General features: G+C 45.3%; 5 protein-coding genes and 1 long non-coding RNA gene across 9 annotated transcripts in view; 4 read left to right on the forward strand and 2 right to left on the reverse strand.

Moving 5' to 3' along the window:
• The window catches only part of KDM3B (lysine demethylase 3B), a 46766-nt gene extending 42144 nt beyond the window's left edge, over window positions 1-4622 (reverse strand). The window contains 1 exon segment of the mRNA XM_017822882.1: window positions 4452-4622. Coding sequence (XP_017678371.1) covers window positions 4452-4622 — 171 coding nt within the window.
• Window positions 4623-5118: 496 nt separating this feature from the next.
• LOC108501216 lies at window positions 5119-6737 on the forward strand. Its single transcript, XR_001876150.1, has 3 exons — window positions 5119-5667; window positions 6290-6368; window positions 6474-6737. It is a non-coding gene; the product is annotated as an uncharacterized LOC108501216 (long non-coding RNA).
• An 8-nt stretch (window positions 6738-6745) lies between these two features.
• Window positions 6746-17801, reverse strand: LOC108501212 (C-terminal-binding protein 2). Its single transcript, XM_017822879.1, has 9 exons — window positions 17694-17801; window positions 16914-17068; window positions 16678-16822; window positions 14054-14260; window positions 13235-13449; window positions 12322-12452; window positions 12023-12150; window positions 11355-11475; window positions 6746-10311 (listed from the first exon to the last, which is right to left on the reverse strand). The coding sequence occupies exons 1-9, from the start codon at window positions 17740-17742 to the stop codon at window positions 10140-10142; spliced, it is 1323 nt and encodes a 440-aa protein (XP_017678368.1). The 5' UTR covers window positions 17743-17801; the 3' UTR covers window positions 6746-10139.
• An 8193-nt stretch (window positions 17802-25994) lies between these two features.
• Window positions 25995-35036, forward strand: GFRA3 (GDNF family receptor alpha 3). The gene is made up of 8 exons (XM_017822880.1): window positions 25995-26094; window positions 29839-30114; window positions 30802-30894; window positions 31316-31661; window positions 31740-31849; window positions 32913-33047; window positions 34000-34130; window positions 34438-35036. Exons 1-8 carry the CDS (start codon window positions 26052-26054, stop codon window positions 34576-34578), a joined length of 1275 nt encoding a protein of 424 aa, XP_017678369.1. The 5' UTR covers window positions 25995-26051; the 3' UTR covers window positions 34579-35036.
• A 17663-nt stretch (window positions 35037-52699) lies between these two features.
• Window positions 52700-63292, forward strand: CDC23 (cell division cycle 23). Of its 2 annotated transcripts, XM_017822877.1 has the most exons (16): window positions 52700-52867; window positions 53360-53432; window positions 54573-54710; window positions 54967-55009; window positions 55369-55474; window positions 55560-55692; window positions 56802-56979; window positions 57069-57166; window positions 57373-57454; window positions 57995-58148; window positions 58280-58399; window positions 60035-60110; window positions 60384-60445; window positions 61324-61402; window positions 61500-61619; window positions 62466-63292. In XM_017822877.1, the coding sequence occupies exons 1-16, from the start codon at window positions 52734-52736 to the stop codon at window positions 62634-62636; spliced, it is 1767 nt and encodes a 588-aa protein (XP_017678366.1). In that variant the 5' UTR covers window positions 52700-52733; the 3' UTR covers window positions 62637-63292. The 2 variants fall into 2 exon arrangements, with proteins under 2 accessions (XP_017678366.1, XP_017678367.1); XM_017822878.1 differs by lacking the exon at window positions 53360-53432 and having other exon boundaries at window positions 52771-52867.
• A 1025-nt stretch (window positions 63293-64317) lies between these two features.
• The window catches only part of JAKMIP2 (janus kinase and microtubule interacting protein 2), a 45832-nt gene continuing 39909 nt past the window's right edge, over window positions 64318-70240 (forward strand). For 2 of the 3 annotated variants that reach the window (XM_017822874.1, XM_017822872.1), the window contains exon 1: window positions 64318-64427. The gene's annotated coding sequence lies outside the window, so the exon portion shown is untranslated. Of the gene's footprint in view, window positions 64428-68133; window positions 68434-70240 lie in introns of those variants that run through there. The other variant, XM_017822873.1, reaches the window with a different exon arrangement.

Here is a 70240-nt window from a genome sequence, read left to right on the forward strand (position 1 = left end):
TGACAAGCAAACTCAAATCTTAAAAACACCTTTCTCCCACCCTTCCAGCAGCACAGGGAGACGGGAATGGGGACTGAAGTCAGTTCATTGTTTCTGTCACTGCTTCCTCCTCGGGGAGAGGAGTCCTTCCCTTGCTCCAGTGTGGGCTGTCCCACAGGAGACATGTTCCACATGTGCTCCATGATCTTTTCCTACATGAGTCCTTCCCACGGGCTGCAGTTCTTCACAAACTGCTCCAGTGTGTCACACAGGGTCACAACTCCAGCCACTAAACCTGCTCCAATGTGGCCTCCTCTCTCCATGGATCCACAGGTCCTGCCAGGAGCCTGCTCCAGCACAGGGTCACCATGGGGTCACAGACTCTCATGGGCTTACTTTCTTTAAAGCTTCCATATTTCTCCACAAACTTCCCAAATATACTTACTTTGTGCAAGACAGATTTAAAATGTATTGAAACTGCTGCACACATGCAGATCAGTGTAGCACATGTTCAGTAGTGTGACATTCCCTAAAATATCAGAAACACTGTATAAAAGCCATGCAGGCACAGCTAGTGAAGTGGACACTTCCATAACTCCCGGGAATAAAGCAGTACAACTGAAACTCCTGCATGTGTACAGTGGAGGGGGGAAAAAGCAACAAGACAGGAATGTGGAGTCTCAGAGATTAAGAGAAACATGGAAGACAGCAGGGTGAGAAAGTATTCAGCAGACATGGAACTAGTGCTGCATAAGGACAACTCTGCAAGGGGTTTAGCCAAACATGTACCAGCTAATAAACCTCTTTCAACCACTGCCACACAAATTTTGTTAGTTACCTCTCCATTATCTGCATTTTGGAGGAACAGCCCTTCACCTCCCAGTCCTACTGCCAGCCTTGATAACACCAGTGCTGAGATCAGTCCCAGCAGTCCCTCCCACAGCCACCACCAGCCCTCCCTCACTCCATTCAGTGAGCACAACACAGGACACCTGAGATGGCACAGGACTGGGAAGGCTCTTTAGCTTGAGCCTGGACCCCACTCCTCATCTATACCTTGAAAACCACCTCAGATCTGCTAAGAGCCTTTGAGCACATTGCAAGTCACAGTGAGTTTCCTCTACTGCAATTACACTGCCAAAGAAGTCAAGACCTTTTCTTCTATAAATCACATAAACTTATACAAGCTACAAATGTAGAGGTATTCCATTCCATTCCCCCCATATCATCCCTGCTCCTTCCATTTCAGTAGCACAACAGTTAGAGAATATCTCATGATCCTATCAAGCCCTGAGAGAAGTCATCAGTGGAACTACAGAAGACATTCCTTACCACATGAATGCATATTTTTCAGTGTGGATGTCTATCTTGCACATGTGGGAAGACAGAAAGGTCTTCAGAAAAAAAAAAAAAACAAACCTGTGCCATAACAAGGATTCACAGTACTGAGTATTTAGGCCACCAATAAAGTACCCCAGAATAAGCAGAGAAAATGTACAGGCACTACTTTTGCAGTTCTCCTTCACAGAACTGTATTTTAATCACAAAGCAAGTAAAGATGTACTTGAAAAAACATTTGACATTCTGTTTGTTCTTAAAAATCTCTTTTACAACAAGAAGCATTAAATATATGCCTTCTGGTCTTACCAATACCCATCCAGCCCAGTGTTCTGCTTTCAACAGCAGCAATATGAGACATCACTTAGGGAGTGAGTCGAAGCCTACACCACTGCCTGGGGTCACTTCTCTTGTACTCTTTCAATACCCAAAGACATACAAGTGGAGGGAGAATGATCCAGGGACATGATCACCTCTGCAGAACAGAAGGAAATGAAGAGGACAGTGGCACAGAAAGCAATCTGAATGTCCCAGACTCACAACCCCAGCTTGCTGTGAACCACTTCCACAGAATCCCAGTCTGAAAACGCCTCTTTCCCTACAGTTTGAAAGCCTCTACAAGTACCCCATTCAGTCCCAGAAAGAACTGAAGCTCTTCAGCAGACACATGTGCACAACAGGCAAGAACCTCCACACACCTGCCCAACAGGCAGGACAGGCACATTTTTCCCATGTGCTTCCCTACTGCCAAGATGACTCTCAGGTAGCATTCAAAACCTGCTTAAGGGCACATAACCCTAAATCCAGTCTTGCAGGGTTCCAGTATCCCTCATCTACTACATGTAGCCTCCAGACAGGAAGATATTCTTTCTCAATGTGACCTAGTTAGAAAAACTAGTTGAAATATCCTGATATTTACAATTAAGTCAGGGTTGTGATACTGCAGAAATAAATTAAGCTTATTCCACAATCCAGATAATTTCTAAATACCAACTTTATTCAATTAAATCCCTTACGAATAAAACACTTTAGATTACATGTTTTTGTTAGACTGTAGAATCTACATATCATATATGAGGAAAAATACATTAGAATACATTCAATTATGTGCAGATTATTGTAAGAAATAGAAAAAAATTCAAGACATAAAGAAACCTTGGATAAAACATAAAAAAACCTTGGATAAGACAGTAAAAATCCTTGGATAAGACATAAAAACCCCTTGTTTACTCCTGAGTTTTCTGCCTTAGAAATGTGCAAATATTCAACTGCAGTTTTGTATTTCTAAAAGCCCTACATCAGATTACAGGTAACTGAAACCATCCTTTCAGGATACTATGAGAAAGCACAGACTTAAGTAAGCCAAAGAGTAGAAAAGATGTTTTTCCTAGCCTTTTTCACACCTAGTCCACATTATTACTTTTCCTTAAATGAATATTTCCTAAGCAGTGGTTGACTGCTTGGTGCCAACTCATCACTTCTGACAGAATTAGTTTAAAAAGGATTTTTTTTCTGATGGTACATCACTAGCATCGTCACAGCAGTGTTCATTACGCATGGAAGGGTCCCTGAAAACACTGAATGTTCCACATTACTCTAAATTCTGCCTCAAGTATTCTACACAGTTCACATTTTAGAGTTCTGGTACAGATTTCGAGACTATAGAGACAGCTGCACCACTGGAACTGTGCTAAGTGGGAGGTTATTGATGAAAGGAGCTGAGGAGAGAACTGCAGTGCTCAATGAAGGTAATGCATTCACACATCAAAAAAACCCTATTCTTCCCATGCTATCTGTCAAATAGAGAAGTTGATTTTTACTTTGTGAAGGCAGTCTAACAGGTGTCACATGGCTGGACACCAATGACTAACCAGGAAACAAGTGACCACCTTTTACTGAGCAGAGATTCTCAACAAAACCAAACCAATAAACAAAAAAACCTCCAAACAAAAAAAAGCAATACTTCACCACTCCTTCCACCAAAATAGTAATTAAGATCAGGCACATGGAAAATTCATTCCATCATACTCATATTTGCAGTGGATGACTCCATAATGCAAGAGCACTGATGACACACATGTCCAATGCAGTCTGCTACAAGACCAGCTCTCCAGCTGGGTCTTAGCCCCTATACATTTTCACAATTCAGACAGTCTCAAACACTTGTCACATTTTCAAAAACCCCTTTCTGCACAGGTTTTCCCTTCCTCCTCCTTAAACAGGTAGAGCAGAAACTGGAGCACACCACCACAGCTCCCAGCTGCAGACACAGGGTGCTGGGCCCCCTTTGCAAAGTCAAACCCAGCACTGCTTCCTGCTGACAGCCCTAGAGCAAGGCCAAACAAAGCAGCATCAAGACTGTAGGATGTCAAGGAAACTTCTCAAAGTTGGAAGTCTGTAAAGAAGCCCGAAGAACTTATCGTAACAACTAATTTCTGATTTTTAAAAAAGCCAATCATAAAGAGAACTAGAACTGGGCTCTTCACAAACACAGAACTTCGTTTTCCCTACCGGGGGTCATTGTACAGCCCTCTGAAGCACACCATCACTTACAGAACTCACACGGGCAACGGGAAACAGCACGTTTCAAGATACCAATACCTTTCAAAAGCTCTTTTTAGGGATCTCCACCCAAGCGTTTCACTGAGCCATACTAGAAATACACCAAAGAAATGCTAAAGAGTGTTTAAACACAGTATACAAAGCCCAAATTCCCACAGCCTGAGACAGAATTAAGCTGATGATCCTCAACCAAGATTATGCCCTCAGTGTATATTTTCATACACCGTTTAGGCTTATCAAGAATATTTAACATCTTCCCGGGGGGTAAAAAAAAACAAACCAAACCAAACCAAGCAAACCCAAACCCCAGCACTTGAGAGGTTACGCACAGCTCAGCATCCCTGTCCCGGACGCGTCTGTCTCACGCGTTAAGTTTCAGCCCCCGGCCCGGCGCTGCCGGACCCCTCGCACACCTGCCGGGCCGCTCTCGCCGCAGGCCGTGCCCGGCGCTGCCCGTCCCGGAGCGCGTCCGGCGCTGCACGGAGGGCTCGGGCCGCCGGCACCGCCCGCCCCCGGCCCGGCACTCGCGGGAGCCCCGACCCGCGCCCCCCCCCGCCCCGCCCGGGCCTCACCGCCAGGTCCTGCGGCACCGCTCCGCTCATGGCCCGCACGGTGCCGCTCCGCCAGGCCCGCGCGGGCAGCGCAGGCCCCGGCTCCGGCCCCGCCGCTTCGCCCTCGCCCGGCCCCGCCGCCAGCAGCAGCAGGAGCCGCTTCCCCACGGGGGAGGCCGCCGCGTCCGCCATCCCCGCCGGGCAGAGCCGCCGCCGCCCGAGCGCTCCGGCCGCCGCCGCCCGAGACACCGAGAGGCTCCTGCCCCGCGCTGGGCCCGAGCGCCGCCCGCCGCCGTCCCGGCGTGCACCGCGCCGGCCGCCCGGCCCCACAGCGCCCCGCGCGGGACGGGCGGGACCGGCGGCGTGAGGGGAGCGGGCGGGGGAACGGGACAGGGGCCGGGACAGGGACTGGAGGCGTGAGAGGAGCGGGCGGGGGAACGGGACAGGGGCCGGGACAGGGACCGGAGGCGTGAGAGGAGCGGGCGGGGGAACGGGACAGGGGCCAGGATAGGGACTGGCGGTGTGAGGGGAACGGGACAGGGACCGGAGGCGTCAGGGGAGCAGACGAGGGAACGGGAGAGGGGCCGGGACGGGGATCGGAGGCGTGAGGGAAACGGGCGGGGGAACGGGACAGGGACCGAGACACTGCCGGGCGGTGTGAAGGGAACGGGCGGGGGAACAGGATAGGGACCGGGCTGTGAGAGGAGAACTGGGGCAGAGAACAGGCACGGTGTGACGGGGGAACCGGGACGGGAACGGGGGCCAGGGCGGTGTGAGGAGAACCGGGACAGGGAACGAGGCGGTGTGAGGGGAACCGGGATAGGGAAACGGGATAGGGAAACAGGCTGGTGTGAGGCGATCCGGGACGGGTGAATGGGACAGGGAGACGGGATAGGGATCGGGGCGGTGTGAGGGGAACCGGGGCAGGAAACGGGTCGGTGTGAGGGGACTCCGCGACAGGGAAACGGGACGGAGAAGCGGAACGGTGTGAGGGACGGGACCGGGACGGGAACCGGGGCGGTGTGAGGGGCTGCTGGGAGGGGGAACCCGAGACAGCCGGTCATCGGGCAGGAGCCTTCCTGCGGCAGGGCCTCTCACGAACGCCAAGTTCAAAACCTGGAGTTATCGAAGAAACTAAGGAGCTTTAACCTAAATTTCGAGGTAAACCCAGAGAAGAACCAGTACCCGTGTCTGAGGCTGGATCCTACGGCTGGCATGAGGAACTGCACGGTGCTGGGTGCGTTGCTTTCCCGTGAGGCAGATTTTGGAAAGGCATGTGTTTAGGGAGTGATTAAGATACAAAATCTTAATGAATTCAGCTGTCACGAGGAACTGGTAAATTTGAACAGTTCTCATGCAGCACAGTACATTGCCCTAAACTTGCCCCTTTTCAACATGAACCACCACAAAATACTTCAGAATCCCACAGCTGGAAAAATGATGTGGTTTTACATCTGTTTCTGCTTGTGCAGAAATAGTACCATTGTGTGAAAGATTCCAAGTGGTCCTATATCCCCCTCCCATTCCACCAGCTCAGACTCACATTGCCATGATAAAGCAGGCCAGCATTTCCCATCTCCTGAGCACGGTGGTGGGTATTCCAAAGGCACACAACATCAGTTAGAACAACAGTGATAAAATCCACCAAACCAGGGGGTTCTTAACTGTCATTAATGATCAACCCAGGGAGCTGGGTTTTAATTCACAAAGCATGAATTAACTTCAACTTATGAAATACTTAACAAACTTTTCTATGCTAATTGCTAATTCTGTTGCACCAACTTCTATTACAGTTAGAAAACTTAAGTTTCATGGCTTAATTCTGTGTGTTAATTTCAAATACTATTTTACTGTAAAAGGGTGAAGACAGGTACTGCTGTTAAATTACACACTTCAATGGCTGCTAAACCAGTACAATTCCAACTCGTGAGAAGTCAGGTAAGTAACCATCAGGTGCCATCCAAAAGTGTCCCTTAAGCACTGAAGATGCCTGCTTCTCCAGTCTGTACCCTTCCCGGCCTTGACTGATGGTCAATGCTCCAGAATCCAACGCAAGTAATTTGCCAGAGTGGCTGATCCAGGGACCGGCTGTGTGGTTTCTCTTATTTGGGAAAAGCAGGACTGATGCAGACGCTCACCTGTACAGGTTCTCAACCCTCCCCTTCAATATCGTACCTAAGGCCACCCCTTCCATAGACAGCAGCCGTGTTCTTTGGAGAATTTTATTAAAATATATCCAAGAAGTAATCAAACATTTTCTTATGAGTCAGGAGAGAACTGAAGTGAGAAAAACATCTGTACAGAGGACAGTGCTGTAAGTTTTTCTTTACATGCTTTATTTCAATGTTTCACAGTTTAGTCATTGTCTACAAAAATATATTTCTGAAACTCTGAGTCCTCTATAAAAAAAGCTGGTCAGCAGCAGTGACCCTGACAAACAGAATGTACCTTGGGACAGTGTGAGCACCTCCTGTAAGCAGATTAGTGCAGCTAGGGCACTCCTGCCTCACCCTGGGAGACTTCTGTTCTTTGGGATTAAAGCTCTGCACTAGTTCTGAAGGAAGGCATTAAAAAAAAAAAAATCATTCCACTTCTGTATACTGCACTAAGCTTGGGAGGGGGAGCTGCAAGTCAGTGTATCACACAGCAGAAAGTGCTAACAAAGCACTTGGCACTCAGGGAAAGGAGAAGACCTCAGGGTGCTTTAGTACTGGTAAATTTTTCTTTGAGCTCTCCGTTCAGAACAGCCTTTGTCTGGTGATAATAGGTTCAGGCTGTCAGCAGAGGTACAAATGGCAAACAGGCAGAGTAATCCCATAAGCGCAAAGAGAGTCCTTTTTTTGAGGACAGGATAAGAGTTCTGTTCAGTTTTACATCAACATTTTCTGCTGTGGCTTTAATCAAGGGGAAAATTGCCTTCAAAACCAATCACAAGTTGTTGGACAGAACAGAGCCACTATCAGTGCTGTCAGCTTCAACTCCTTAGTACCCATAACTGGAAATATTCCTTATAACATCAATTATTTAATTCCTACGCTTACTAGTCACCAGTGTATCTAGCCACCACAAATAAGAACTGAGAAACTCAAGTGTCCCCCAAATGAGATCTTTCTACTCTGCCTCTGCTCAGTTATTTGACTGGTCTACAGAGATACCTGCAGTTAAGAAAAAAAAAAATAAATTGCCTCTTTTAAAAAAATAAATCTATCTTGCATTGTGCTCTAGAAAAGACAAGGTCAATGTACTCTGATCCTCAGAGCTCATCATTAGAAGCCCCTTACCACAAAATAAATCTCAGACCTGAACCCCTAAGCAGGGCAGGAATTTTCAGCAGCAAGTAAGAGTAGTTATTGACAGACTGCTTCCCTAATGTGGTAACAGACAGAAGATGAGCTCTCTGAAAACTTTTCCACAGCTGCCTGTCAGAAGAAGAGTTTTCTGAGCCAGCAGCTTGTGAAATCTAGATTTCCTTGAGATTAGAGAATTCAGGAAAGTGCTGCTGGTTATTTTAGGTACATCTGCAATCAATGGGCTTCTGAGCTCTAGGCTTTTGTTCAGAAAAAGTTCTCCTGTAACTTGTGCCTACCACCAGTCCCAGTCTGATCTGCTAAACCTGAGCAGCCAAGGAGGTATATGAATTTTAAGTAGAATCAGCATCATCCACGAAAACACAGAAGCCATGAACCTTCACTGAGACAAATACCTTATCAAAAAAAGACACTCAGCACTAGAAAACTAATATCATCTCACTAATGCTAAACAGTTAAAGTGTAAAATCTGTAAGAAAACACCTGAAGTTTACTTCTTGACTATTTTCCTTTCTTGAATTGCTGGAGGGAGTGAGGGGGGTGGAGGAGAAAGGAAAGAATCACTTCACTGTATTAGTAGTAAGCCAGTATATAGAAGGCAGTGTTGGAGAAAAATTTAAAACCAGGAAAAAAAAATCTGAAAACTTACTGATTCCGAAAGCTTTCCTCACCTTCCCAAACTCAACAGCCTAAACAGAATTTTCATCCTCATACTTCAAGTTGTTTTTCCAGTCTGTTCCCATCTGTTCAGCTTCCAGTCACAGACACACAACAGAGAGAAGAATCAAGGGAGGCTGAGAAACCCACACATAGGGTTTTGCCTCCCATATAGCACCTACTTTATAGATCAACATGAACAAATCAATCAGAAATTGTTACGTCTTGTGCACAGAAAGCCTGTAACTAAAGTGTAACAAGATGAAATTAAAAGAAGATTTGGAATTAAAGAAAAATTTTGTCCCGTGGAACCTCTTTTTCTGAAGATTCCACACCCCACAAAGAAGCAGTTCATATTCAGTCATTTGTGAACTGGAAAAGACTTGTCAGCAACAATCCTGCCTTGGCTTCAGGTGAAAAGCTGAGAGTGCTCATTCTCCTTTAGTATCACAAAGCTTATTTCCGTAAAACAAACCGCTGTCTGGCCATGCCCTACCCTGCCATAGAGATGCAGGATATCAGAGAATCATGGAATAGCTGAGTTGGAGGGCACCCATCAGAATCAGAGTCCAACTCCTGGCCGTGTGCAGGAGACCCCAAGAATCCCACCAAGTGCCTGACAGCGTTGGCCGAACGCTTCTTGAACTCAGACAGGCTTGGTGCTGCCACCACTTCCCTGGGGAGCCTTTTCCAGTGCTCAGTCACCCTCTGGGTGAAAAACCTTTTCCTGACTGTCAAAAGCCTTCTCCATCAGCACAGACAAGTGGGATGTCACCTCTAGCTGATGCAGTTATGCAAAAAGAAAAAAAAAAACCTGTAGCATAAAGTTTAGAATCCCAGCATGATGGATACCTTGTGGATAAACACTGCCACAGACTGTGAGGTACTTGTGTGTGAGGAACCAGCAACTGCAGCTGCACATTATTGCTACTTGCTGTCTCTCAGGGCAAGCTTTTCCCATTTCTGCATTCTCCTGCCTTCTCCAAGTTACACACTCCAGGGTGAACTATTCTGAAGCCTCACCAACACGGTGGCCACCAGAACACATTTGATGACATTTTAATCCCTTCCAAATTATTTACAAGGCTGGCTTTGAGACTGTTACTTTTAACTTCAGGCCTAGAACTGCATAGAGGAAATTCTGTATGGTCAAGAACTAGCAGTACTTGCACTACGTCTCTTCTCACAGGAAGCATTAATTAAAACAAGCAAAGTAACACACAGAGCTTAGCCTAGGCTGCATTCTATCAAGGGCATAATGAAGACAGTAGTCACAACTTCTCCAATTCACTAGTATTTTTTCTAATATTCCAATGGCTACACTTAAGAGAGGTTCAGCCAAATTAAGTTAAAGCTACAAGTCACAACTGAAAAGTGTGCACTGAAGTCTGGTGTCAGGAACACTGAGGACCATCCCTGATCAGGCGGCTTCGCTTCTATTTTCGAGTGCACAAGGACAGCTCCCTGTCACAGACAACTGAAGCAGATATATGGGAAAACTCATTCATTAAGCCAAGGGGAGGCAAGGTCACTGCTGCCATGCCCCAGAGAAGGAGAAAGATTCATTGAGAGATTATAACTAAAGGGTTACAAAAAGGCAAGAACTAAAGTTTGTCGGTAATGAAATGCATTCTCCTGTCCCATATGAACAGGAAACAGTCTCTGTAGGGTGTTAAAGAAGGTCCTAGGAGGAGATTACCTCCTACTTTTTTCTGCTGCCAAAGGAGAGGAGAGAAAGACGCTGCTATTGGTCAGCAGGAATCTCTCTGTCTGCATCCAGTTTGCTCGTCTCTCCTGGGGAAGGGGTACGTGGTGCAGAGTGAGAAACAGGAGGAATCCCATGAGCTACAATCCCTTCCACTACTGGTGGTTCTGGTAGCCCAGGGGTGGCTACTCCCACTACTCCTGGAGGAAACCTAAAACCAATAGAAACATAGAAGTTACAAGCTTGTCCAACAGTTATTCAAGGAGAAAGGAGCCGTGCCCTCAGACAACTGCTGAATACAAATCCCTCTTTCTAAAAAATTCTCTGAGATAGAACACAGGAAAAGTCTCCAGAGCTGAAGAGTAGCAGTGATATCCTAATGCCAAATGACACCTGTTCACAGAGATAGTCTCAGGTCACATACTAAGCATTTGGATAAAGGTACAAAGTTCATCTCCAGTGGAAAACAGCGTGAGGCACTGTATGAAGGCACCTGGAGGGTTGGGAATTCCCTCCCCATCAGCAGGAGGAATGTAAGCTGCAGTTATCCTTCACTGGGCTCCATGACAGAAAAAGTAAGGAGCTGAACTAAAAAAAACAGTTAGATGCAAGATGAAAAACAGGAGAGCAACACTCATGAATTGCTAATGAACTATTTTTCCATTACTTCCATTCTGCCTCCCTGTGCCGCCTTCATAAATATATCTGAACCTCTGTAGATCTCTCATAGAAGGGAAGGATATATTACCTACTTTGCAGATGGGAGAAAAACAGAAGGGAAGCAGCCTGCCCACAATCACTTGGCAGGTCTGTAACAGATAAACAAACTGAAATACACTATATTTAGACCACTGAACAAAATCCACTGGACAATATCTCAATAACAGTCCACATTTGGGCTACAGGCAAGAACTGTCCTTTGTTTATACAGCCCTAATGATATGCACAACTTCTAAATGTTAAGTTCCATGCCTTTCTGGGGGGCATCCAGCAGACTTTCTTATATTAAGATATCTCTTGGGCAGGTCTTGCAAGGATTTTCAAAAATTGACTAGTATGCAGCTGGACCTAAATATGACCAAGTACGTGTTAAATCCTAGTACAGGTTTAGAAGAGCTGCTGTTAAGAGCTCATATACAGAGTATGTAGGAACACAGACATACCTGCTTGCAGGTACAAGTACTTCTCAAACCCGCAGAGGGATGTTGGCCTACTTCAGCAGGAAGATATGCTTGGCCAACCTTCATATCTCACCTGTAAGCTGCAGCTCCGTTGAGTTCTGGGTGGACAGTTGCAGGATCAATACTGGACCACTGAGCTGCTAACAGCAAGTACTCCTTATTAACACAGTTCCTCAAAGCATCGGGTATGTGACCTGCAAGAGCACCAAGAATGACAAAAAAAAACCAGGACACAGGTAGGGGGGAGCTTGTTCCCTGCAGCATTTACAAAGGAGAGCAGAAAGGAAATGTGCAACATCTTTTTCATCTACCTCCACAGGATAACAGTGGGCAGGGGAGACTCTCCTCTGAGCACCTGGTCTCTGGAGAAGACAAGAAATTGATCCTTCCTTCCCACTTCTGTGATCTTGGGAAAATTATTGACCACAACCTGCAATTGCTAAGCCTCGCCCTTTCAAGAGACAACACGTACTACTTCAGGAAAAACAGTCTAACTGTCAAAGGAATTACTGCAAAGGATTTGGAAGATGTAGTTAAAAGGCTTCCCCAGGGATAGAAAGAGCCATTCCAGCATTAGGTACAAGATTCTCAGAAGGCAAAGATACAATTATGAACTTACACTCCAGTTCCAGAAACCAGTTACTGAGTCCAAGTTTTCAGAACAAGCAGCATAATCCTTGCAGGGAACTAAAAGAACACTAATTCAGCAGCAGCTGCAGAGCACACAATCTCCTTCATTACCTGTAATAGCTCTGCGGATCTCTTTAGCTGCGTCTTCTCTGGATTCAATGGAAGCCTGTTCACTGTACCAGGCAGTGTGAGGGGTGCAGATAACATTGGGTGCATCTTTTAAGGGCCCCTGAGCAAAACTGAGGGAGGAAACAAACAAAAAAAAAAAAGTATTTTCTCTCCAGAAGTGATAATCCCATCTGTCGTCTTGGGCATCACTGTAACCCAATAACAAAAAACCCCCAAAAGAATCATCCAGCTTAGGTGATGTGAATCACCAGACAGCAGCAGGCATGCAGGTACAGTGTTACCTGAAAGGCTCAGACTCATGCACATCCAATGCTGTTCCTCTGATTCTCCCCTCTTTCAAGGCTTGTGCTAAGGCTTTCTCATCTACCAGCCCTCCCCGGGCTGTGTTCACTAAGAAGCAGCCCTGACGCATCTGGAGGAAGAAAAATATTAAGTGCATTGAGAATGAGACTTTTCATGGAAGCTAAGTGAATCTTGGGAAGTCTACTGGAAATGAGCAGGAGTCTGCAGTGATTAGATGAGGCCTGCAGGAATTAGGAGTGCTCTCACTGCAAAGCTAACCACAGGGGAAATGCCTGCAAGCAATGCTTGAGAAATTTGCTTTAAAAATGAACAAACAAAACCACAAGACACCAAGGGCAAAAGTGGAACTCTCGAGTTCTGCACTCCATATTCATCCTACTACATTAAAAAAGAAAGAGGACATGAATCAATTATCCAGCTATACAAAACTGGACTACAACATCCAGATGTCTCTCATAAAAGCACTGGAAAGCATTCATATACTAGTGGAGTATAGCCCGAGACTGACTTTGCAGTGGGCTTGGGCAGAGAAGCTTTGGCAGAGTTGTGTAAAAAAAGGTACACAGTCCCAGCCACACCACTTCTGGCTCTAACCAGCACAGTAAATTACACATTTTAAAGACAATCTGAAATTACTGAATCACCCAAAATATTCTTTATAAATGATATTACTTGGCAAGAAGAGCCAATGCTGTTCTTCTCTTAACATGAAATTCTACACAGCACAAAGCACAGGCACCCGGATCCACACGCTCCCAGCCTCCCAAGGCAGCAGGAGGCACACAACAGAGGCAGCAGGATTCACACGCTCTCAGCCTCTGTGAAAGCAGCAGTTTCTGTTTGCATTCATTTCCACAGCGCTCTGTGGGGGAAATCAAGCTCCTGCTGCACCTGTTTAATAGTGAAGTCATTGATGAGGTGATGGTTATGTTCATTCAGGCTGCAGTGCAATGTGATGCAATCGCTGTGCATTAGTAGATCCTGCAGGGTTCCTACTCGTTGTAAACCCAAGGATCGCTCCACTCCATCCGGCAGATAGGGATCATAGAAAATCACGTTGAAGCCAAAGGACTTGGCTCGCAGAGCCACTGCCTGTCCAACTCGGCCTTCACAAAAGAAAACCCACAATCATCAAGGAAAGGTAAAACAAACTTTAAAGACAAGATACTGAGGTAGACTGGGAGCCTACGCTGGAGTTTACTGCCAGGGCCCAAGGTACTGCAGCCCTGGAAACCCCCAGGATTGCCATAGGGATCCGGAGGAGGCTATTCAGTGCTGATCCTATGTGACTAATTCTAGTCTTTCCCCATGCAATAGCCAGAGCTTAGTCTAGAAGGAGCTCTGTTTCCAAATCAAATCTGGACCCTGAGTCAGAGGTAGTAATAATCTGACTACAAGAACTTAAAGAAGGAATTGGTAGCTTTCAGGAGGCTTTGTACTGATACAAAGCCCAGCACACAGGGAAACAGTCACCAAGAAGAGCTGTATGAATGTTCCAATTCTAACCACTTGAAATCAAAAAAAGAATCCCCAATCCCATGCCATACACCCAACTCTTGAAGATATCCAGCATGACAGAAAAGGGCACTAGCATTCCTTAGGAGTCAGTGTGTTTCACAAAGAACAGCTGTAAAATTATCGCTTTTTTACTCTTAGGTTCCCAAAAATTTCCAGAGTTCTCTTTTCAGTGTAACAATGGCCATCACTTACCCAGTCCAATGATGCCCAAAGTCTCCCCACGGATACGCACAGCGCCTCCAGCCACCTCTCGAATCTGTTCGACACTCGAGGCTCGGTTCCCTTCCCGCAGAGCCTGGTGGAGCCAAGTGACTCGGCGATAGAGGTTCAAGATGTGGCAGAGGGTGGAGTCAGCAGTCTCCTCTACTGAGGAGGAAGGGATGTTGCAAACTGCAATGCCTACAAAGCCATAGAGGTCATATAAGATTTTTAGCATCACAATGCTGAACAAACATAAAGCTCTTTAGGCACAAATCCTGAAAGATAATTCAGTTCTCCGGAACTACTGCTGAGAAACATGAGATTCATTTCAGAAGCTCATTCTACAACAACACAGATGTGACCAACCAGCTTTTCAGTCCCCCAGGAAACACCACTCCTTCCTTTTAAATATCCACTAGATTGACACACTCACCAGAAAAGAAAGCCCAAACAGGTCAAAATGAGAAAACTGGGTCATACAAGTGATGCAAGAAACTGACTTTTAGGAGACCTGCATTCAAAAAGATACACTCTGTCCACAGATACCCCTGACAGATTAATTGGCAGACTGTAGAATTAAGACAGATGGCTGAGCTCCTTCATGCATCACAGTCCAGATGCTCACTGCAAGCATCAGCCTCCCCAGGAGCAACAATAAGTAACTAACTCATTAAATGCAGAGAGAAGCCACAGGAGCCTCTCTATTCATTTGCAGTTATGCTTAAAAATAACAATACAACACTACTCTAGAATAACATACAACCTCAAGGACCATAAAACCCATGGCTAAAAGTATCAGATAAATTAGTAATGCAAATGAGTTGAAGTCCTAGAAGCATAAATTAGTGTCAGAAAAGGGAAAGATGGAACACTGTATCAAATTCTGGTCATTCCTGAGCAGTCTATTTACTTTAAAAAAAAAAAGGAAGGAGGAGGGCTGGCAAAATAGCACTTCACTGCTGCTACCCTTCAACAAACCAGCCAAGAAATAAAAATAATGACCAGATGAGAAAATGGTCTCTTCCCAAACATTACCTCAGCCACTTGTCAAACGAAGGCAACTCTTCTGCCTCAAAAGACCACCACCCAGCTAAAAACTAGAAGTAAAATCTAGGCAGTGGTTGAAGGCATCACTGTTTTGTAAGCCTATTCAGAGGAGACATTTCACTTAACCCAGACCATGCTTTCCCATGAGAACTGCAAGAGCAATGGCCACAGACAATCCCAGATATTTGACTCCTCTCTATCAAATCATTTCCAATTGTGCCATAATGCCACACAGACAACCTGGAGGACGTGAGGAGAGGTGACAGGAAACCCCAACTTCTCTTAATCTCACTGGTTACCATCTCACTCAACTCTAAACAAGCCCTATGCATCCATCTGTCACACAGCTTAGACACAAATTTGTCTTAACCTGCAATATTATGCCTAATGTAAGAAAACGCAAACACACACAACAGCCCTTTGGTCTGAAGATTCAGAACACACAAGGAACAGTATCTCACCTCAGAATGAATTAAAGGGCCTGGCTAAGCATGAAAATAACCATTAATTGTCCATGGAAAGCACATCTGGCCATGCATAAGGGTCATCATACTATTGCTCCAAAGCAAAAGCGGCAAGCAACAGCCTGATGGCGAAAGAAGTTTGACTCATTTCACCTTGGGTTAATGAGTGCGAGAAAGCTCTGAATCTGAATGAATCCAAGATATGGATGGTGACTGCAAGTAGAGAAACCTGAGACTAGATCAGGTTCCAAACTCAGCCCAAATATGTAAAGGCTGGATGAAAGCCAGGGACCTTGCCAGGAACTCCTGAGACTATTCTCTTGAATCATCCAGATGAGAAGGCTCTTTAGACTCAGTTCAAGCACTAACCAAATACACACTCTTCATTTATTTGCAATTCATCTGTTCTTACAGATCTAAACACTGTAATGCCTATCTCAATTTTATATACAAATACCTATACTTGATTTAAGCTTAACCTGACCTGCATTACATTAAGGAAGGTTTCAAATCCCTGACATTGAAAAAACTTGAAAAAGAAGGGGTAGGGTAGTTCAGTGATCCATCTCATCCTGGAGACTACAAGGTCCAGAAGTCTCACTGCCATGTGTTTAAGATATAGCAGCTTTTTGTCACCTGGTCCAGAGGTTCTTCACATGCCTATGGCTCTAAAGGGATCACTAATAAAGTTTTGAATCAGAACCTACCTGCAGATACAAAATTAACAGGAAAACTCATCAAGCATTTACAGTGAGTTTATCCTGCATCAGCATCTACAGGCAGCTTTCAGACATCAGTTTGATGAACACTCACAAAAAACCCAAGGTTGCCTCACCAAAAATTACTTAGATCCCATATTCAGGTTCCTGAATCCCTCACAACGACAAAGACACCGACATCTATAGCAGAGCAATCTGAGAACTGAGAATCTTTCTTTCAAGTCCCAATATTGGTCAGCTTCCTCAAGATGCCTGATACTGAGCAACCCCAAGTCTTCACATAAAAGTTTTTAAATGCACTCAGCTATAAAGCACAAAAACACACGCAGTGTTCCACTCCACATTCAGTTGTGATTGCAACACACACCTACTGGTGCCATCATACCTAATTCTGCAGCAGATTTGATGTCAACATTGTCATAGCCACTGCCAATACGCACAATGACCCTGAGGGCTTTGAATTTCTCCAGATCCTGACGAGAAAGGGTAATGGTGTGATACATCAGAGCTCCTACTGCCTCATTCAGCACCTATAACAAAAACCAGTCCACATCAATATCTGGTTTGGTTACGTAGGAGGCAGAGCTGTTCTTCTGAATGCTTGCACGTTTTCTTGCCCACCTTTTCATGGATTTCCTGAGTTGACTGAGCGTCACAAAATGCCACTGTAGCTACATCCTTCAAGATGGGCATCTCCACAGTGCAATCTCGTCCATCCAGGAGTGCAACCAGTGGCCGTGCTGGCATTGGACCATTCACAATAGGAGGCCGTATGCCTATTAGGAAAGTCAGCAGGAGTGATTACATAAAAGACAGGAATTCAGGAACCCTCCTTTGCCAGTCCAGTAAGCCACTAATAATATTTAGAAACACATTAGGCAAAGCAAAAGACATAAATAGGAAACATCATGGCTAGGCTTCGCGAACCAAGATTTGGGGGAGGGCTCTACCCACGTTTGTTACAAGCGCACTGGTGGCTAAAAAGGCCAATACGAGATAGGCGTCCGGTTGCAAAAGGCACAGCAGAAAGACTCCTTAGGCAAACACAGGGAAAAAAGCTGGTAAAAAATACAACCACCACTAAATAAAGGAAAATAAAGTATGTTTTATCAATAATGAGATAATAGAGGTGCTCTACTCAGAAGCGCATTATCTTACTCCAGGCTCCTGAAACGAGTTACAAAGTCGCTTCAGGCCTCCCCATTACCGTGCCCACCCTTCCATCGCAGCCCAGATACTGTTTCCTCCTTGACGGAGCACAACTCGTACGTTCTCGGGCCCTCCGATGCTCACTGGCACCCACTCCTTTCTCGCAGGCCGCAGCAGCCCCCGCGGGCGGCGGGGCCCGGGCAGGGCCAGTGCCTCCCCCGCCGCTGCCCGGGGCCGCCCGCCCCGCCTCACCTTCGCAGATCCGGTCCAGCCGCTGCCGCTTCACTTTGTGCCGGTCCATGGGCCGGGCGGGACGCGCCGCCCTCGGCGCCGCACAGGGACCGGGACCCGTCACCGCCGCCCGCGCCGCGCCGGGGGGAAGCGGAAGGGCCGGGCCGGCCCCGCCGGCACCGGGGCAGCGCCGCTTCCGCTTCCGGACCGCGCGGCGGGGGGAGCGGCCGCTCCGTGCCCGGCACTCGCGGGTCACGGCCGGCTCCGGAGCTGCGCGGAGGGAGCGGGCCGGGGAGGATCCTGGGATGTAGCTTCAGGTCTTCCCGGGAAGCTCCCTACGGGGAGCTGTTCCAAGCAGCTCTGCCTGTGTGCGGCCCCTTGGCAGCCGTGTCTCGCACCCCTGTGCCGTGCTCCCGGGGCTGGGTCAGCGCCGCGATACTCGATCACCCCGAGAATCCACTGCACGGATCACCACAAGGACAGGGGGAGGGACATCACCAAGCAAGTGCTGAACAGTTTATTGAAAAACAAATTCAAGCTGTTTATTACACAAAATTTCCTGGTACCTGACTGATGTCCGTACAGTTGATCTACTCCTACGCAGCCCTTTTCTTCCATACCCCCCACATTCCATTCAGATATGCCATAGCATGTTTTAACAAACCTGTGTGCCTTCCTCCCGCTCTGCCCTGGGGTTTGGTGGGCAAAAGATAACACGGTGATAATGGGAACTGCCAGCTGGTGACCAGTTGTTGGGAGGAAGACTCTTGAGGAAGTTTATAAACCTGCAGCTGGGAATATCCCTTGATAACCCGTGTGAACAGCAGCCGGTGATTCCCCTGGCATGGACAAAGAGCATTTCAGTGTAATGTAGCAACTATTACTTGCTCCTGACAATTAAAAAAAAAAAAAGGCATGAAATGGGGGTGATGAGAGTAGGGCTTAAAAAGCAAATACTGCTTTTCTGTTCGAATTCTGCTAGGTGCCAGAGGAAAATGAATTGCACTCTACAGTTGTGTATGTTTTACCTTTCTCCCGCCCTACGGAGCAATTTCGAAGGCTGCGATTCTGGGAGGCGTCCGTAGTCATTTATCAGCTGGGAAAAGTGTCACCGTGTCTGCGCGTCCTTTGGGGATGGCAGAGCCCGACCCGCGTGTTTCCAACCCCGCGTGTGCGGGAACCGCGCCCGGGCTGCGGGATCGGCCCCGGCCGCACCGACAGGGGGCGCTCTGCGGCAACGCGGCCAGAGGGCGGCGGGACCTCCTGGGATAGGGGGGAGAGATCCCGGGATAGGGGGGAGAGATCCTTGGGATAGAGGGAGAGATCCCGTTATGGGGGGAGAGATTCCCGGGACGGGGAGGAGAGATCCTTGGGACAGGGGGAGAGATTCCGGGACAGGGATCAGAGACCCCCGGGACAGGGATCAGAGACCCCTGGGACAGGGATCAGAGACCCCTGGGACATGGGAGAGAGACGCCCAGGACAAGGGTCAGAGCCCTCTCCAGAGACGGCATAAACGGGAACTGCAGAGCCCCGGGGAATATCAAATATTCTTGAGCCTCCCCAGACCTGCACAGGGGTTTGTTCACCCCAGGGCAGTAGCTGGGCCACAGCAGCCCCTGCACGTGTTTGCTCCAGAACAGATGGTGCTGTACAGCTCTGTGTCACTCCCAGCTCTCCTGCATCTGCAGCCGTGCTACTCAGCAGGGCCCCGGGGGTCTGACTAGGACATCTTCCATTTTATTGCAAATTATCTAGATCACTGGGGTAAAAGAGGTGCATGAGCATAGCTGTGATGGTGCCTCAGCTATTGGCACAGCTTCCCTTCAGCATGAGTTAGTAAAAAATAAAACAGACCAAAACCACCACAACAGTGTCTATAAATAGCTACTAAAAAAATTGGGCAGCTTTACCCTTTTGGTTTGCACACAAAACCTCAGAGACAGGCCTTCTCACACATTAGCTAAACAGCCTTAGTGTTCTGGAGCACAATTGCCTACAGCCCACGGAGTCTCCCTTTACATTTGTTCTGGCTGACCTTTGCCAGTATAAAAACCTCAGTTAAAATCTCTCTGAGTGCAGCGAGGTATCCTCCTCGACTGTCAACACTCTTGCTGATAGCTCTTAAGGCAAGTACTTTATTGGCTGCTTAAAAAGAACAGAAGGGGTAGGAGGGAAGAAAGGATTTTTCTGAGAACAGACAAAGAAATTGGAAATCCTAGAAACCTTGTTGCTGAGGCAGAACTAGTAAAGAAAGCCTTGTCCATCTGGACAGAGCAGTTCTGTGCTGTGGTCCAAAGTCCTGCCATGTAACACAGAATCATAGAAGCAGAGAGTGGGCTGAGTTGGAAGAGACCCATCATCAGGATCATCGAGTCCAACTGCTGACCCACCTGCACAGGACACCCCAACAAGCCCACTCTGCACCTGAGAGTTGTCCAAAGGTTTCTTTAACTCAGGCAGGTTTGGTGCTGTGACCTGGGGATCCTGTTCCAGTGCTCAGCCACCCTTTGGGTGAAAATCCTTTTCCTGATATCCAACCTAAACCTTCCCTGACTCAGCCCCAGCCATTTCCTCGAGTCCTGTCACTGGTCACAAGAGTGAAGAGATCAGTACCTGCCCCTCTACTGCCCCTTGGGAGGGTGTTGAAGAGCCCAATGAGGTCTCCCCTCAGTCTCCTCCAGGCTGAACAAACCAAGTGTCCTCAGCTCCTCCTCATACAGCTTCCCCTCCAGACACTTCACCTTTCTCATGGTCCTTCTTTGGACACCCTCTAATACCTTAATGTCTTTTTTATATTGTGGTGCCCCAAACTGCCCCAGAACTTGAGCTGAGGCCACCCCAGTGCAGAGCAGAGGCGGACAACCCCTTCCCTTGCCCAGCTGGCGATGCTGTGCCTGATGCCCCCCAGGACAGGCCGGCCCTCCTGGCTGCCAGGGAACACTGTTGACTTAGTAGGAGCGGCTCAGTACCTGGGTCTTTCCTGGTAGCCTCTAAAGCACCTAATGCTGCTGATAAGATGTAAAGTAAACAGCCCCCGGGCTGCTGCCCTGCCATGTGCCCATCTCTTTTACAAGCAAAGAGGAGAAAATTGTCCTGCAAGTCAATTCAGCTTCACTTGAGACAAGGAGAGACAATGTGCATCATGGACATACCAGGATCAGAACAACGGGCTCACAGCACATCACTTAAGTGTCTTTGAATCAAAACATAGTGTAATGCATTATTAAAGCTACTTACTTTTTCCGTGTTCTCACCTCTGAAAAGGTTCAGACTTAAGGCAGTAGGGCACTGCTGTTCTAAGGTGCTCCTCCTTTCTTCTCTTGAAGAAATATTTTTGCCTTTCTTTTACAAATAATTTTTCTTCTGAGCTGCTCGTGCCTTGGATTGGTTCTGTCATCCAAGCATGTGCACACTAACCACTGCCTTAACTAGTTGGTGGGAAGGGACCTACAGAGTCTCTAATCCAACACATCTGTGCTAGGCAGTACTACCACCAACACAAGAGCAAGTCAGCTGTGGCTTTTTCTACAAGTTTGGATACAGACTCCGATACATCTCCAGATAAACTATTCTTGTACTGCAACAAACTCTTAGTAAAAAAATTTTTTACAGCATCCAGCCTGAACAACTCAAGCTAGAACCTGTGGCCATCATCACTTCTTATATCACCTGTCATTTGGATTTGCTGCCTTTGCAGCTCACCTTCAAGTAGCTGTAGGCTGATAGTAGATCATCTGTGAAATTCCTCTTTGCCAAGCAAACAAGCCCAGCTCTGTTAATCTCTTTGTAGGTCACATGCTACCATGTTGGTAGCCCTCCACTGGATCCTCTTTAGTTCCTCCACATCCCTCTTGAACTTCAGGGGCAGGAAACTGTGCACAGCAGTCCAGGTGTGGCTAAGCAGACATGAATAAATTCCTTCAGTGTCTGGCCATCTTCTTCCTAACACAGTGTGATGTGTGGGTTGCCTCATTCGCAATCAGAGCTTACTGGTATCCATGGCAACTGCCAGCTCCTTCCAGTGGGGCTGCTCCTCAGCCACTCAGTCCTCAGCCAGGAAAGATGCGTGGGGTCACTTTGCCCTGTTACAGAACTTCACTCTCCTTCCTGAACATCAGAAGGCACCTGTTGACCCAGTCCTTTCATTTCTCAAAGTCCCTCTGGAGTGAAGCTCTTGTTCACATGTCAATTGCTTACCCTGAACTTTTATCATCATAAATTTCCTAGTTCCTTTTTCCTGTAGGATGACTTACAGACAGTAGGATGACTTACAGACAGTTATTCTCCACCAAAGACAGTCTACCCGTTGAGCTGTATGATTGTAGCTATCCAGACAGACACCTAAATGTCTCTGACCTTCCTGCTGTGGGCCACACTAAGGCTAAAATACAAGAGCAACTTTGAATGTTTTATTCATAGGAACAAAAGAATGAAATTATCTGAGCCAGAAGTGGCCAAGGACCCCGGGTACTGATGCAGAAAACTATGGGCAGGTGCCATGGATGTCAAACCCCTGAACCTTCTTTGGCAATGAGCAGCCAGGGCTGTCTGGGGCACTAGCACTCATTCTAGGAAATGGAAGAGGTTTTTATTTGGTTTTCTATAAATATAGACATGAACTTCTGCCAGGTTGTTTGCATTAGGTTAATATTTCTGTAGTGTACAGGTGTTACCATGAGCTATGAATGTCTGCTGCCTGTCTCTAGCACCACAGAGTGTGGTGCTGTAAATATTAGCCCAGGCAGAGAGTGTTTGCTCAGCCCTCCTCCGTGCTGCCTCCCCCAGCAGTACTCTGATAGTGCTCCTGACAAACGGCCCAGGCTCAGCATCTCCTGCACTGCACAGCAACGTGCTCTGGTTTTGACTCAAGGAGGGTGGTAGTGACCAAATCCTGACAAAAGCAGCAGAAGCACCAGGGTGCTACAATCTTCATCAGATTAGTACTATACAGAATAAGGTATGACTAAGTAACTCAGTACATACTGCAAACTGTGGTAAAACCCCTTCTTCACTGGCTGTGGCAGTCGTGGATGTAGAGAAGAAATGTCTCGCACATCACTGGAACTGCTACTTGCTTTAATACAGTGATATACAGTGATTTCAGAGGAAAACTAATGATTTTTGCTCTCAAAAGGGCTCCCCAGTAATGGAAAGGACTGTCCATTGCAGTTGATCTGAACAGAAGAAGAAACTATCCTGCAGATACTGCAGGGATCTTCCTACTGCCATAGACAGGAACAACAAATGAGCAAAGAGCACCAGCATGGTGAGTGGGTTTCCTGTTTCACAGAGGACCCTGTATGCACCTCACACAGAGTACGTTTTGGTAAAACAAAATACTGGCAAAGATCTGACAAAAATTTACTTACTATGAGCCTTAGTCACACATCTATTTCAGAGAATTATAGAATCATGTAATCGTTGAGGTTGGAAAAGACCTTTAAGATCATGGAACCCAGTCATTAACTTGGCCACTGCCAAGACCACCAAGTGCCCCATGTACATGTCTAATAAATCCCTCCAGGAGTGGGGACTCCACCACTGCCCTGGGCAGCCTGTGCCAGGTCTGGGCAGTGCTTTCTGTGAAGAAATTCTTCCTGATGTCCAACCTGAATCTCCCCTGGCACAGCTTGAGGCTCTTTCCTTTTGTCACATCCCTTGTTCCCTGGGAGCAGAGTCTGACCCCCACCTGGCTCCACTCTCCTGTCAAGGAGTTGGAGAGAGGCAAGAAAGTCCCCCCTGAGCCTCCTTTTCTCCAGGCTGAGCCCCTCCAGCTCCCTCAGCTGCTCCTGGAGCATTCCCTGAGGTTGTTGTGACCTAAGGGCAGGATCCAGCACTTGGCCTTTTTTAACCTCATGCAATTGGCCTCAGCCCACAGACCCAGCCTGTCCAGATCCCTCTGTAGAACCTTCCTACCCTACTACAGCCACCCAGCTTGGTGTCATCTGTCATCACAGGACCTTACATGAACCTGCAAAGAGCAACAAAGACAACATAAAACACAGAACTGGGGCTAAAAGCTGAGGAAATCAGATCAGAGTTGATCACTGTTTATGTAGCTGTTCAAGAAGGTCAAAGGCCTGGACCTTGCATGGAATTAGAGAAACTGATTCCTGACATATTTTACATTACCCTGGTAGATGACCCTCACAGGTCAGAGCTGGCCTATACAATTTCAGATGGAAAGAATGATGAAAGCCTCAGTCGTGAGAGACTGGTAATTATCCAACTCTCTGAGACCTTTAATGAGGTTACAGTGCTGGTAACCTCCGTGTGGGGAGGGAGAACTAACCAAATATCCCTGTATGTCATGGGCCCTAGGCAGAGACACACAGAAGTCTGCAAAATCAAGAAAGGGACCCTTCCAATGCAGTCACAGGTTGTGCTGGCTATTGAAGAGCAGTGAATTGGCCAACCCTTTGCCAGAAATCAAGTTAGAGCTCCTTTACTTGGCCACTTGCCAAGGGAACTTGAAAACACAGTTACACATTCAGTATGGAAAGGAGAATTTTCCCTTTCCTTTTATATCTGCTGCAGAGCATAATTCAAAGCTGAGTTAGTGAATCATTTCAGAGGGCTTTGGGTGAAGATTTATAATCACAGAATCAGAAAAACAATCTGGAAAGGAACTTGAAAGATCCTCTGCACTGTTCTCTTGTACCAAGCTGGACTAATCTGTCTACAGCTGTTCTTAAAGGTCCTGAGTACATATGATCTCTTGTTTTTCTTTGCTCCCCACAAAAGTTGTTATCCTGTTGTAGAAAAAAATGTATTAGTCCTTGACAAATCCATCTGGGAGACAAATAGCAAGTCTGTTATTTTCCTAGGGCTTGAAAATTAATTGTTTATATAGCAGAGCTTCCTCTCCTGAGATCATCATCATTTTCTATATCCACAAGTTGGTAACACATTCCACAAACTCCCTGTACCACTGGTACTCCTGTAATGAGGGATGTCTGGGCAGCTCTTATCTCTCAGTGCTGTGCAATGGATGATTCTGCATGGTTTTGCTGCCAAGCAGCCTGGAATATAAATGGCAGTGCCCAATTTTCTTTCCTTTTAACCATCATTCAAATTGTGTAGAAAAGATGCTCCTACAGTGTCAAAGTATACAAATCCATGATTGTAGAAGGCAACATTTCTTCTTCTCCTGCCTGTTACTCCTCACAAGTTGCACACTAGTGTACTAATATTCCATCCATATTAGTAATCCAAACATGTCTCTACTGTGCCACAGTCATAATTTGGATCATGATTAAAAACTCTCAGATCTACTTGTTTATTCTTACCATGTCTCACAATAACATAAAGTTCACAGCATCAAGCCAGTCCTTCTTTTTTCATATTGCCATTACAAATAAATCTCTTTGCTCCTAGTTTTTCTTCAGCCTAACTCCTCTGTTTCCTCCGTCTGAATGGTAACTGCAGACAATTAATTTGAAAGTTAAAAAGGCTCTATCCCATCCACCATTTTCCTTAAGCTCCTCCAACTATTAAACTTTAAACAGACTTCAAGCCATGGTGAGAATGGTTTTCCTCTCTGCCTTAAGCATGAAGTAGAGCCTCCAGTGTTTGTGGACAAGTTGTTCCTATTCAGTAGAGATCTCCCACAGCAGTTCCCTGTAAGCAGTAAGCAGGAGGACTAACCTTTTTCAAAACTGGGGATGAGGAGGGCACCACTGAATTGGATTGTGAATACTTAATGTGTTTGCACAGTTATTTCCCTTTCTGTCGGGCTTTGCGGGGAGAAGGGGTAGGTCTCTCTACTCCCGCAAACAATCGACCCACAAAAGGTTGGCCTCATTTTCATCTACTAATGTTTGACGTGCGTATGTTGGACCGTGACTTTTTCGCACTGGTTAACGCGATCTTAGGATGCAAACTAAAAGGAAGGATCTGTTCAAAAGAAGCAGAGCTGCCTAAATGCCGGGTGGGCTCTCGGAAATGCCTGGGTGCACACAGGCAGCTCCACCGAGGCGGAGCCAGCAACAGGTAAGAAACTGAAACAACACCCTTCACAACAAAGCCAAGAAGCACCAGGGGAATCGAGTCAAAAGCCAGTCAGCATCTCTCGCCTCCAAGAACACTCCTTCTGCTTGACACTTAACTGTCCTTTGCCCAGGTACGCCCCCGAAGGTGCGCAGTCACGGCTCTGCCCTCGGTACCGGGATGCGCTAAGAACCGATAAACAAACGCTCCTTTTCGAGCCGCCCAGCCCAGCCCGGCCCGGCCCCGCGGCTCCCCCGGGGTGGGCAGGGCCGGGCCGGGGGCGGTACTCGCCGCCCGCACCTCGACGGGGCGGGCCGGGCCCGGCAGAGCCGAGGCGGGGCCGGGGGTGAGCGGCGGCCCCGGCGCTCGGAGACACCGACGGCGGGCATGGGGCCGGCGCTGCTGCTGGGGCTGCTGCTCTCCAGAGCCGGTAACGGGGCTCGGGGCGGGCAGGGCAGGGCAGGGCAGGCGGCGCGTCCCCGTCCCTCTCCCGGCGGGCGGACAGATCCCTCTGCGGGGCGGCTGCGGGCGGCGCCGGGGTCGGGACCGTTCGGGTGACCGGCGCTCCCCCCGGTGCTCCCGCGGTGTTATGCCGGAGCTTCCCAGGGTGGTCCCCGCGGTGTTATGCCGGAGCTTCCCAGGGTGGTCCCCGCGGTGTTATGCACGGTGCTCCCCACGGTGCTCCCCCGGCTGCTCCGGGCGCAGGCGGCGCGTCGGAATTCGCGTTTCCAACCGGGAAAGGCGGCTGCTGCTCTCCAGGAGCGGGGACCCGCCAGTGTGACTGTGGCCAAACTAGAGGGACGCTCGGGGGAGGGGGCGGGGAGGAAGGTCTTTCCTGGGGGCGAGGGATGAGGAGCGAGGGGCGATGCTGGAGTCGATCCCCGAGGAGCGAGGGGAGATGCCGGAGCCGATCCCAGACCGCGGCCGGACGGGTACAATGCGAGGATGCTCCTTAGCGGGTCCTGGCTGCGGCGCGCTCTCGCTGGCTTCTCCTAGAGCAGTTTTTGATACCTACCCCCCATGCATTCCCTCTCTGGAGTGCTCCGAGCCCATAGTTTTCTGAGGAGAGGCTCGGTCTGCTGAGACCAATCTAAGGAGCTCCTGCAGAGATGCATCTGATGTTTCCACTCTGACTCCTATTACTGCCAAATCACGAGAGATGAGGATTGAAATGATTCCTCTTTCCAGTTAATCTCTTGTGCAGCCTTCGTGGCTGATGTGACTGGGAACATAGAAACTACAAACGGCTCTGAAGCATTCCTAGACCCTGGCTATGGGATGTCAGCACTTTACACTCAGGAAAAGCTGCAGCTGCTGAATATCACAATGACTTAAAAAATGGGCTGTTGCACTTAGACCTCAGTAGCACTGTCAGCCACATGGTTATGATAGATTTCCCCCCGGTTTTCCATGTTCAAATGCCAATTCTTCTTTGCTAACTGTTTACAGAAAGGTTTCTCTTCTGTAATCGTCCTCTCTTTCAATACCACAGTGCACCACAGGCAACTGGATATACATATCTATATGACAGGCCATTGAGTGAAAAGGGAGAAAAAAGATATATTATATTATCTATCCATTTCTTCTAAGGTATAAATAATAATCTGTTAATTGGTTGTTACCTTTTACCTTTTTTTAACTATGGAAGGGATTCCCATACCCATGGGGTCTTTAACATGTTCTGCAACCTAGACCATAGGTCTGGGAAAGAATTAGCTTTCTTATTCTTTCACATTGTTATCTGGAATACTTTCATTTAAAAAATTGAAATAACTTGTCAAGTTTCAGGGTTCACAACAATGCACAGCTATTGTATGATGTCCGTTTTAAGTTTGAGGTTTAAAGCAGCTTCACCTGAACCCACTGTGCTGGGTACAAAGCATTTCTGACAAGAGACTTTTCAGGGAGCTTAAAAAGTCATTGAGTCTCTATGTAAGAGCCAGATGAACTACAAAGTACAGTAAGCTGATAGAAAAATAAAGAGATTTGTACAGATGAGACAAAGGTACCTATACAGCATTACTGGACTGTAGGAAAAGTAGAAAGTTTGAGAAGCAGACTGGTATAGAATTATGCAGACTACTGCCTACAGCAAATAAACTGATGAAGCCAGCAAAAGGGAAGGGAGTGGAAAACAAGGTAGATGGTGAAGATGGTACATCAGGCAATATGAGCTTACCAAGATTTTTTCCTAATCTGTAGTGAAGGCAGACTGAAATAGTACTACTGCACCTGCTGAACAAAGAATGATGGGTAAGATGATGTACCCAAAGAACATTAAAGGGAGATGTAAGGCTCAGCACAGTCATTTCTTAAAACCAGCCAAGCAATATTGACCTGAAGGGAGGAAACATACTAGGTTATATATAATGTTTTAGCAAACTGTCTTGCTCCAAGACTTCATTGTACTTGTACTGTAAACATAGGTTAATAAACTGCAGAAATGAAGGAAGATTTCAGACTGAATTCACCTACCTGTGACAACATAATCATAGGATCATAGAAAGACTTGGATTGGAAGGGAGCTTAAAGCTCATCTCTTTTCACCCCCTGCCATGGGCAGGGACCCCTTCCACTAGACTGTGTTGTTCCAAGCCCCATCCAACCTGGCCTGGAACACTTCCAGGGATGGGGCAGCCACAGCTTCTCTGGGCAACCTGTGCCAGGGCCTCGCCACCTTCTGAATAAAGAACTTCTTCCTAACGTCTAATCTAAATCTCTATTTTAAAATTGTTCTCCCTTGTCTTATCACCATCTGCCTGTATAAAAAGTTGCTTTCCCTCTTTTTTTAGAAGTACCCCTTAGGCACTGGAAGGGGCTCTAAGGTCTCCTCAGAACCTTCTCGTCTCTAGGCTAAACACCCCCTGCTCTCCGAGCCCGTCTTTAGAGCAGAGGGGCTCCAGCCCTTGGAGCATCTTTGTGTCCACAGCTTTCTTGTGCTGAGGGCCCCAGAGTTGGATGCAGCACTGCAGGTGAGATCTCAGGAGGGCAGAGCAGAGGGGCAGAATCTCTTCCCTCAACTTGCTGGCCAGTCTGATTTTGATGCAGCCCAGGATGTGTTTGGCTTTCTGGGCTGCAAATGCACATGGCCAGCTCATCCACAAGAACCCCCAAGTCCTTCTCTGTGGGGCTGCTCTCAATGTGTTCATCTTCCAGTCCAGATTCATGTCCAGGATTGCCCTGACCATGTGCAGCACCTGCACTTGGACTTGTTGAACTTCATGAGATTTTCGTGGGCCCACTTGCCAAGTTTTTCCAGGTCCCTCTGGATGGCAGTGTTAGGTATCACCCCTTAGGAGACAACAGTCCATAAAAAAAAATTAAAAGCTGAGAAAAAAACTAGTTTTAAAGATTATGTTGTTTAATCTAAGATTATTTAATAATTCTACATAAGGTAGCACGTGTCTGTATATATATATAATCAATGCATGTGTCACACAAATATATGTACACACAGAGATATAGGCAAGGGTTTACAATCAGCCAACAGGTGAAAGCTGGCAGGCTAAGCCTTCATCTGCATTTTTGGCAGGGATTTCAGGGACTGTGTTTTAAATACTTAAAATGACTGCATATCAGCACTTCTAGATGAAGCTACTTGCATCTCATGTTAAGGATTCGTTTTATTATGCAAAAAATACACGTCCTTATATTTTCAAGCTCAGTAAAGTGGTTGTTTTTACACCCTATAAATGGCTTTCTCGGTACATCTCTTAATGACCAGCATATACTTCAGTAATTGCAGCAGCACTGACTCACAGCACACAGTATGGTGTTACTATGTGCTTATTGCACTGCGGTTTTCACTGCTCAGATAGAAGAGCTCCTTCAAAGCAGGCCTCAGCAACCCCGAGGTTTCACGGGGATTTACTGCTCCATAAAATACAGAGCCAAGTTGAAAGAGTTAAGGGTGACAAAAAAAAGGTTTTATTAAACAAAATTATTTTTGAGAATTTTATTTGGCCTTTTGTTGCCTCTTTCATAAATACTCATCCTTTTGTTTCTGAGTGGAGAAAGCTCTTGTTCCTTGCTACTCCATGTGAAAGACCCCAACGAGTTCTGCCTCTCACATGGAGTCCTTGCTTCAGACAGGATCCCTGCAGAACAGTGACAAGGTGCTTGTGTGGCATTCATCCTGACTGGGGTCCTAACAATCTTTTCTCCACTCGACCAGGAGACCTCCTGGCTCTGCCCAGGAGTGACTGTGTCGTGGCAGAGCGGCTGTGCCTCTCGGACTCCACCTGCAATGCCACGTACAGGATCCTGGAAAACTGTGCCCTGGCCAAGACTCGCCTCCTTCCACTGGATCACGATAGCAGGGTCAGATGTCTGAATGCAGAGCTGGACCTTGGGAACAGCTCTTTGCTGCACTGCAAGTGTCACCGGCGCATGAAGAGACAGGAGCACTGCTTACGTGTCTTCTGGACCGTTCACTCCAGCATGACAGATGGTGAGATGAAATAATAGGAATTTACAAGGTACTAGCAAGGCTTACCCCTGCCCCCCATCTGAAAACAGCTGTGAAAGGCCACTTCCCAACTCTGCAGGTATTGCTTTGGAACGACATCTAGTAAAGAGAATTTACTGCTGTGTTTGATAAGCAGGGAAAACTGGTCTGGTCTGGGACCAGCCCTTCAAATACACCAGGGACTCTAAGATACAAAGGCAGCTACTCTGAGGCAGTTAGATTTAGCACTGTAAAAAATGCCTCAAAATGATCCTATCTGTCCATCACTGAAAGGCACTTGTGATTATGACACACAGTGTCATGGCATCCCTGAATGTGCTGCTGTTTTTTTTAGTGGGATGCTCCTACTTGACCTCTCACTAAAGCCTGTCTGTGCTGCTCAGCTCCTCACTCGTACTGAGGCTGGAAATGCCAGATGACTTAGACCAAATTCCAGCCAGACAAAATGTAATGCTGGGTTTACACACTAGTACCTTTGCATTTCCAGCAGAACCATTCTTGGCATTTGGATCTGAGCAAGACAGAGCACCTCTGAACTCCAGCCTGAGGAGAGAGCTAGGCATAAATAAGAAAAATACCCATTTAAGAAAAAACAAACAAACAAATAAATGAGCAAACTGGTCACAAAGCATTTCTTCCACTGCATGAAATATCTTGTATCTTGCCTAGGTTATTTCAATTTGGAGACCTCTCCCTATGAGAACCCAGCAAATGAAGAACACTGGAAGACAGATTATAATAAACTGGCAGCTCTGGTATCAGGTAAAAATTGTAATGGTTACATGATATAATGCTGCCCTCTCTTACCTTTTCAGAGGCTGAAGGTTATTAGGAACAGTTTGGGGTAATGGCCCCTTTAATCAGAGGAATACCTGCTCTGGATACTTGCCAAAATTTGTCCCCACTATCAAGTGTAAATACAGCCACAGATCCAGGCCCATAAAACTGGGAATAACCCACAATGATCAATTTTCTGAAACAAGCACCCTACCACGAACTAATAAAAAAAATCTTCTTCTGTAACTAATATAACTACAGTGTCATACTGCAGGCACATAGAAGGACTGATTTGTTCTTTTTGATGTTCCAAATCTGGCCATCAAAAAAGGGCTATTCCTGCTTCTGCACAGAATCTCTTCTTGGGGCTTTGTTCATGGTTTCTACATTTTTTATGGCTTTATAGGCTCACAGTTAGCGGGAGATGCAACAAACCCGTGCCTGAAAGAAAGTCATGTCTGTAATCTGAGCAAGAAGTGTGTTCGTCTGCGCACAGACTACGCCTCCATCTGCACCAGGGCGGCGGGGAGTGAGGACGTCTGTGACCGGCGCAAGTGCCTCAGGGGGCTGAGGAATTTCTTTGAGAAAGTCCCTGAGGATTTCACCAAGAGGATCCTCTTCTGTCCGTGTCAGGATGAATTTTGTGGAGAAAGGCGCCGGAAAACTATTGTTCCTGATTGTTCCTTCCAGTCTAACACCAAACCCAGTTGCCTCTGGCTGCTGGACTTATGCTTGGAGGACCCTTTCTGCAAGTAGGTCCGGCAGCAGCGGATGTTGGCCAAGAGAGGAAAACAACGTAGACACTGATGGTCTCATTTTCCTTCCTACAGATCCCGACTGGCTGACTTCCAACAAAACTGTCAACCTGCAGACACGTCTCCAGATGGCTGCTCTCTGCACAACCATGCTGCATGCCTGCAGGCTTACATGGGGATGATTGGTAAGTGATATCCACAGGAGCATACAGGGTGGATGCTTTCAGGCCACGAACTTGCAGGCACACTCTGATGCTGTAAAGGACCATCCTGCTCTCCTGCAGGACGTGGTGCTCAGTGTACCAGTGAATATGCTGTACTGATTGATGCCAGTGCTCTCCCTTGCCTCTGAGGTAAATGCAGCCCAAAGAGAGCTCTTCCCTGGCATTTATTGCTGTACTTTGCCCCATCCTCTGTTACCAAATCAGGAGCACTTCCCTGAGATTTCTCAACACCTGTTTGCATCATCGGCCGGTGCAAAGTGCTCTAAGGGCCTCATCAATGGGGCTCTCTGGGCTCGTGTGAACTAAGTCATTCCTGATGCAGGAGTTACATCCCATCACAGCAGGGATTACACACTGCATTCCATCACTGCCCAACTTTTATACGCCTGATGGTTGGTTAGTATCGTGCACAATGTGTTCTCAGGGCCAGCCAGAACATGGCACTACCAGCTGTTTGAAGGGAGGTCGTCTTTGGTTTGAGTTATTTACTGCCAACAACGTTTTCAGAGTGGCTCAAGAGAGGAGCTGTAAAGAGCAGCAGCATCTCAGAAGCTGTAAATATAGACTATGCCTTCCATTTTCCCAGATGCCTCTGCTGGTTTTGTGCTAAATGAACACTGGCTGAATGGCACACTACGGTGTGCAGTATTTGCTTGGCAAAAGGCACCTGGCCACACAGTGTTACCAGCTACACAAGGAGCAGGGGCACCTTTTGCTGCCATATGGCAGTACCACAGCTGAGCCCCTGCAGGTGCTTCCCATCCTTCAGTCTAATGCATCCACCAGCTTCAGTTCCCAGTACCTCTCACCATCAGAGTGCCTGAGTCAGGGGTAGCAATCTCCACACTTTCTCGCGGGCCAGCAGACTTCAGGTTGGTTCATCAGGCCCGGGTCACCTGGCTGGGAGTCCTGACCTGGCCTGGGTAACACACTTATCACAGTGGAAGACTTCTGCCTCCAGGGCAGCATTCCCTTTAGTATAACATGATTCCTGATGTTTCTTTCATCTGGGGGTTTGGGACAGGCACACCCATGACACCCAACTATGTCAGTAACTCCAGTGTGGAGGTCTCCCTGTGGTGTACCTGTGAGAGCAGCGGCAACCAGAAGGAGAAGTGCGACCAGATACTCGGCATGTTTGAGAGCAACAAATGCCTTGGTAAGCATCAATCACATCACAGAGAAACAGCTCAGCATGGGGGAATTCAAGTCCTGTGGTTTCAAGATCCTACTTCACACTGCTCTTGTGTTTAGTTCTGTCTTCTTCTGCAATGTCTCCATAATCTCCTCTGCAACCTGTGGGACCAGCCTGGCTCTGCTCTCAGAAGTGTTTCTGTATCTTTTGGAAACACTTCTGTTCATCTCAAACACCATGAAGCTATTTCCAAACACCATGCAAATGAAGGGCACTGCAAAAACTTCACAAGGGGAGGTCAGATGTGCTGTGTCCATAGGTTGCTGAGTAACCACGTCTGTGAGGATTATGGGTTGGGATTCCCCTCCTGTCCTCGTTCCTCTACTCTCCTTTGGCCCTCACTTACTTGATAAACATAAGTAGCTCCTGAGGCAGCCTGTAATTAGATTCAGCAGCATAGCAGTTACAAAAAAAATCCTGTTACATGCAACTGTATTTTTTTATCTCCCTAGCATTTTAGCAACATGTCTTAATGAGATTTAAATATTTAATGTTTGTAAAAGCTTCCAAAGGATATAAAAGAAACAAGCATCATTATGTAAATGATTAATATCTAAACCTAACTCCTGCAGTATAGAAGAGCCTTACATCCAGCACTGTAGATACATCTACAACCTAAACATCCCACCTGAGACACTAAAAATCAGCCCCTTACAAAATACACAGTTGGGAAAGTCACAGAAGGACCCAAAAGTTCTCAAGTACAGTGCAGACATTTTTGCAGTCTGCTCAACCTCACAAGCAAACCCACAAACTGACAGGCCATTCACTGAACAGAGAATATATATTTTCTAAATCAAGGCCACACAGCCTGTGAGTGCATTTCCTAAAATAGCTTCCCTAGATTTCTGTTCACTAGACTCCAAGACTGCACAAGAAAAGCACAATAAGACTCTTGCTTTACTTCTGTTTGCAGAAAATGCCATTTGGTCTCAAATGCACCTGAAGCAGACAGCTCTAGAAAGACAGGAAGACTTACCTTATTCATCTTCCCTAAGCTTCCAAGGAGACAGTGCCAGCACATCTCTTGCTTCAGAAATGTCCCAGGTATGCATTGCTTTGTTGCCTTCACAAAGCAGTGAGTCAAGTAGCCTAGAGACAGTAGTTGAAAAACTTTGGATCTGGAAATGTGTGACTTTGGACATCAAAGCGAGGGATGCCACGTGCATGTGGAACACTGAACCACTCTACCTTAAGCTGTTCCTTTCACAGACAAGCAGAAATAGGAAGCCACATGCCTGGCCACAGGAGTTTCAATGGTCTCACATTAGGGCTCAGAACTGGAGGCTCTGCAGTCAGAAGTTTGAGCGTAAATGTGTCTAACTGGGACTCATCCCTCCTTTTCATTTCCTAGGTGGCTGAAGGGAAGATGCATCAAGACAGCTCTGAACACAGCAGCATGCCTTTGGCCTCCTCTGAGCATTCTGGAGCTGCTACTTCTTGGCCTTCTCTGGCTCTGCTCCTGCCCCTGTTGCTGAACATTAACTTGGCATAAATGGAATCTTTCCTTCCCATATTATTAATCTTATTCCATATCCAGGCACGTCCCACTACAGATCTACCTTTGGGAAACAGAAGGCTTTCAGACAAGAGGAATGGAACAGCCTTAACCCAGAATAGCAGTCTCTGGAAGCCTCCCAACGTACTTGCCCCCCACTTTCCCCGCATCAGTTCGCACTGAGCTCTGCAGATGTGGTTCTCACCATTGCTTCTGCCATGTATGCATTGTGAGTAACAGCCAGGCTCATGTTCCAGCTCAGTAGTTTAAAACAAAGGTCTGAGTTCTGTCAGAACTTGTGCAGGGTTTGGTTTCTGACTGCAGGGATGACCTGACACAGGATGTCTGCCCACCCCACCTTCTGGAGCTCCTCTTTGGGCCTGCAATCACAGAATGGTTTCTGTTGGAAGGGACCTTAAAGACGATCTTGTTCCACACCTGCCATGGGCAGGGACACCTTCCACTAGCCCAGGTTGCTCTAAGCTCCATCCAACCTGGCCTTGGACATTTCCAGGGATGGGGCAGCCCCAGCTTCTCTGGGCAACCTGTGCCAGGGCCTCACCACCCTCACAGGGAAGAAGTTTTTCCTAATATGTAATCGAAACATACGTTCTTTTAGTTTAAAGCCATTGCCCCATGTCCTGTCACCACAGGCCCTGGTGTATCTGCCCTTATCATCCTCCTTTATATATTGAAAGAAGACATACAACAGGGTCTCCACAGAGCCTTCTTCTCTCCAAGTCTACTGTCTCAGCCTTTCCTTGTAGAAGAGGTGTTCCAGCCCCCTCCTTTTCATGGCCTCCTCTGGACCTGCTTGAACAGGTCCATGTCTATCATGTACTGGGCACCCCAGAGCTGGATGCTGAACTCCAGGTGGGGAGGTGGTGTGGGCTGGAGGAGGAGAATCACCTCTCAGCCTGCTGGCCATGTTGCTTTTTATGCAGCCCAGGCTGCAAGATGGTTTTCTGGGCTGCAAGTGCCCATTACCTACTCATGTCCGATTTTCCATCTACCCATATCCCCAAGTCCTTTTCTGCAGGGCTGCTCTCAATCCATTCATCCCCCACTCTGTGTTGATATTGAGGGCTGTCCCAAACCAGGTGTGGCATCTTGCACTTGGACTTGTTGAACTTAATGAGGTTTGTGTGGATCTACTTCTCAAGTCTGTGAAGGGTAAGCATATCATAAAGATTAGGAGTCTGTACTCCAGGGCGGGTTGCGAAGAAAGCTCAATAAACAGACACATAAAGTCCCTGGTAAACACCATTTCTGGATTACTTTCAGTTCCCTTTTCAAATCCATTTTTTAAGTATATGAAAAATACCATTCCAGATCAAGGACACTATATTAGAGTTTGAATTCTTGCTCCATTCTGTTTTGCCCCTTGCAACATATATATAATCCATTATCACAGCTTGCAACACACTTGGGTTTTGTTGTTCAAGATGGACTTCTGTGCTCAACTCCAGTAAATTTAGTTTTACCCAGCAAAGGATGATCTTGCCTGGCCTCAGGACGAACCTTCTCAGTAACCCTTAGGGAATGCATATAGCTCACTGAAGACGTATTGACCACAAAACCCCTGGGATACTCAGTTGCAAAAATCTCCTTGTACCTCTCCACATACTCAAGCTGCCATTGCCCCTTCCAGCTGCTTGCCCCATCCATCCCCTGCTCCTCTGCCAAGTGCTGCTTCATGACCTGTTTATTCCGAGTGTAAATGTGTGCACTGTGTAACTGCTGTTAGTTTGTACTGCGTTTGCCTGTTAAAATGTGGTGTTAAGTGAATATTGATTTCTAAGCATAGGTTAACAGTCTGCAATCAATTGTGTGCAAGAGTTGCCTCATCAGCCAGCCTACACTTTTGAATAGCCAGAAACTCGGCTCAAAACAGCTCCTCCATGCACATGTATAGTGCCCATTGCTCATCCTGAGAGGCAACAGATCTGAACAGTACTATACACACCTAAACAAGATTACAGTCCTGAACAGAGGCAGAACAGGTGAGTATTCTTTTTATCCTGTGCTTTATCTGTTGCCAGGGAAGCACCAGCTAGGTAATATGCTGTGGTTCCCAGTCACTGTCAGACACCTTATTACAGAATCTTACACTGCCACCTGTATCAGAGTAATTATCCTTCTGCAGGGGTAATATTTCCATTTCCACTTCTACTCTCCTGTTTACTTCCTGGGTAGGTAGAACAAGGAAATCACTGCATGGAGCAGAATGATCTCCTCTGTCACACAGAGCAGCAATATGTTATTTCCATGCAGTAGGAACAAATACCACGTCTTTTTAAAAAACAGGAGTACTAATGCTGGTATTTCTCGTTACCTACTGAAATATGGCTATTTGGAGCAAGAGACAGCACTAGAATGTTTGCTACCATTGTTTAATAAAAACAGAGTCCATGTAACAACAATATAATATCTACGTTAGACCATCCTCCATGTGGTGGGACTAGAAATGTGTCAAGACTCCTGACTGTGATGTAATAGCATCTGTCATCTCAGAATTTAATGGAGAGCAACAGTGAAGAAGAAAATGTTGTTCTTTGCAGTATTCCACACATCAGAGAGAATATTTGGGGGTATAATGGACTAGATTTCCCTGAGCTGTCTGTACCACACACACTGGTACACAATGTACTGCATTGATCATCTACTCATCTGCACTGGGATCTTTCCTCTTTCCCAGCTTCAGTGCTCTAAGACAGGTTGGTAGTGAAAAAGGAATGAGCATTTTGTTGTTCATGTTTAGGGCACTGTGGACCTCTAGCCCTTTACCCCTGCTAAGAAGGTTATTGATGGCAATTGCAGTCTCCTGTCATGTCCTGGATTAACCACAGGAAAATACTTGACAAATCCTGAGACAAATCCTGCTCTGGACTGAAATTAAAGCAAAAAGTGTCAGTTTGGGTTTTTTCCAAGTGTCCTGCATCCCTTTCACATGCACATTTATAATCACAGCTGCCTCTTAGGCTTGTTCATCAATAACTGCAAGCGAAATCCACCTCTAACTACACTTGCATTCACAGGTACTCTCACTGCTGGGAGTACAAACCCATTTTCTCTTAGACTTTTCTGACTACCTGATCTCCAACTATCACAGTTTTTCAACTACACAGCATTTATGCATGCATAAGTATAACTGCTACTAGAAATATCATGCCAGTATCAGTATCAGGTCAGTTCTGTTAGCACCACCAGTGTTCCAAGACTGGCACAGTTACCTAAACCCAGTTCTTACTGACCACACAAGAGGGCAGTTTACAACCCCCCCTCAGCTTCTGTTCCCAGAAAGTGGAATACAGCATCCTGTGAGCACATGTGGTCTCACAAAATATAATCCACAAAATACAAAAATAATCCAATAAAGATTCTCTATCCAGACAGTCTTAATATTGAGCTCTCAGCAACCATATATGAAAAGGGAACCTTCTAATTGTTGTAATGTAGATATTATTTTTTAAAGAGTAAAATAATGTGAAGTCTCACTAATAAAATTTATCTTGCAACTCTAGAAGTCTCCTGCCTCCCTTTGCATTTAATAGAAGCTACACTCCTTGTCTCCACTGCTGGAGGCCCTATGGGAAAGAAATTTAAAGAACAGAGTTAGAATCTCTTACAAAGCAATCTTAACGACTTTTACAGACAGTATCCTGTCAGGTACTTCAGATGTTGCTTCTAGAACTCTGATAGAGCTTTAGATCTCTTAACACAGTCTAATGTAGCATTTACAAAGGGCATTCATATAGTCCTTTAGCAGGGAGCTCAGGCAACTGTATTGTTGTGACAACTGTATTGTTGTGACAAGTGAGAGAAGCAACGTTTCTTGCCCGAGGTCACAAGCAAGGTGAAGACAGAGATAAGCCTTGAATTTGGAAGTCTAAAGTTATGGTGTCCTTGCCTCATTAAAATCATTCCCACTGCCTTCAAGAAGTGCCTATGTTTCAGTAAGAATCAAGTGGCTGCAGTTTTCCTTTTAAAAGGGGGAACAATGTGTTGTTGCAGAAGAGGAAAAGCTAAGCCTTGCTTCAAACTGATTCTGGCTACAGATCCCTGGCACACCTCTCCAAATCTGTTGACAGTAAAAGGTAACTTTCAGTGGACAGGAAAACACTACAGGTTCAGCATCTGTAAAGAATGAAAGTGTCTTTTTCAATACATCCTAAAAATCACATCACTATTTGCCAAAATGGTAGACAGCTTGACACAGGAATAAAAAGCAGAGTTGTCAAAGTAATCTTTGAGGTGTCCATGAACCAGACAAAGCTTTTGGGAACAACAGTGGAGAAAGAGGAAGCCAACCAGCGCTGCTGAGCTCCACGGGATCGCTCAGCGCTGCTATGGAATCACAACCCGCAGCTATTCCACAGCTGCTTCCCCAGTCGAGACAGATCCCGGTAAATACGATCAGAGGCTAATCACTTCTACCCCAGGGATTTTGTGGCCGAACCTTTCTTCATTTGAGGGAGGGTCGGTTGAGGCTGAGCTTGGTTAGTCTCTAATGGAAGCTCTTCTGATAGGTGATTAGCTCTCCTCCAGGAAGTGACTTGGTGTTTGGGTTTCTTGCAAACCCCAGGGTTAGCAGAGGTCAGGGGATGCTGCACTTTCTCCAAGTGCCTTCATGAAAATAGCCCCACATACTTTCCATTTACAGCTGATCACCTCCATTATCCCCAAGCTAGGAGGAGATGATCAGCAATTGTTAAGTGCTTGAATCAGACTAATAGCTCACTGCTAATTCCCCCAGTAATGGGAATCTAAATTCCTGGTAAACAAACTGACTGCTTTTCACACACAGGGACGAATGCCAAAAGCCTAATATTAGAGCTCTGGAACTAAAGCTTTTAGAGCAATCCTGTCCACTCAAAGATATTTAATGACATTATGTACTAAATAATTAGAAAATGAAGGCCCGCTTGGAATCAATGGGTTACTGTCTAATTAAGATGACAAAGGGGCTCTACCCTTTTTTAAACAAGTTTATACTAAAATGGTGTACCTGATAAATGGTGCTGATAACTGTGTCTTTACCTTTGGGCAGAACAAGCAGACATTAAGCTAGCACAAAATAATGGTGTGATTTTTGGCTCATCTTTTTTCCCCTTGGTCTCTCCTGTTTTCCCGTAAGGCATGTGATTCAGCTGTTCCTCCCCCCACCAAATGACAAAATTTATTAAGCAACATTCAAATCACTTATCCTGATGGAGATAAAACCATCTTTGCCTTTGCTTTATTGTATGGCCACAATCACAGAGTTCACACCACAAGATGCTTGAAGAGCTGAGAGGTGTGGACTGGAGCTTCTAGAAGCACTTTGCAGCAAGAACTGCTAGTGAGCTTTTGAGCACAGGAGAAGATTATCTACACACAGAGAGAACTGTAAAAAGACTGAGAAATGTTCTACTGATAATATGGCTGAATTAAAATTAATTAGTAAATCATATGACATCCTTATCTTCAAACTGGAGAGACATGGGTTTGAAGGGTGGACTAATCAGTGGATAAGGAATTGGCAGCCAGGGTTGTGGTCAATGGCTCTGTGTCCAGCAGGGCGAACAAAGTGCCACTGTACTCTCCTCCCTTTCACTTTTTTCCCCACCAGACTAGCACTTAAATTGCTTTTTCTTCTGTTTAAGTTTGCCCATTAGATACTGTCATTATAGGTCACTGAGCCCCACTGCAAGAAACTGGAATTTCTTTAACCATCTGCACGCAGTTACTTGTTCTCCAGCTTTCCAAACCATCAGCTTTTTCTTTTTTTTCCGTCTCCCTAAAGAATCTTTTGATTAACTGAAGTCAATTTTGCTAAGTGCTAGTGGCTCTAAGAAGCTTGTTTTGTCAGTGATCCCCAGAGCTCCATTATGTTTTCAGGGCTACAAAACAGGAATTGCTCTGTCTTTCTGTAGAAATGTAAGATTAGCAGCTAATTCTTCCAGCCTCAAGCTCTTTGAATTTCACACCCATCATTCCAAATCAGGGTATGTGCATTTGTTATGACAGTTCTAGCAGAAATTAGCTAAGAGATTTCCCATCTTTTTCTCAATTTCAATCCATTCTTGTGCAAAATTTTTAATGCACAAGGAATCCGGATCCACAAATACATTACTCAACTGATTGCTATTCTAGTCCCAACTGGGAGCTGCAGTGGTATCACAACAGAAGGACTGTTGTGCACTGAACACTTCATTCTTAATATGCAAGTACAAATCACAGTGTAAAGGGAACTAATACAGAACTACAGATCACAGAGCAAATGCCAGTTTTATGGACATTTTCAACACAGAAAGGCCCTTAGGCAGAGAAAGATTATGACTTGTCATGAAGCAATTTACTAAAACGTTGGGAGTAATATCTGAGCTATTTTATTCACACTGTGTAGGACATGACATCCCCCCTACAGGGTTGAAATGCTAACATTAGGAGCTCAAGGTTGGCCTGTCTTCTCGAGCATCATCGAGTAACAGCTTCCAGCTGGTAAATCAGATACAATAAAATGGTAACGAAATGGAGAGATGATGAGTTGATCAATTTACTAGATTATTTTTCATTTGTTTTTGATTGATCTCAGTTAGCAGATGTCACCAGGAGCCCTGCTATTACTCATGATAGCATAGTATTGCTCAGGTATCCACCTGAGTCTGTATTTTAATTCAGGTTTTCAAGCATGAATTTTTCAATTCAGATTCCAGTTGACTGTGCTGAGGTATTTCCAAGACTGAGTCTAATACACTGTTTTATTTTTTCTTCTTGAGATATCTTCTGTGGTTTAGTTCTGATTATATCTTCAATCAGCGATGCCACATAGAAACAAGTAAAAATGATCTGCACGCTTGCTAACCTAATAATTCACTTCTGCTTTTGGGTTAAAAGTTCATATAATCTGTCTAACAGGAGACTGAAGAAATTCTTCACGAGACTGTTTTTTCCTCCCAACTGCTCAGTGCCAACCACTGCAATTTAGGACTCACAGAATCACAAAATTGGTCAGGTTGGAAGGGACTGCAGTGGGTCATCTGGTCCCACCTCCCTGCTCAAGCAGGCTCATCCCAGAGCACATGGCACAGCATTGTGTCCAGATGGCTCTGGAATATTTCCAGTGAGGGAGACTCTCAAATAGTACTCAATGAAAAAACCCAACAACATTTTAAACACAGAGCAAGGGAAAGCAGCTTCCTGCAGCACCTGTCACTGAAGATTCTACAGAAGTAAAAACATAGTTTTTCCTCAGACTCACAACCTTCTCCCAAAGGAAATAAATGAGCAAACACATACCTGGCAACAGCCACATATGCTCATGATGAGCTTCTGCAAACTAGTGTCTTTAACTTGTTAAGTGATGTAAAAAAACGTGCATTTTAATTTTTCAGATGTTGAAATCAATATTTCCCTATCTGAGAACTGGTGTTTGTAATTTTGGCAAATTGGAAGGGGCAATAATCAGATTGTCCCTTCCAATCTACCAACGTTTTTAGCTTGATTTAAGTCCTTTACATATGATGGTTGTTTCATGACCTAAAACACACAAAATGAACCATTTGTCCTGAGGTCTTCATAGCCCATCTTTATCTCAATTTACACCTTTCTTGGCAGCCACAAATCAGTCAAAGGAGCTAATAATCCATGGGGAAGGAATGCTTAGAGAAGCACTCAGTCACTGAACCAGCTCTGGACAGGCTTCTCAGCAACGTAAGTCCTGGATGCACAGACAGAAATGTAGACAGCAGAAAGACAAACTTGCTTTACACAGTATTTAAATGCGAAGTCGATCCTTTACATGGTCTATTTTGCACAGACTGAGCTAATCTGGACAAAATCTGAAATAAAAGGACACATTTCATAACACAAACAAGTGGATGGCTTCAAGCAGGGGGCTCTTTTTCAGCCTAATGCAGATGTCAGTTAATTAGAGTAGAAGGGTTATATCATTAGCAGCCAAATCGATATAAAAGGAATTAAGAGCTTGAATAGCGAGCTCCCCTGCTTTCCAGCACAGCACCCGGGGCTGTATTTAGCCAAAATTCAATACACATTAGCGGACAATCACTGTAGTCTTGTATGGGGATGTCTTCTTGAAATACTTTAATTGGACTCTCTAGTGTTATCAGCGCTAAACAAGATGTCAGATTAATGTAGAAGCCTTCCCAAATGGGACCAGCAGCCCACAGCCTGGAGAAGCCACATTTACTTCTATTAAAACCTCACTGGTTTTCCAACATGTATTAATAATATTATTTTCACAGTTACCTTAAGAAAGAGTGACTGAAAAGCATCTTTACATGCAGCTGCTCCATCCTGTAAAACTCAGCCACCTCCACACTGGCAACAGCAGGTCCACCCCTTTTTGCCATTTCAGTCCCAGGCTACATTACTCAAGAGCCCATCAGTCACACAGTTTTGACCCTGAATTTAACACCTCTGCAGAGAATACAAATCTATATTGAAACAGGCAAATCTAAAACACTCAACTGACAACTCCTGTAGCTGGTGAGATTTGATATGGCAACATTACACAAAGCACACCCTTCTCTTGACAAAAATTTAAACCCCGCCCCATTCTGTATGTTCCCTAAGTAAAACTGCAACACTGCCTTGGTCCCCTAACCAGGAAGTTGAATTTTGCCTTTAAAGGTAGCACACAGCAGCTACACCACAAATTTCCTGCACAGCAGAGTGGATTTGGCAAAACAAAGCCAAATCTTTCCACTGAAATGTTTTATCTAACAAGATCAGAAACAAGTAGATCTACAAGAGGACAGCACTGAAAGAAATGAGGCTCGTGTTCACATTCCACAGTTGTGTACAACGTAGGGCTTTGACATTTCAAGAAGAACAGAGGATAACATTAACTATATCTAAAATGCCACAGAATATTTAGTTTAAATATTCTCCGACAGAAATTTAAATTCCATAACTGACCAGGAACAGGCAGCACTGCAGCTAGTACTGCCTGGCACTATAACCTGACAAGAGTGGTTACAACATCCATGTGCTAAGGGAGATTGGAATCTGGAAGACAAACAACCACAGTGACACGGAATTTTCATTATTTCTGTTTAGATGGGTAGGCAGGACACCATGGAACATTATAGCAGACTGAGAAACACATTAACTTTTTATTATTTAAAGGTTGTTTCAAGACCTATATTCTTAAAATACATCCATCTCTACCCCTCCTATAACCCCCCATTCCCAGGAGTTTATTGTAGGACCTTATTATATAGTTTATTTTCTCACATTTCACTTAAGCATAAAAAGGAGAGTGATAATTGATAATTCCCTCCCCTTTTCTCACACCAAATCTCCATTCTTTCATGCTTAAAAAGGACACAAAGTTTGCCTCGATAATTCAGTGTCTTCAACCAAAAGCCTTTTTGAAATTGGTAACTGCTTGTGCAAAAGTATTCACACTACATCACAACTGATAATTTTGGATTACAGCTACTACCACACACTTTCAGTTGGTTTAATATCCTGCACACAAAATTTTTGGATACTGCAGTCTATCCAAACTTTTAAAAATCTGTCCCATTGTCAAACCCTGCACAATTTTTAATGATTTTATTTCTAATACCCTGTCATCTCAAAGTACATACTCTTTCACCAAGTATATTTCACCAGCCTTAACTTTATCTGTGGGGTTAACAGAGTAAATTAAAAGAGTGACTTTATGGTCAAAACCATCAGAAAGATTCCACAAGGAAAGCCTGCATACTGGGAAACAGAAAACATGAGGAGTCATTCAAGGTCTGGGGAGAATATATGAATTACTATGTAATATAAAGCAGAAAGAGCTGTTTTCCATTGGACTTTTTGAAGTCAGTGTACTGAAGAGAATCTCTGAATAAGCAAAATGTTCCAAAAGTAAAGGATCAGCAGTGCTCACTGCACAATGTGACTGTCAGGAAGAGATTTCACTTAGAAAAAAATTACAGCGTAGTCTAGGAAGAAAACTGACGTTCATTCACTGCATGGCACCTTGTTGCTGAAGGTATTGCTGAATTAACACCCAGCTACTACTGGTTTTTAAAAGTATGCCCCTGAAAAATGCATTGCAAAGATCAGCTGCCCCTTATGCAACTTCTACGGAACACAAAGTGCACAATTGCCCAACAACATAAACATGCAGCACTGTCAATCTGCTGCTGACAAGCAGCACGTTCACCCAAATTTTCTCAATTCAAAAAATTTAAAAAACCCTCCAAAACCAAACCAAAAAAAACCTCAACCCAACCCAACCAACCAAAAAACCCCAAACAAAATCACAAAGGGGAAAAAAAATAATGACAAATCCTTCTAGGGAACCATAGGAGCATTTTAATAGAGAACACGCTATGACACAATAAATTATATTGAGGAAGTGTCATGGCTCTCAGTAACTGTCTATCAATTCACAAAATACATGGACACAAGGAATCAAATTACAGCTTATGGGCCCATTACTGACTTTTGTAGCGTTTGTTAAAAGTGCTTTTTAAATAACAGTACCTCAGGTTCTTCACACAGGCCACCAGAATTTACTGCTTTTGCATGTACAGTCCAAAAAAACAACTCACCTCAGTAAAAATTCTTAAGGTTATATCAGTGCAATCTGTGTAACTTTCAAATGTTATATCACTTTCATACCATGTCCTGGAAAAAACATGAAGCTGTTATTTCTCCCCAGTAATAAATCATCTAAGCAACGTAGTACTTTCTGTAATGGAAGAGCTACACACTGTATCTTCCATTACCTTCTGGTTTAATTAAATGTTCCTTGAATAAATCTTGTGCTTACACTCTCATGACATGCTACCAGTGCTGACTTCTCCATTTATAAACTGTCTGGATTCAGTCCAATCATCCCTGCTTATTGTACCTGCCACTCACAGAAAACTCCAGGCTCTCAGGCTCAGTCTTCCTTGGACTTTCTTTGCTAGTTATTAATTCTATATGTCTGTAGAAGTGAATTAATCACGTGAGCTACGTACCAACAAACCTCTTTTAGCTTGCTTCTTTGGAGTGGCCAAGAGGCTGAAGGAGGACAGGACACCAAAATTTCCTGAAGTGAAACTACTAGAAGAAATTCAATTTACTAAGCAGGAGCACAGGCACTTGATTTAGGTTCAGCTTTCAATTAGGCAGAAAGCATGAAAAGCCTCCTCTTCACCTTTGAATACAGAATCTTCTTACTCATCTCCCCCAGCAGCACAACAGCAGTGTGGGAAGATGACTTCAGACAAGTTAGAGCAATTTTAAAACCCAAGAATCCTTCAAATGGCTACACATTCCCAGCCCACTGAAACACCAAAGTGATTTAAGCTTTGCTTTTAGTGATAACAGGCAAGAGAATGTATGTTCAGCTGCCCTCCCTCAGCAGATGAAGGGACATCTTTCAGAGAGGATGCTGTAGTAGTTTAAATCACTATTAATGATTTCAGTCATCTGACCAAATGCCACTGTGCAGCCTTGGAAGAGAAGGCATCAAGTGCCACAAGAATTCTTCCAGATCATGTCAGCACAGAATGGGGATAAGCAGTAAATCAAATGCCACTGGCAGCAAACCTACATAAAGTGATATTTTTCTTTTCCTGAACCAAGGCAGCTACCAGGAATTTCTGTAATGTTGTATTTTAATATGCACTCCATGATGATGGGGAATCAACCTTTCATGATGATAAGAAAACTAAAGGAATCCACTTTTATTGAAAACATCCCTACAAATTCCCTTATAGTGCATCTCCATTATATTAATCTAGTGGGGTTTGTGGGGATTTTATATTTCCTGCTTTTAAAAGGGAGGAAAAGAGCCACAATCCATGCACATGTTTAAAATACTTTAACAACTCAGGCACCTAGGCAAAATTCACAAAACTCTCTCAGAAACAGTTTAAAAGTACGGATTATGGAAATTAAGTACTTCAATGGCTAGAAATAACACTCAATTTATAAGTGCTGGAGTTAAACTGAAGGTTCTTATTACCTGAATTTCTGTTGACCTGTGGAAAATTCACAGGAAACAAGCTGTCACAGAAGTCACTATTGGGTTTTTTGGACTTTCTAATCCATCATAATGCAGCCAGCACCAGACAATTTAGATACACTAAATTCTGTTTCAGAACAGCATCACTCTCAAATAAAGAAAATAAAGTCAATTATATGTAGAACACACTTTAGTAATATTTAACTTAATTTCCTCAGGATGTCTAATATGATACACTGATAGATCAAGGAAATAAATTTTGCATTTGTAACAGATCCAGTGACAGCAGAAAACACTTTTGCAGCAATTCATCAACTCCTGTAGGAGTAAAGGACAACACACAACCCAAGAGTTCTGCTTTACAAATCCCTCAACTATCCTCCATTTTCTTACCTGCTGAACTTTTACTTATTCTGGCTATTAAAAAACAAACAAACAAACAAACAAACAGAACCAACCAAAAATAACCAAACCAACCAAAGAAAAGGACAAAATCAAAACCAAACCCAACCCAAACCTAGATGACTCTCTTCATTCCATAGTCTTGCTCAGACATTACAGTTAGGATTTGTGCTCTCGAGCAGTGATGACGATGCTCATCATCTCACAAGCTGTCCATAACTGCTGAGATAAGCTATTTTTCAAGGTAAATTCTACAAGGGCATCCAGAGTACCAGCATCTTTAGCATCTTCAGAAGATGCTGATCACACCCTTTTGACTACTACCCACCTCTGTTTTGTTTTGCTCTTCAGTACATACAATTCTACTTTGCACTCTGCCTCCACAGGAACTGTTATGCAGAAAACATTCTTTTGCTGAAGAGACACTGGTTTTATAGGAGCTATTTAAAGAACTGTTTTTTCCTTGATGCACTATGTAGAAAGCATTAATCAACACTAAGTTTCAAAAGAACATTAAGGAAATACAAAAGAACATTAAAGAAATACTGTGTTTCGTTTGAAAAGACCAAGTTGATGATGACATCCCTCCAATTAAATATATCCTCTCAGTAGCACAGATGCAAAATGGAAATGCTACCAAGCATTCTGATTTTGTGATGCACTGAGCAACCATAAGTCTCTCTTACAATCAGGAGGAGCTGTAGGTACCTGTCATTTAGTTATTTTGTAAGGTGAAAATTACTGCTCCAATTTTTATAAAATGCTGCTGCCTTAAAACATAGTAATGAGTTGCTGGCCACTGTAAAACATCCTCCTTTTCTCTCATAGGGAGAATAAGTATAAAGAAAAAGGAGAAAGAAGTGCCTGGACAGACCAAATATAAATAAGGATTTGCAGAAAGAACTTTTAAGTTTCCTGACATTAGAAATCTGTTCTGACTTGCTTAGTAATGAAGCTCACACATAAGGAAACTACCAGCAGCTTCGACCACTATTTTATTTCCATGCTGAGTTCTTATAGGGAGGGGAGGAAAAAAAATCCTTGCATATCAATAACTTCTATTTATTCCAGCATAAACTTTCACCAATAATGAAAGGGGCAGTTCTGCCTTCCCAAACTCAGTTCCCTCGCTCTCGACTCCAGTGGCCCCTGGAAAAAACAGCAACGGATTTGTAGCCCAACTAGTTTTTCATTACTGCCTCAGTATACAACCATTAGCACTGAAGGGAGGATGAAAGGTGTGGGACTGACATCCTCAGCACATATCACCTGCCTGGGCTGTCAGACAGCAGTGCCAGTGGGCCCTCAGCACTGCTGGGGCTGTCAGCCAGCCCAGAGTCCTGTTTCCACTGTGAGACAAGGAGCACCACTGCCTGTGTTGTCTCCAGACCCTTTTCTCCTCCATGACTCCCAGGACAGACAGCACCACACTAAATGTGACCCAGTTGAACTATTCTAGTTCCTACAATTCAGCCTAACCATAATTTTTGACCACTGGCTAAAACAATTGTCTTGGTCTCTTGAAAGGGGAGCAAGTCCATTCTCCATTAAGTCAAGAACTGCAGTTTAGCAACAATCTGAAGGCTCTTGAATAACAGAATCCAGCATCTGCATGGTTCTTTACAATCTCACTGTAATATCTTGTAATATCCAGGGGTCTTAGTGGGCCATATGCATGCTGGTTTCCTCACAGCACATGGGCTAGGTATGCATGCATAACTGCTACTGCTTTCCAGCTCATCAGAAGCTGCAATTAAATAAAATCTCTCAAAACCAGAAAATATATGGCATGAGTCAATGAATTTCTCAGATATGAAGTGATTTAGGCACAGTAAACACTTTTGCTGCATTACTCCAGGCTCCTCAGAGGCATTTTATCTCACTTCATCTCAATTAACCTCCCAAGAAAACAATTCACATCTGAACAAGACAGAGGCGAAAAAGACATTACTGACAATACACAAAAGCCTCCTCTGATGTCATAATGCTGCATTAATTGAGTCATAGGCAGATTTCCTGGAATTCAGGTTTGAAGCAGGAAAGCAGGAGATACTGACAGAAGAGCAGCTATGTGCTGAATCACAGAAGTTATTTCATATGTCAGTGAAGTTATTACTGCTAAAAGTTAAGATTTCCCAACTGCACTGTAACACATTATTCAGCTTCAAAACGTTCCCCATCTCTCAATTTTGCACATACTGTAAATGAATACTACAGTAATTCTAACTCTCTCACAGTATCTTTTATGTCACAATATGGTTTTCTACCTCCTTACTTCCAGACAAGACAACTTACTGTATACTCCTACCTGCTGCTACCTGTTCTGACACTGTTGTTCCAGCACCACCTTTTCATAGCAGCACTGACAGAAATAACCATCAGTATTTGCTACATTAAATTAAGACACTTTTTTCATTATGCTACAGTGCATTCCACACAAGAAATGTATATCAAATCCTACCTCCCACCCCTCTCCACAAGTTGCAGTCCCCATCAGAGCTGTGTGGGCCCCTCCAATCCCACACTCTAATGCTATCTGGAAACCTTCAATTGTTTAAACATTTCTATACCCTCTGCGCTTTTCAATCCTCTTCTGCATTTTAACATTCTATCTGAAGAAAAGATTGATGTGGTGAGGAGAATTGTGAAGAGGTTACTGAAATCATGAATGCTCTGGAAGTATCCAACCAGGACAGTTGTATTAGTAGCCTTGGCACACCCTTTCCCCTCCAGCTCTAGAGTTCCTCTCTGTGCTGCTCCCTCCTTTACAGGAACCATCTACTGAGATCCAAGTAATCCCACTCCTATTTGCTAGTGCTGCTCTATCAACCTTCTCATATATCCTCCCAATTCCCTATCAGCCTTCCTCCTGTTGCCAGTCTGGTCTCTCACATTCCAAGAAAGGCTCTGCCACTTCTTTCCAGTAGTGCACTCTCTCTAAGCACTACACCAGGAGTTCAAGGATTGGCAGTACCAACCAGGGGGACTAGACATGGGCTAATGTTTCCACTGCCAACACTTGCTACTGGTAACTTCCAGCCTACACCAGGTCACCGAGAGAGCTCTAACACAGCATACAATACAGTCTAGGCAGAAATATAACTCTCATTTTATTAGAAATAACTCATTGAGTCCTAGAAAGAAGAAATATAAAGGATATTGGAAAGAAAAACTTGTCTGCATGGGTTTTGACAAGAGTCCCCTCAAACAAATAAAAGTAACTCCACATGACCTGTGTCATACAGCTTACACAAATCTCAGGGGAACCTTTTTCACTTCTGACAAGCAATCTCCCACCCTTTGAAACTGTCCACAGTTGGTGACAATTTATTCCTTGGTCTCGATGTAAATCAAGTATAAATGGTTTCCCTCACACCTTAGGGTCACATGGTTTCCAAGTTTTAATGTTAATGATGTCCCAGCAGACTACAAAAGCAAAAGTGGGAGTTGCATTAACTCATAAATGGAGAATACAACCAACAGTGGAAAAGATGTTCTTACTACATCAAATTTTTCAGTGTAAAATTATACTGGAATGTGTAACCATAGCTGATTTTTAAACAAGTTAAAAAACACAGTTTTATAGCATCATAATAAAGAAGTTGAATTCAGATAATGCAGACTTTTGTCTAACTGTCAACGGATGAAATTCACTGTACTGGCACTTGGTAAAGGCCACTTACATTGGATTTCATTGAGCATCAGCTGTACCTTTGAAGATTTTAACCTTGGGAAAAAATTCCTTTTAAAGCACCTGCACAACCCATTGGTATGATGGACACAATTCCCACCCCCATTACCAACATTCATTGGTTTTGTCACTGTGTTTCTGTGAGGGACTAGAGACAGTTTCATCTAGGTAGCTGTGCAATAACATGAGGAACAAATTCCTGCTCTTCCAAGAGCACCCAGTTAATACTGCTCAGTTAACCTGTATCTCCCCAAGATATTATCAGTTTTCATGCACAGAGGATTTAATTAGTCCCCTGCTCTAAAAGCCAGCCCCGTGTGTCACTTCAAAGACCCATCTATTACAGAACGGAATGACAGGAAGAATTACGAGTTCTCGTTATGAAGCCCGTTGTGAGCAATTGAATTATCGAACTCTTAGCCAGTATGAACTTTCAACTGCTTCTCGTTGCTTTGAGAGCCCAAAGCGCCATCTCCTGCTGAGCGTCTGGAACCACAAATACCGATTTCGGCAGCCCGTGAACTGCTGCAGGGACAGCGCTTCACACACTCAAATCCGTCGGGTTGGGTACCAACAAACACGTTTTCTCACTGAACGGCTCGGTCTGGCACAGCTGCCAGAACCGCTGCCCTTCGAGAGGAGCAGTCACATGAACAGCTGGAGCACAGCTGCCCAGCACCAGAACAGGACACAGAGCATATTTTGCCCAGGTTTCAGCAAGCAGCCAAGTGGCACTTTGTGCATTTTTGCAGCAGGTTCCATATTTTGTATTGAAATCTTACCTCAAGCCTATTTTCACAGTTTCCAGCAGGAAAACACCAGGTGACACCCAGTGGGCCCGAAACTGAAGATAAACAGACCTTGATAAAATTACTTCATAGACCTCGCACACACACAATTTTTTTTTTTTTTTAAATCACTCTTTTTATTAATGTAAAACTAAACAAAGAAGACAAAACGGACAAGATGAGACTGGGTTTAGGCCTTGAACCGGGTCCAGAAGGCAGGAAACTGAGTGTAAGAATTAGTGACATTCATGGCTCACCAAAAGCAAACAAACAAACAAACAAAAAACCAAAATATTTTCTTACAATAATAATGAGACAAGTGTGATGACACCATGCTCAACAGTGACATTCCTTTCATCACCAGTGAGCTTGCTGCCAATTCAAACATTGGGTCCTCTGGTTCAAGTCACTTCTGCAATAAAAGAAGTAATTTTGAAGGGCACTTTCATGCTACAGAATGTTTATGGCGTTTACCCTCAGAAAAAATAAAAACCCCAAAAAGTGTAACCTGCAAATGACATAAAAAAATCAATTTTCGCACTATTGTTCCTTCATTTCTGTTTTAAAATGGAGAGTTAAAGCTGACATTCTGATCCTGGGATGAGCACCGTGCTCATCCTATGTGTTTTTAAGCTTTTCTGGCAAAGCTTAAAAAGTTGTGGAGCGCAATCATCCCAAAACAAGAACTTCAATTTCTGTACTGTTAGAACCAAACACCATAACAAAGATATGGAGTATTAAAGTAATTACTTTTCAGTGTAACTCCAGCGAGCTTTGTAGGGCATCACAGGAGAAATCCAACAGGAGAATAATTGCTTTAACACTCCATATCTTTGTTATGGTGTTTGGTTCTAACAGTACAGAAACTGAAGTCCACGAGCGGCAAAACGAAGAAGAAAATACCTAATTTTCCTTGGAATGATGGGCAAACTGAAGGTGAAAAAGCCTTAATCTTGTGAGCCCCAGCTTGCTGTGGGACAGGCTGGTTAGCATGTGCATTTTTGAAATGGGTTTTAAAGAAACCGCTTTTGCTGCGAGCAGAATTTATGCTTTCATAAAGGTCCTAAAACCTGGCGAGAGTTTTAAGAAATTCACACGATTTCCCCTTGAAGGTAAAAGGAATTCACGTTGCCCCCTCCGCCCATCACCGAAGCAGCAAATCTCTAATAAAAGGGTGCGCGGGAGGAAATGCAGGTATTTTGTGATAGTCCCTATACACGTCCCCTGACATGAAACCGTGGCTGACAGCCCGCCCTCAGCGCGGAGACCGCGCCCTCAGCGCTCCCGCTCCAGACCCCGAGCAATGGCGGCGGCTGTGGCGATGGCGCCCGGCAGCGGCGGTGCCGCCGACTTCTCGGACCTGCGGGAGATCAAGAAGCAGCTGCTGAGCGTGGCGGAGCGGAGCCGCGAGCGGGGCCTGCAGCACAGCGGGAAATGGTGAGCGGGGCCGGGCACGGCGGGGAGCGGGGAGCGGGGAACGGGGCCGGGCCGGGCGCGGCGGGCCCGGCGCCAACGTGTTGTGTGAGGGGCGGCTGAGCGAGCCGGGGTGGTTCAGCCTCGAGGAGGCTCAGGGGGGGCCTCATCGCTCTGTGCAACCCCCCGACAGGAGGCTGCGGTGAGGTGGGGCCTTGTCTCTCCCGCAGTGAGAAGACCAGGGGAAATGGGCCTTAGGCTGAGGCAGGGGAGATTCAGTGAGATAAAAGAAACTATTTTTTCACTGTTGGGGCGGTCAGGCATTGGAATCGGTTGCCCGGGGAGGTGGTGGAGTCACCGTCCCTCGGAGGTGTTCAAGAAGCGCCTGGATCTGGCGCTGGGTGATGTTCGGTGGTGTAGGGGGTTACAGCGGCAGTGCTGGGCTTGGACTTGACGGCCCTAAAGGTCTCCTGCAGCCGGGGGGTTGGGATGACTGTAACGCTCTCTCCCGCCCAGGGCCGCCGAGCTCGCGTTCGCGCTGGAGCCGCTGCCGCTGAGCGAGCTGCCGCCGCCGCCCGCGCTCACCGAGGTACGGCCGGGGGCGGGCTGCGAGCCCCGGGGAAGGCGCTGCAGCTCCCGCGGGCTGGGCCGCTTAATCCCAAGTCCCGCGGAAAAAAAAACGTGATCCCGATCTCCCAAAGCCCGCGGGCGGGAGGCCGGAACGCGAGGAGCTTCCTTTTCCGTTTCAGTGGGGCGGCAGAGCTGAGTGTGCTTTCCCAGATGAAAGCATTCTCTGCTGCCGTGTCCTGAATGAAGTACTCTGAAAGCAAAATTATTCCTCTTTACTGAGGTAGAAATTTACTTTAATACAAATTATGTTACGCCACTAAACTCGTGCTCCTTAGGACACAAGAGAACCGCGTTGAGTGTCTCTGTCCCCACCTCTGTAGGTGTACGGTAGGACTCGTAGGTGTGTGCCTGTGCTGATAACTTGCACAAGTGTAACGTGTCATAAACGCATGTCAAGGTGTAGTTACCAAGGACATGTTCTTGTGTATATTAGCCAGTTAATGTTCTTTGATATGGAATTCCTGAGCAGGTTTCTTGCTTGTGGTCATTTGTACTTAATGGCCAGTCTTCGCGAGGGAAGATTTGGGAAAGGTCATTAACCCTTCGAGGTTATCCACTTCGAGCCTGCGCAGTGGATTTTTTAGGTGAGACACAGCCCTGAGGTTCATCTGCCGGGGCCGAGCAAGCTTGGACAGTGGCAGTGAGGTCCTCAGAACGTAGGTTTGTTTAGAGTGACCTTCTCTTAGATGGATTGCCACACAGGAGGGCTGATGAGCTCCATCTGCCCGGGGGGCCGGGAATCGAACCCGGGTCGCAGAGGTGAGAGTCCTGCACCCTAACCACTAGACCACCAGAGGCCCCATTTGTACTTATTGGGCAGCTAATTCCTGCCTTCTGGCAGCTTGCCACAATTTGTTTCTGGTATCTCCCTGTGTATTTTAAATGTTCCTAACTAGTCTGTACTTGTTATTTGAAAACTTCAGAATCTGATCATGTGAGGGAGCAGAGGGACTTTTCTGATAGTGCTCAAACCATCTTTGAGGGTGAATAAACTACAGTTTTAGCTTTTGGAGCAGTTTCCTTGATATGTTTGTAACTGTGATTTTCCTAAAGTATGTTGGAGCTTCTCAGGTCTTAAAAGTCCCGTGTGTCCCCGCAGGAGGATGCTCGTGACCTGGATGCCTACACACTGGCCAAGTCTTACTTTGATCTGAAGGAATATGACAGGGCTGCCTACTTTTTACGGGGCTGCAAGAGCCAGAAAGCTTACTTCTTGTACATGTACTCCAGATACCTGGTAAGGGAGAGGAAAAAGTTGTATTTTAGCACTAAACTCCTTTGCTTCTCACCCTTCCCTGGCATACCTTATTTTTTGCCCATTCTGTTCCAAACGGCCACCTTGAAGTCCAAATTCTGTGTTGGGGGAAAGGAAAATAGGACTGTTCTTGGCAGAACTGTAATGTTTGTGAAAACTCAGTTTACGTGCTGCTGCAAGCACTGCAGCAAACATAGGGAATATGCTATTGTAATCTTGAATTTCCTCTATTCCACAGTCAGGGGAAAAGAAGAAGGATGATGAGACAGTGGATAGTTTGGGTAAGTCTCTAGTTTCAAGAAATAAAAGACAATGTAACAAAACTGTCACTATTATCTCTTCATGTAAATCATCTTGGGTTTATGGCTTTCCTCTCAATTTTTTGGATAATAGTATGCTGTAACATGATTTCTTTCATTCTCTTTCCATTCACTGGCTTAATTACAGCTTACAGATTTTCATCTCTTAGGTCTTCTTTTAAAGTAGGTGACCAGACTAAGTGATTTTCTTTAAAATAAGGAAAATATTCACAGGCTGTGAAGCCTTTGTCAGTGATGATTCTGAATGTGCCCCAGACTTTGCAGTTGCTGTGGTGAGACTCCTGATTGAAAGCTTGTTGTGTGACTTGCTCTTCATGCAGGACCTCTGGAAAAAGGACAGGTGAAAAATGAAGCTCTACGAGAACTGAGAGTTGAGCTCAGCAAGAAGCACAAGGCACGGGAACTGGATGGATTTGGCCTTTATCTGTAAGCATCTGCATGCATTTTTTATATATTTGTGTGGATATGCAGAGTTTTATGATTGTGGTTAACCTGATAACTCTTTTTACAGGTATGGTGTTGTGCTGCGGAAGCTGGACCTGGTGAAAGAAGCAATAGATGTGTTTGTTGAAGCTGCTCATGTCTTGCCTTTGCACTGGGGAGCCTGGCTGGAGCTTTGCAACTTGATTACAGATAAAGAGATGGTAAAACTTGAGAGATACCAAGATGTGTTAACAAATTCCAGAGTTTAGCCTGATTAAGTAACCAGTGATTCTGTTGCCACAAGATTGATGTTGCTTTATTCTAAGACTCTATCAGGCAAGGCAATCCAAGACTAAATCATGTTGTTAAAGTCCCTTTTTCTTCAATTGCTTGCCATGCTGTAGCTTGAGAATCCTTATACAGGCAGGGTTAATTTCATACCATTCACCCACAAAGTGGTTTAAGAAATGTCTAATTCATGTATTCTGAAGTAGTTGTCACCAGGGTTATCACCTTGTCCCATGACGGACATCCTCCCAAGACTTCCTTTTTCTAAAGCTGAGACAATAACGTACACAAAGCCACACATATGAGGTGAATGGTATCAAAGAACCAAACTTAGATATACAACCAAAACAGATTACTTTTCTTTCTGCATGGAATTTATGAGTCCACTGCTGGAAGTCTTCAGTAAATTCTGCCTGATGAAGTATTTAAAATATTACAGGTGACACAGAATAGAGCCTCACCGATTTGTGGAAGAAGGGAAATGCATTTTTTATGAAGTCATTTGGAGTCTGTTCACTTAGTTCCTTGAAAATAGTGATATGATACTGATGTTCAAACATAGGAAGAAAGTGCAGTCTTTCGAAGGACTTCTGATTTTAAAGGAGAAATAAGCTTAGTGGCAGAAGCAAGAGCCAGGTGATGTCAGATTTGACAATATCTTCACCAGTTGACCAAATGGTTTCAATTTATCTGCAATTTCAAGAGTCATGGGAGTAGATTGGGAGTAACTAAGTAGAATTACATGGTCCATATTGTACTGCTTTTTTAGACGCCATGTCTTAGTGCTCCTTTGCTGTTTCAATGCTCTCAGTTTATAGGCATTATTTAGTCTGTCCTGCAGAGGAACCTGACATTAATTCTTGGTCCTAATACTGCTCTTTTGTAGCTGGTCTTATGGTTTAAGAAAGCAATTGCAGGAAAACCTCCTACCTCGAGACCATTGCTAAATCATGGGAGGGAAGATAATGGATTCTTTGCCACAGATGGCTCGTAGAATGCTACTGATTGTCATCTCTTCCTCCTCTTCTTTGGTTCTTAATAGTTGAAGTTCCTGTCCTTGCCAGATACATGGATGAAAGAGTTCTTTCTTGCACACATTTATACAGAGCTACAGCTGATAGAGGAGGCCCTGCAGAAGTATCAGAGCCTCATTGATGCAGGATTTTCCAAGAGCACTTACATCATCTCTCAGATTGCAGTTGCCTACCACAATATTCGAGGTCAGTGATACTAACTAGTAGGAATGAGCACCTTAATGCAAACTTGGCATTTATAGTTCTTGGTGTTCCATCTGCTGTTTCTTCTTCAGATATTGACAAAGCCTTATCCATCTTTAATGAGCTAAGGAAACAAGATCCTTACAGGATAGAAAACATGGACACTTTCTCCAACTTGCTCTATGTAAGGGTAAGCACTCTTTCTGTGGCCTGTCCATACTTTTGGTGTTTATCAGAGGTATGTAAAACATTGGCAATGCAGCTGGTGCTGTCTGAATGCAGGCTTCTTGCTTCCCAACTCCATAGAAGAGATGTATGCATTGCTGACTGCCTAGGTTTTCTGAGAAAACCTAGTATGCTCTCTTTCTCATCTCTTTCATTTCTTTGTTTCTCTAGAGCATGAAGCCTGAGCTGAGCTACCTGGCTCATAATCTCTGTGAGATAGACAAGTACCGTGTTGAGACCTGCTGTGTCATCGGTGAGAGCCAGCTCTTTTACAGGTCCTTATTTTGCTGTCTGCAGGCTGTGCAAGGAAACACTTGTGAAAGTCATCAGCCAGCAAGGCTGTCCAAACCACTTGGTGAATGTGGATTCAGGCAGCCCGAGAAGCAGACTAAATGACAGAATACCCTTTTCCCTCATTTCTAACAGTGCAGGAAGGAGACCCATGTACCTGAAAATCTCTTTGTAGTCTTCTGCAATGGAAATAATTGTGTGTCAGCACCAGGAAATTAATTTGTAAGATCATGACATTCCAAGGGGATGGGTTCTTAAATTGGTTGGTACAACTGGAAAAGGATTGACCAGAACACTGGAGAACAAAGTGCTGTTAGGTCTCTTGAGGTTTGAATCTGATCTGCCTTTAGTGGTACTCTTTACTTTTTATAATGTAAGGTAGGAGGTAGTAGATAATACCTACTACAACCTTTTTTCTACTTCTCTGTTGGTATTGGGATTTTTTTTGTTGGTTGGTTGCGGATTTTTAAAATTTATTTAAATATTGTGACTTTTGCTTTAGGAAATTATTATAGCTTGCGTTCCCAGCATGAAAAAGCAGCACTCTATTTCCAAAGGGCCTTGAAACTGAATCCTCGCTATCTGGGAGCCTGGACACTTATGGGACATGAGTATATGGAAATGAAGAATACATCTGCAGCTATCCAGGCTTACAGGTATCACTCATGTACTGCACAAAATGGTGTTTGTGTCTGTAATAGTACCTGCTGTTTTTAGTTAGTGTTTTGCTGAACTTGGTTTTGATCCTGATGGCTTTCTGACTAGTTCATCTCCTTTTCTTTGACAGACACGCAATAGAGGTGAACAAAAGGGACTACAGAGCGTGGTATGGCTTGGGGCAAACCTATGAAATCCTCAAGATGCCATTTTATTGTCTCTACTACTACAGACGGGCCCACCAGCTCAGGTAGAGTTGAGAATGGAGCCGTGTTTATCCGTCTTTGTTCTGACATAGTTGCTACTGGCTAAGGATTTACATACAGGAAGTAAGTTGGGGAAGGAGAAAAAAAATCAGTACTTTGTAATTTGTGCAGTTTGCCGAGCTGCCCCTTGGCCAGTGGTTTCAGTTTTAATGAGGGGGGACACGTATGTATTACTTTGTCCTCTGGATAACTTTGCTCAAACTCTTCCAGTTCCCCAGAGGGGTTCAGGGACTTATCAACATCCACTGGTCTGGGACTTCTTAAATTGATGCCTCATAATTCACAATTTTTTGTTTCTAGTGCCTTTTCAAGCTTTTCCTTTTTCCTTCTCCTCATCTTGGAGAGCTGACCAAAGCAGCAGATTAATTTCCCTTTTCCCCCCCAAACTGCTTCACGCTCAGCAGTTAATTGCAAGCTTTCTTTTTCTAGTTGTTCCTGCAATGCTTTCATTGACTCTTGTAAGATCTTATAATTTCACTTGAAGATTTCTGAATAGTCAACCTCTCCTTTTGTGTTGCTCTAAGGACAACTCCCAAAACAGCACGTACAAGAAGTAGTCCTAATCCAAGGACAGACATCAAGAGGGAATAATCCCCATATAACTCACCCTGGGGTGTTATTCCTTTTGACTCAGTCATTAACCCAGCTCAGGGTAATGTCTTTCTCCCCCTTAACCCTCTGAGGGTCAGCTTGACTCTCTCCTGGAAAAACCTTTCAACAGGTCCAGGCTACACCAGAAAGCCTTTCAACAGGTCTGACGTGCCCAGGTCACACTGAGAGGAGAAAAATTATCACTTTAATTTTATAATGAGGGGACGGTCACCATTTGACTCGTCCTCAGTATCAGTTTTGGACTACACTGATTACTCCACCACATCCAAAGGATCCTGTCCATGATGCCAAAAATGTTGTGACCCGCCCCAGGAAAAGGGTGTGGGGGGGTAACCAGCTTCTTATTAATAAATCCCTTGGGGTGGATGAGAGTGAAAAGCGACACTGAATAATTGGTGTTTGAAAACATATATATGTAGGGTTTACTTTAAAACAGTTTTGTTTCAAAGGTAAACAGGTATGTTGCCATTTTGGGTGTTATCATCCATATCTGCCATCTATAGCAATATGGCATAAAGATAATCTTTAAGGAAAATGCACAAGGGAGAAAAAAGGAAAGAAAGGATAAGGGTGGAAAAATGTATATGGTCACTGCCCACGAGGTCCACCAATGAAATTTGGTAGTTGCAGCTTCCATGTCTGTTAATTGAAGTGATGGCCTTGATCCGTTGGGGCTGGGGGAGGGAAGCCCACACGCTCAAGGAAGCTGTGAGTTATTATATATTTCCAGCTCAGGTGGGAATGCCTTGTACCTCCTGGGGCGGGGAGTTTTTCCATGGATAGTGTCACGGGCCGTGCCACGAGCCTCCAACGTCTCCGCGCAGAGTTCGTGTGAAGGGCGTGGCAAACACGGCTCTTCTCGCCTATCAGGACTCAACCCCTCAGCAGCACTGGCAGGGGGTGGGCCCTGCTGGGTGAGCAGCCACCTCTTCCCAGCCTGCAAAATTCCCCTGGCGATCCTAGAATGTGTAAATCATTAACCATTTCGGTTTTTTGCTCTTTTACAGACCGAACGATTCTCGTATGCTGGTCGCTCTAGGGGAATGCTATGAGAAGCTCAATCAGTTGGTGGAAGCCAAAAAGGTGAGAACTGATATATGTGACTTTAAGGTGTCTCCCAGGACAGTGGGTGGAATCACAGCAAAATTGTGTAGCTAGTGCCACCCAAACTGCACACAGCTAGAATTCATTGCTGTGGTAGGTACAACTGCTGCAATGTAATTAGAGCAGCTGATAAATAAAGAGTTGTCTACAGATACCTGCCCCTTTTGCTGACAAATCCTGTAGTTTTCTGTTGTTGACTTCTGTGCTGGGGTCATTTTTTGGCGTGCTTGACTGACTTTCCTTCCTTGACAGTGCTATTGGAGGGCTTATGCTGTGGGAGATGTGGAGAAAATGGCACTTGTGAAACTTTCCAAGTGAGTATCCACTGTCCCTGAACCATCAGGGTTGTGCTAAATGCAAGTCACACTTTGATACCTAATGATAAAATACTGAATGTAAACAAGTGGAATTGCTGTTAGGTAGTATTACTTTTGGAGCTGTGTAAGAACTGGTGTCTTTAGGTCTGTAGTGACTGCAAATTCTGGTGTCCAGCTTTAGCTTTAAGTTTCCATGAGGATAACTAGAGGGAATGATAGCATAATGTGGGTTGCCAGGCTCCTCTGAATCCTGAGGTGATTTGAGCAGGCAGTGCTAGCAATTGCATTTTTTGTGTTGCAGCTTAAAAGCAATCCATGATGGTAGATGATGTACAAAGTTGTAGCTTGATTGATTTTATTTTTCCTCTCTAGTATATGGCTGTAACACTGGGAAAGGGTCTAATGTGAAATAAATGCGAATCCTGTGACATCAGCACTATTTTTTTTTAGTGGGGATAAAGTAATATAAAATGGGAAAAGTGAAGGGAAAAAAAAGGGCAAGTGGAAGGTGAAGCTGCTGTACAAATCTGGGATGTAGCGGGGAAGAAGGAGCACTGGGGGGAGATAGCATGTAAATAGAATCGCAAAGGTTTGTTAAAAGCTTTAAAATGGAACAAAATAAGCAAAGGTCCCCGCTTTGGTTGTCACTGCTTCTGGCAGTCAGTATTTAACTGCCTCTCTGCCTGCCAGCCTGAATGTTCTCAATCTGGATCATCTCTTTCCACGAGAGGCAGTACATGGTGCATGTCCTGCAAATTCTGAAGGAAAGGACCTGGCTTTAGTCGAGGTCAGGTTGAACAGGTGCTTTCTTGTAGACCAAGAAGGTCTTTAACAGTTCAGTCTTGTTCCAGTGACCCACTTTTCTCCTTTTCTAGGCTGCACGAACAGCTGAATGAATCTGAACAGGCAGCTCAATGCTACATCAAATACATCCAGGATATCTATTCCTGTGGGGTAAGAGGATAACTTGGGAATAAAAGGAGAAGTAAACATGACGTAGAACTGTCTTGGAAGGCACTTACAGAAGGTGTTTTTACCCTCCTCATTGTAGGAGGTAGTGGAGCACCTGGAGGTCAGCACTGCATTCCGTTACCTGGCCCAGTACTACTTCAAGTGTAAGCTCTGGGATGAAGCCTCAGCGTGTGCTCAGAAATGCTGTGCCTTCAATGATGTGAGTAGCTGTGCAGTCTGTGGTGCTTCCTACTTAAGGGATCTATGACCTTGATCTTGGCCCCCCTCAGAGTCCTTTATGAGGGAGTGAGGGCTGTCTGCCATGCAGGTCACATCTTGAGTGGTGGTGTACACCTGATAACTGATGCTGCTCATTATTGATAAAAGTCGTGGAATGTGGTGTAGATAGTGAAATTGAACCCTATCTCACTGGTGTTCACTAAATAAAAGAATTTGAGGCTCCACATGGCAATCCTAAGGCTGCTGAAAATCTTGGTGGTGAGAAGCTAGTTAACTGGTCACAAACTCCCACACACTGTGTAGTGATGGTACTCATAAAACTTCTTTTATCTCATATTCTGTGTGTAGGCAGTGCAGAGGATATAATAATACTTGGTTTTTGTGTGCATCTCTGTATTCTGTGATGTTCTGTAAGTGGGCAGTTTGGGATTTTTAAGCCCAGCCTAGTGGCACACACTAGCCATGAGTGCAGGATGTTTGGCCTGTGCTTAACAAAGCTGCCTGGAGCTCTAGAAAACCTAAATTCAGCTTGTTTGAAGCTTTGCCAATCTACTTTTTGCTGGAATGCTTCAGTTGTTCCAGTCTCTGAAATACCCAAGAAATGTGCCAATCAGGGGAGTAAAAGGAGGAAAGACTAAAACCAAAAAAAGTGACATACCTTAGTGTTTTTAAGGAGCAGAAGAAAAAAGAAATGAGGATGGTTTTTATAGCTTGTAGCCTTACAGAATGACAAACTACTATAACTTACACTGCTTACATACTGAATTTGACCCAGAAACCACTCATTCATATTTGCATTGTTTTGTTTTCTACAAATGAATTTCAGACTAGAGAAGAGGGAAAGGCCCTGCTGCGGCAGATCTTACAGCTTCGCAACCAAGGAGAAACATCATCCACAGATGTTCCTGCTCCCTTATTCCTCCCTGCGTCACTGTCAGCCAACAACACTCCCACACGTCGTGTCTCGCCGCTCAATCTGTCCTCTGTAACGCCATGAACACAAACAGTGCTGATACCTCTGACCTGTGCGTTGGATGTGACACTGCACATGGGACGTGTAACCACTTCTTTCTAGGGAAATTCCTCCTTTGGTTGCTGCCCTCCCATGAAGGGCAGGAGTTAGCAGAGCCCACAGCTGAAGACAGATGTGCCCCAACAGGCAAAGGGGCAGCTGATGTGAAAGTGCCTGTGCTGAGAATGCGAGAACCTGCTCTACTCACCACATCATTCCAGTTAGAGGGCAGATGTGTGCCAGTACACAGGACTAACTGAGGCATTGAAGGGGCTTGTCTGCTGAAGTTAAAGTACATTTGAGGTTTGATTCTGCCCTGTGACCTCTGGTCTTTACTGCATTTCTTTGGATGACCTCTTAGCGATATCACTGCTGTCCTCATCAGAGACTGTTACCAGTTTGGCTACTTAATGGCTTTGGCTTGTGTTGACCAACGTGGGAGATGTTTCACTAAAGCAGTAGAATAGGCACTTGTATAGGTGCCATGTCCATGTTGAAGGACTGACAAGTATCAGAGGAGTCCCAAGTAGCCACAGGTGACAGCTGTCTGGTGTTCTGTCAGTGGACCTGACAGATAATTTTGGCTTTTAGTAGAAAAGCAGCCAGTGGGATGGTACAATTAAAAAACTAACAATAAGTAACTGTCCTTGGGTTTCTTTATGGTGCAGCTTTCATGTGTACTGTAGCAAATAGAATTGGATGAACCACAGTGGATCATTTTGTTGAGGAGGCAAAAAGATAATTATGCCTTTTTTCAGAGTTGGTGTCCTTGTTCACCCCTATAAATTTATTACAGCCTTATCCCTATGGCTGTAGTGTGATTTTAATCCAGGACAAAGCATTTTAAAAGCCCTTTGCCATTTACCCATCGCTTCCTGTGCTTCATGAGACCAGTTGTACAGGTGGAAGCCTGTGGGTCAAAGCCCTGGGCCCTCTCTGATGCATGTGCATGGAGCTGAGGGATCCCGTGTTCTTGGTTCTGGGCATCCCTAGAAATTACTGCTCCATAGCACCCATCAAACCAGGATTTCTAAAGCAGATGGTTTTAAACAGAGCAGCTGGATCTTGGTGTATTTTGGAAGCACTCTCCTAATTATTCCATGCAAACCTGAGGATATGAATGAGACCATTTGTAAAATTATTGTAATTGAGGGCAAATTGTACCTGATGAACTTAGTGGCCTCCTACAATGGGGTTAATGTGTTGGGGCGTAAGGGCAGAGTGACTGATGTCATTTACCTGGACCTGGGCAAAGCACCTGATACTGACCCGCACAGTGTCCTTGGCTCTGTGCTGGAGAGACATGGATTCGATGGGTGGGTATGGAATTAGCGGGATGGTCACATTCCAAGAGTTGTGGCCATCAGCTCACTGTCCAAGGGGAGACCAGTGACGAGGGGCGTCCCTGGGTGGTCGCAAGGCCTGGGGCGAGCTCCGGGCTGGGGCCACGGGGGCTGCGGAGGCTTCGCGTCGCCTTGGCTGTGGCCCGAGGGCTGCGGCCCCTCGGCGGGCGGGGAGCGGCGGGGCCGGGGCGCTCCCGGCCGGTCCGTGCCGCGCTCCCCGCGCAGCTGCGGCGGGGCGGGCGGGGCTGCCGCATCCCCGGCCCGGCAGCGCAGCCTCGGCCGCGGGGCGGCGGCGGGGCGGGCGCCCGCCCTCAGCGCCGGCGCGCAGGAGGCGGCGGGGCCGGTGCGGGCGCTGGAGCCGCCGCGGCGGCGGGAAGATGGATGCGCCGCGCTCGTCCCTCGCCGCTCGGCATCCTCCCCTGGCCGCGGCACGGTGAGCGGCGGCGGTCGAGGAGGGTCGCCCGGTGCCCGCGGCGGCGGAACAATGACCGGGCGGCTGCGGGGGGCCGGGGCCGGGGCGGCGGCGCGGCGGGGGGAGAGGCAGCGATGGAGGTGATGGAGAGGAGGGGAGGGGAGCGGGAGCCGGCGCTGGTGATGGAGAGGCGATGGCGGGAGAGGCGTGGCAGGCGCAGCCCGCAGCCGCCCGCCGGCCCCGCACCATTGTGCGCCCGCCGGTCATTGTCCGCACGGTGCGGGCGCGGCGCGCTGGGCGCGGCGGCTGCTGCAGGGAAGGGAAGCGAAGGGAAGGGATGCTCCGGGGCCGGGGGCGATCGGCGGAGCCCGGGATGCTGCGGGGCCGGTCGGGCTGGGCCTCGTCGGGGCAGCCCGAGCGGAGCGGGGCCGGCGCGGCCCTGCGGGCGCTCCCCGCGCTCTTTCACACTCGCGGGGCGTCTGTGGCCGCCCCGGCGCTCGCACGGCCGTGCACAAGGCTCCCTGCCCAGCGGGATGCTCGGAATGGCACCTGTGCGTGTCCTGGGCTGTCAGGGCTGCCGTGTGCGTGTGAAGACATTCTGTTCTCCCTTGCAACCACGGACCCCGCAGGATGCATCTCTTTGTACGTGCAGTGCCTTTTTCACAGCCACTGATGGATGAAACCTGCCTCTTGGGCTGGTGTGCAATTTATGCTGAAATTACCGGATTGCCATCCCTCAGTTTCATTATGGCTACTCAGGTCAGATCCAGATCCTGCATTTTTCCTACGTTATGGCACTGAATACTCATTTGTAGACTGGGAATGCAAATATATAAAAGGTGCTGATCATACCTTATAGGTTGGAAACATAGAGAATTACATATTTTAGAAGTTTAATTTCAACTCTTGTAAGGAAAAAAATGAACTACGTGTATTATTTAAAACATTTGCATTCTGATGCTGTCCAGTGCATCACTGTAAGGTGACACGTTGGACTCCCATTCTCAATGTCTCTGATTTGCTGGGTCAGATTCTGCAGTAGTGCAGATATCATGCCTGGTCTAGCCATCTGGGTAGCCCATCAGGAGAATGTATTGTCCCTTTTCAGACAGTAATGTGGGATTTATTGCGTCTGCTCTGACTCAGGTTTTGTTTCTATTGATCTGGCCTGCTGGTCTGCACAGGAATTTCAGACCCAGGCCTGCTGTGCTGTAAATGCTGCCTCTGCTGGCACTTGACCCGGTTCAGATGGGTGCTTCGGTGAGGCAAATACCCAGTGATTCTAAGAGGTTCTCCAGGAATGGCCACACTTTTGGTGAAATCTGGGAGTGGTGAGATGGTCATTGTTGAAGAGGGCACAGGACACAAGTGCTCTATCAGTAGTTCTGTGTCAATCAAAAGACACCATGGGTGCCTCGATACAAGAAGGACATCAAACTATTAGAGTGTGTCCAGAGCAGGGCAACCAAGATGGTGAAAGGTCTTGAGGACAAGGCTTAGGAGGAGCAGCTGAGGTCACTTGCTTTGTTCAGCTTGGAGAAGAGAAGGGTGAGGGGTGACCCCATCACAGCTTCCTCAGGGGGGTCAGAGGGGGAGGTGCTGGTCTCCTCTTTCTGGAGACCAGCCATGGGACACAAGGAAATGGAATGAAGCTGCATCAGGGGAGGTTCAGACTGGACAGTAGGAAAAGCTGATTCACTGAGGGTGGTTGGGCAGTGGAACAAACTCCCCAGGGAAGTGGTCAGGGCACTAAACCTGTCAGAGTTCAAGGAGTGTCTGGTTGATGCTTTTAGTCATGTGGTTAGTGTTAGGTGGTCCTGTGAGGAGCAGGGAGTTGGACTCAGTGATCCTCATGGGTGTCTTCCAACTTGAGATGCTCTGTGATTCTAATCAAGTTATGGGACTGCAGCCACTTCCACCTTTGCTTCCACAGGCAGCAAAATCCCAAGGAGAAACCTCAGGGAGGAAAGGTTGGCAAGTTTTTGCTGAGATTTCCATAGGAGTTGCCTGGTGGAGGTGGCTGCCAGGAGCTATTGATGGATTGCCCCTTTGGCTTTGTCCCTTTCCCAGAACTGTGGCAGTAGGGTGGGCTTGCTGGGATTCCCTGGTTGTCAGCAGAACTCCCAACAGAAAGGAGTAGGCTACCAGTGACAGATGCTGCAACCTTTCTGACTTTCTGCTCTCAAACTGTTCTGGTAGTGCCTAAGGTAGAGAAACATGTCCCTTGCCTTGGATATTAGTTTGAGCCAGGTATTTCCAGTGTCCTCCCCAAGCCCCACTTCAGGCTCTGTGATTTTGCCTCAGCCTCCCTTCCCAGAACCTTGTCCCTGTCACCTTTCAGTGCCTTCTGCTAATCCCTCTGCTTTCAGGGGCCATTCCCAGCTAAATAATCTTCTGAATAACAACTTCTGTGTCCTGCTCATTATGAATTGAAAATAAGGTACAGCTAAAACATGGTTGTGTTTTGAGGAGGTGATTGGCTGTTGTTATTTGTAAATGTATGCTGGGTTCTGGTAGACCTTTTATTACCAAGACTTTAATGTATCTGGAAAGATGCTGCATAATTTCTCTTCCATTACAAAGGATAAGTGACCTCAGGGTATTCAAGTCAGGAAAATGCTGTGAAATGTAACTGGTAGAACAATGCCCAGAATAATTTTCAATTTTAATTCCTATTCATTCATTTGATAGTTGATATTGCAGTTTAGAAAGTTATAAAAATAGTCCTCCAACTGTTAGAAAGGTATGGTGGTGGATTCTACTGTCATAAGGCTGATGTAACTCAGGTGTAGCTTGAGCAGTTGAAATCCAAATAGTTTGTTAATTATAACTTCTGTTTTTTCCCCCCTCTTCTTTTTAACCAAACTATGTGAGCCTGAAGATGCTTTCACTACTGAGCCATGGTAATTTTTAATTGTGCCCAGTATTTGTGCTTTCTATTGGCTTTTTGAAGTCACAAGGCAGCAAAATAGTCCTTACCAGAGACCCAAATTTTGAATCACTTTCCAGTGATTTCGTATCTTCTGGGTTCTGTCAGATTTCTCTTTAATCTTTGTGCATGGCAACGCAATGTTTGCACTACAAGCCTGCAAAACAAATATTTTTGTTTTAAAAACGCAGTTATTTTGTTTTATATTTATGTTTATAGCTTTTACTTGAATTTACAATTACACGTTTGCATTATGTGTTTCTAAATCAATAGCTTACTTAAATTCCAGGCAGGCAACATTTTCAAAGTTCCTCTGTAAATCTATATCCCTTGAAGATCTGGTCTTTACCAGATTATAACAAATTTATCTTCCCATCTTCAGAGATGGACTCTCTGCTGCCTTCTCTTTCTAGGTCTGTGCAAAGCACCTGTGCAGTTCTCTGTCATCAGCTCTCAGTGTCCAGAATCCGTGAGGGCAGAAAAATGTAATTTTGGTAGTACTTCTAGGTTTTAAAGTTTAAGGGCTATTTCAATTTCTCCTTTAAAATACGAGGACTAGAAATCTTTGCTCCAGGAGGTGGGGCTCTAAATAGAAAATTCGACAGCATGCTGGGAAGAACCATGAGAAGGCTCTTGTGGTGCGGCCACACTGAACGCTGTCAGGTCAAATGTGTAAATACAGCTCCTTGGAAATGACAGAAGAACAGTGTGGATCACAGTCTACAGTTTGGATTCCAAAGCATCCAATGAACTTTAAAGGAGAAATGATACATGCAAGCATTTTCAGGAACATGGGCTTTTAGTTCTTCTCACTGGAACTGGTGGTGCTGTTTGCTTTGGTGGCCGTGCATTTGGATCACTGGTGGGTTGCTGAGAAACTATCACACGTCCTGGAAACTTTAGGATCTGTGTTTTCTCTGGAAGATGATGTTTGGACATCACAGTTCCCTGTGCTGAACAGTCTGCACCACCAATTGTCAGAAGGGGAGCTGTCAGGAGTGAACTGATGTCTGTGACCGTCCCCACGGCAGCTTTGCACAAGAAAGATGCACAGAAATACAGCACACGTTTTAGTACAGAGCTGCACAGTGAAACCTTGTTAGTTAACAGCTTAACAAGTACCAACAAATAAGGAATACAAAGGAAGACCAGATAGACTGCAGTTGCTCTTCTAACTTTGGTTGAAATGTACTCAGATGGATAACAAAGCAAACTGGTGTACCTGAGAAAATTGTTAGGACAGAAGAGTTGGTAGGGTATGCCAGACCTTCTTTTATGTTGGAAATGATAATGCAAAATATAACAGCATTTCAGATTACTTAGTAAAAAATAATAAAATTAATTATTTGAATTAATTGAGAACAGCTGATGCTCAAATGCACATTGTCTCCCACTTTGTTCATTCCTTCCATCTCCACCCAGGAGGTAATAGCTTCACACCTGTACTCCATTTCTCAAGATATTTGTTGATGTTTGTTGAAATTTTTTTGTTGTAATATTCTTTTAAGTGTTTAGGGGAAAGACTTGTTAAACCTCACATTGCATGGACTGTAAACAAAAGGTCTAAGTAACATGGAAACTAAAACTGAAAAGAGAAGAAACAGCTGTTGAAAATTGCTTTGAGGTCCCAGGTGGTTTAGGGCAATCAGTAATGAGCGAGCAAATAAAGTTGGGAGAAATGGTGGAGTGAGGGCTTCTGCATTTGTTTTTTTCTGCATGTGCACTGGTTTGCTAAAATTCACTCAATTGTTTTTTTTAATGGGTGGAAAAATACTTTTAGTTTTTAATTTCTACAGTTTAAGCCAAATCCTTAGAACTCTTAAATGTTACAGGTGATAGAAATTAATTAGAACCGATACTGTACTGTTTTGTGTGCATTTGGGGTAAGCCTGGTGTACAAAAAATTTTAAAAAGACTTAAAATTATATTAATACATAATATACACTTAGGTTTTCGTGAACATTAATGTGATTTTTGTTTTGAACTTCTGTGATTTGTAGGTAAGTCCTTGAGCGTTTTTTTCACTGTATTTATTTGTACTTGATGTTTAAGGTCCTGCAAGCTGCTCTGTTCCATCTCTGTGTGTTAGTGAGGAACAAAATGAGAGGCAGTAATTTTTAAAGAGTCTGCTTTAATTTAATACAGCCCTTAATAATATCACCTTCTCATGTCCCCTCTCTGATGGGAAATTGTGATCAGTTACAGTCTTTGGCAAACAAAGAGTATGTGGGGACTGTTGCACTGGAGGAAGATTGGGTTATTTACAGCTGAGAGAATAATTGTGCTGGTTACTGTTTGGTAGCTTATAACTAAGGAAAGGCTGCGCTAATTAATTTGGAAATGCTCTAAAGAACAAAGCCGTGAGTTTAGAGCGTGTCCAGCGCGTGTTTCGGGGGCACAGCTGATGGGTGACACGCATCCCTGCCTTCCCAGAGGTGGGATCCCTGCCTGGCAGAGCCCAGCAGGGCTCTGTGCTCACAGATCCCTCCTGCATTGTGTTTTTGTGGGTCACAGCCTGACCTACATGTTGCCGTTTCCTCGGAATGTGCAGTGGGTGTCGGTGAGTGGGAGCCTGTGTTAGCTGAGCTCAATGAAGATGTAAGCATTGTCCTTGGAAGTTGATTTGAAATTGTATCCAATAGTTTAATGAATATTCAGATCTCTCTGAAATTACCAGAAAATGATTTTCTGGTTTCAGCCTTCATGGAAATCTGTGTTCAAAACAGTATCCTGAATGTCTCATAAGGGAAACCTCTTGATTTTTTTTTTTTTTTTGTGCTTTGTCACGTCAACTATGAACCAGCATCTCAGCAGGATCTAGTGGGTGGTGTTTCATGCTTACACCTTTTCCAGCTGAGAATCCAACTCATCACCTGCTTACATGGGAAGAGACCTGGTCATCATC

Source organism: Lepidothrix coronata, unplaced genomic scaffold (genome assembly GCF_001604755.1).
Source record: "Lepidothrix coronata isolate B3197 unplaced genomic scaffold, Lepidothrix_coronata-1.0 Scaffold100, whole genome shotgun sequence".
Lineage (NCBI taxonomy): Eukaryota > Metazoa > Chordata > Aves > Passeriformes > Pipridae > Lepidothrix > Lepidothrix coronata.

What these genes read in the sequence shown, in the direction of transcription:
- LOC108501212 (XM_017822879.1), bottom strand. Translation starts at nt 17,742, where the DNA reads ATGGACCGGCACAAAGTGAAGCGGCAGCGGCTGGACCGGATCTGCGAA. An exon ending in GCTGGACCGGATCTGCGAAG is followed by an intron (nt 17,069 to 17,693) that starts GTGAGGCGGGGC and finishes CTTTCCTAATAG; the next exon opens with GCATACGGCCTCCTATTGTG. An exon ending in CAAATCTGCTGCAGAATTAG is followed by an intron (nt 14,261 to 16,677) that starts GTATGATGGCAC and finishes ATGGCTTTGTAG; the next exon opens with GCATTGCAGTTTGCAACATC.
- GFRA3 (XM_017822880.1), top strand. Translation starts at nt 26,052, where the DNA reads ATGGGGCCGGCGCTGCTGCTGGGGCTGCTGCTCTCCAGAGCCG. An exon ending in TCACTCCAGCATGACAGATG is followed by an intron (nt 30,115 to 30,801) that starts GTGAGATGAAAT and finishes TATCTTGCCTAG; the next exon opens with GTTATTTCAATTTGGAGACC. An exon ending in TTGGAGGACCCTTTCTGCAA is followed by an intron (nt 31,662 to 31,739) that starts GTAGGTCCGGCA and finishes TCCTTCCTACAG; the next exon opens with ATCCCGACTGGCTGACTTCC.
- CDC23 (XM_017822877.1), top strand. Translation starts at nt 52,734, where the DNA reads ATGGCGGCGGCTGTGGCGATGGCGCCCGGCAGCGGCGGTGCCGCCGAC. An exon ending in TGATTACAGATAAAGAGATG is followed by an intron (nt 55,693 to 56,801) that starts GTAAAACTTGAG and finishes GGTTCTTAATAG; the next exon opens with TTGAAGTTCCTGTCCTTGCC. An exon ending in GCACTTGTGAAACTTTCCAA is followed by an intron (nt 60,446 to 61,323) that starts GTGAGTATCCAC and finishes CTCCTTTTCTAG; the next exon opens with GCTGCACGAACAGCTGAATG.